Source organism: Meriones unguiculatus, chromosome 20 (genome assembly GCF_030254825.1).
Source record: "Meriones unguiculatus strain TT.TT164.6M chromosome 20, Bangor_MerUng_6.1, whole genome shotgun sequence".
NCBI lineage: Eukaryota > Metazoa > Chordata > Mammalia > Rodentia > Muridae > Meriones > Meriones unguiculatus.
In genome coordinates, this window is record NC_083367.1 from 10607475 (window position 1) to 10679563 (window position 72089).

General features: G+C 40.0%; 1 long non-coding RNA gene across 1 annotated transcript; it reads right to left on the reverse strand.

The window, feature by feature from the left end:
- Window positions 1-23898: 23898 nt before the first annotated feature.
- Window positions 23899-36715, reverse strand: LOC132649447 (uncharacterized). The gene is made up of 3 exons (XR_009587888.1): window positions 36497-36715; window positions 24606-24747; window positions 23899-24025 (listed from the first exon to the last, which is right to left on the reverse strand). It is a non-coding gene; the product is annotated as an uncharacterized LOC132649447 (long non-coding RNA).
- Between the last annotated feature and the right edge of the window lie 35374 nt (window positions 36716-72089).

Sequence of the window (72089 nt, forward strand, 5' to 3'; positions counted from 1 at the left end):
AAACTTGTATGAAATCTCTCTTTCTCTCTCTTCCCACTCTGATCCTCAAAACAGTAACCCTTTTCAATCATCTTCAGTTTTACAAGGGAACAAATACTTTTTGTTTATGCATTACATACTGGTAAATTGTCATGTATTATTTGAGTCACTAAAAAACTGACTCTGGAAATTTGGGCCTCCCAGTTTAGACCTAAGCCTGTTTGTCTTAATGTGTCTTCCAAAATCCTCTTGAGGCTAGTCCCCTGACTGTGACAGCAAAAAAGAAAAATAGCAAAAAGAAAGCCCCAAAGTAAAGGTAACAGAAAATCTATTTCCAACAGAAATTGCTATTGTCTATTCATATAATATAATGTTGTCTGTAATAAAACACTCTAATGAAAATCTTAGAGACAGGATTCTCTGCTTAAAGTTTCTCTGGCTCAGTACTCCATATGGTAGCCTTATGAAGTCTTCCTGAGTTCATCTCTGCTAAATAGTGTAAACATCAATTTCATGATGCTTTGCTATTAATCTACTGTTTCTCTCATCTGTTACTATTGTTCTTTGACAACCAAAATCATGAACATGAGTATCATTCTCTAGACTGCCATTGAGGTTTCTAGCTTCTTAAGAAAGACTTCCAGTCCTGAAGATAACTGATAAACCAGGGTCAGATGAAAGGGGAGGAGGTCCTCCCTTATCAGTGGGCTTGGAAAGGAACAGGGAGGAGATGAGGGAGGGAGGGTGGGATGGGGGGAAGGGAATGAGGAAGAGGGATACAGCTGGAATACAGAGTTAATAAAATATAACTAATAATAAAAATTAATTAATTAATTAATTAATTAAAAAGAAAGACTCCATTATTCTCAAAGAGATGTCAGTATTTCTGTAGGACATCCTTCACAGAGATATCATTTGTATGTGAAACAATTGACAACAAAAAATTTAAAATGATTTTAAGTTGCCACATTAAGCGGCCACATAGATTTAAGACACAAATTCCGTCCATTTATTTTAATAGTTAATTACTAAAGATCAGATGAGGGAAATGAATGAAAATCTTCTGTCTTGATGAGAATATCAACTTAAAGAAGGGAGACATGCTTGCAGAGATAACCCACGCACATCCAGCATTGTGACCACAGCTGCACATCAGCACCAGCTTGCTCTGCTTACCGCCATGTTCCATTGACATGGAAAAGTCCCTGACACTGACTACACCCTTAGCTATCATTTGTACTGGTCGCTGACCACAGCATGAAATAATTAGGATAGCAACTTTAAAAAACTGGAAACTGCTAAGATACAGATTTGAGTAACTTGCTAAGCAAGCAGAAGCGGTAAGACACAGAGGTCGAAATCCAAGGCTGAGATGGTTTGAATAAGACTGCCTGCTTTACCCTCATACCCACCTTCTAAGTATCATTTACCTATAAATATGTTGAAATTGATAAGTTGAGAGAATAAGGTGGGGTTTTCACTTAGTTTGGTTCAATTTTTGTAGATTCAATAGGAAAAATCATTGTCATTCAGTCTACCTAAAATGCTAATACCTTTAAAGAGAAGACAATCATAAGGCAAGTATGAAGTCCCCAGTTTGTAAAACCCCCTGGTTAGCCAAAGAGCAAGTCCTCTGCAGCAGACCTGCATCTAAGGCCAGAGGAGCTGCTTTTCATTTTCAGGGAAGTCTCCACAACAGTAAAGGCCAGGAGAGCTTGTCATGAAGGTCGATAGAGGCCTTCAATGAGACACTACAGGCTGTGTATTCAAACTCCACTTTTCAGTGAATCTTATTGCTAGAAAATAAGTGATAGATGAGAATAAAATGGCGTTTTAAATCAGGTCATCATAGGCCTAAAAAATGCCTTTATTTGTAATGCATACAAGAAGATACATAAATGGATAGGATAGAATCGTCCATTCAAGATAAACGAGTTGAAAAGTACATTTTATAGACGTGTAAGTTTTTCAGGGCTCTACACTTTTGATCACCATTCCTAAAAATCTATAGGAATCAAGTTAAATTTATGATATATGCAAGTCTCATATTGTAAAACAGGTTGTAAGTTAAATAAAAACCACCAATCATATATTGTCATCATCTCTCCTTTTACCTCATTTCCTTTTTCCTTATATGTTATTTTATTGGAATAGAGAATATTTGTAAAATATATTCTACCATGATAAACATTTATTTTATTTTATTTTATCAGTTACGTTTTATTAACTCTGTATCCCAGCCGTGTCCCGATCCCTCATTCCCTCCCAGTCCCTCCCTCCCTCCCTCCCTCATCTCCACCGTGCCCCTTTCCAAGTCCACTGATAGGGGGAGACCTCCTCCCCATTCATCTGATCCTGTTTTATCAGGTATCTTCAGGACTGGCTGCAAAGCCCTCCTCTGTGGCCTAACAGGACTGCTCCTCCCTTCAGGGGTGGGGAGGCCAGAGAGCCAGTCATTGAGTTCCTGTTAGAAATAGTCCTTGTTCCCCTCACTTTGGGAAACCAATTGGTTACTGAGCTACCACAGGCTACATCTGAGCAGAGGTTCTAGGTTATATCCATACATGGTCCTTGGTTGAATGTCAGTCTCAGAAAAGACCCTGTGCCCAGATATATTTGGTCCTTGTGGAGCTTCTATCCTTTCCCCATCAGACTAACTCCCCTTCTTTCTTATGATTCCCTGTACTGTGCTGAAGGTTTGGTCATGAGTCTTTGCTTTGAAAACACTGCTAGTTAGAGTCTTTCAGATGCGCTCAGTAGACTCCTCTCATACTTTCAATGCACATCCCATCTGTCTTTCTAAACGAGGATTGATCATCTTGCCCCATGTCCGCTCAATTGATTATCTTTTATAGGTGTATAGATTTCATTATGTTTATCATATCTTATAGGTCTATATAAGTGAGTATATCCCATGTTTGTCTTTCTCCTTCTGGTTTGTGGTATTTTTACACAATGGAATACTACTCAGCAATCAAAAAGGAGGAAATCATGAAATTTGCAGGCAAATGGTGGGATCTAGAAAAGATCATTCTGATAAACATTTATTTGAAGGAAAAAAAGCTATCTTAAAATTGATACAAGTAATAAGGTTTTTGTTTACAGTCGATTCAGATATTCATTTCTTCTCATATTGAGTTAAATGGGAAAGGAATCTCAGTCTTCATATTGGTCTATGAGTCTTACTTTTACCACCAGATCCAAGCTTTAAAAAGTACAACTAATGAAGAACTCACTCAGCAATAATTAATATTGATATTTAATTTTACAATTTACCATTTTACTGTAGAACACTGAAATGCCTTATTAGTGATATTCATTTTCTTTGAGATATTAAATGACAAAATATGGTAAAATTATAAATGAAAGCAGCTGTCTAGGCTGGGGAGAGTGCTCAGTGGGTAACACACTTGCAATACACATACGAAGAAGTGTGTTTGGATCCCTGGAACCCATGTCCTTCCTGATGCAGTAGCAGGGGTCTGTGATCCCAGCATCCATCCAGAGAAATGAGAAGGAAGACTGCCAAATCCTTGGAAGTTTTCAGGGTACAGCTATCCTGGTGTACACAATAGCAAACAAAAGACTCTGTCTCAAATGAGATGGAAGGTAAGGACCAATACCAGGGGTTGTCCTCTGACTTCCATGCATATGGGTGCGCACACTTGCACATACACACAGGCACACAGGCACACACACACACACACACACACACACACACACACACTAACATGAGATTTGATGAAAATTCAAAAGTTCCCAATTTGTTGCTTTTTCCCCCCTGTATGTTGCATGCCAAAGACATGGATATTCTAGAGTCCAGACATATTTAGGGCTTTCCCTATGCCAGGTAAATAAGCAACTTTGTCATTATAATTTCACAGAGTGAACTTCAGTCATGTGAAGATTTACTTTTCGCAACAAATGCAGTTTTATAGTGAACTGTGGGTATGTGGGCCCACTAGGTCATGCTGGTCTGAATCTGTCTGTTCACTTGGTGATTGGTCACTAAGTGTTTGCACACATTGAGCAGACTGTTAATCCCCAAGAAATCCACTTAAGGCCCTAGCTCAGAATCAGCAGAAGCAGACTTGCAGAAGAAAATACCTGTGCAGTGGAAATGTGGGATCATATATGTGATAGATCATAAATCTAGGAGTGACAGAAAGTCAACTCCTTTTTATAGTATGATGCCAATAGATTAATTTATCTCATTTCAACAATATTCATTCAAGTTGAGGTATACACATGGAAAAAAAGCTTTATATTTTGAGTAGGTACATTCATTACTTTCATTTGAACTGCTGAATATAACCACAACAGTCTAGAAGTTATGTTGATTTACTGATAACACTAAATATTAAATAAAAGTTGCCAACTTCTAACATGAAAATTTCCAAGAAGAAATAACAACTGTCACAAACACTAATAATTTTTTATAATAGTCTATAAACCATCAAGTTTTTCCACCTTAAGATTTTAGGAATTTGATACCAGTGATTAACAAAACTATAATAGCCAATAGGTAATACTATTGAGAATTTTCACAAATTTCAAAATTTCCCCAATGAAGTACTTTTGAGATATCTAATTCATGTTCTGCTTCTCATTTATTTTTTTTGGTAATGCTCAAAATACGTATATATATGTATGTAAACTTGTACAACCATATATGTATATGGTTGTACAAGTTTCCATTCCCATCAGCAGTGGAGGAGGGTTCCCCTTTCTCCACAACCTCTCCAGCATGTGTTGTCATTTGAGTTTTTCATCTTGGCCATTCTTACGGGTGTAAGGTGAAATCTCAGGGTCGTTTTGATTTGCATTTCCCTGATGACTAAGAATGTTGAACATTTCTTTAAGTCTTTCTCTGCCATTTGATTTTCCTATATTGAGAATTCTCTGTTTAGCTCTGTACCCCATTTTTTAATTGGATTACTTGATTTGTTGCTATTTAACTTCTTGTGTTCTTTATATATACTGAATATTAGCCCTCTGTCAGATAGAGGCTTTTCCAGTCTGTTTGTTTTGATGACAGTGTCCTTTGCTTTACAGAAGCTTTTCAGTTTCATGAGGTCCCATTTATTGATTGTTGATCTTAGAGCCTGTGCTGTTGGTGTTCTGTTCAAGTTGTGTCCTGTGCCAATGAGTTCAAGGTTCTTCCCCACTGGTTCTTCTAACAGATTTGATGTGTCTGGTTTTATGTTGAGATTTTTGATCCACTTGGACTTTAGTTTTGTTCAGGGTGATAAGTATGGAGCAGCTTTATTTGTAATAGCCAGAAGTTGGAAACAGCCCAGATGCCCCTCAGTTGAGGAATGGATACGGAAATTGTGATACATCTACACAACGAAATATTACTCAGCGATAAAAAACAAGGAAATCATGAAATTTGCAGGTAAATGGTGGGAACTGGCAAAGATCACCCTGAGTGAGGTATCCCAAAAGCAGAAAGACACACTGGGTATGTACTCACTAAGTGGATATTAGACATATAATATAGGATAAACATACTAAAATATGTACACCTAAGAAATCTAATCAGGAAGGACTCTGGCTAAGATGCTCAATCCCCATTCAGAAAGGCAAAGAGGATGGACATCGTAGGAGGGAGAAAACAGGGAGAAGGACAGAAACTTACCACAGAGGGCCTATGAAAGGCTCTACCCTGTAGGGTATTGAGGCAGATACTGAGACTCAAAGCCAAACTTTGCGCAGAGTGCAGGGAATCTTATAAAAGAAGTGGGAAATAATAAGACCTGGAGAGGACAGGAGCTCCTCAAGACAGTGACAGATCCTAAAATTCTGGGCACAGGGGTCTTTTCTGAGACTGACACTCCAGCCAAGGACCACTCATGGAGATGGCCTGGAACCCCTGCACAGAGGTAGCCTATGGATGTTCAACATCCAAGTTTCCTCCATAGTAATGGGGAAAGGGACTGTCTCTGACACGAACTGATTGGCCTGTTCTTTGATCACCTTTCCTGAGAGTGGAGCAGCCTTAGCAGGCCACAGAAGATGACAATGCAGCCACTCCTGATGAGACCTGATAGACTAGGATCAGAAGGAATGGGAGGAGGGCCTCCCTTTTCAGTGGACTGGGAGAGGGACAAGGGTGGGGAAGAGGGGAGGTGGGATTGGAGGGGAGATGGGAGGGAGGTACAGGGGGGATACAAAGTGAATAAACTGTAATTAATAAAAATACATTAAAAATTAAAAAAAATTAACTCTCTGATTTGCCTGAAGTAGAAGCTGTGTTTTGAATCAACAGAAATACTAGAAAGAAGGCGACTACTTTTTTCTCCTCATTAAGTTGACTTAAAATCTTGGAGTATTTAATACTTCCATGTACCTTGCTACTCTCTATAATAAATAAAAAAAGACCTAGTATTTCTAAAGTGTTTACCTGTAGTCAAATTGAAGATGCCATAAATTTTTGTTTTTTAGCAAATATGAATCAGTTTTATCCCTATTACTTTTCATTTTGTATGAGACATTAATTTGCTTGTATATTCCAAAGTTAAGGAAAATCACTTCTTAAAAATTTTAGTATTTCTCAAAGTAGTAAAACATCATAGTTGAATAATGGCAAAGTTTATATCTTTGCAAAATGGCAGTGTCTTTGTTTATGTTCCTTTTATACGAATCCATTTTGTGATCTGCAAATACCATGCAGAGAGAAAGAGAGAAGGCCCAGGAAGTGTGTTGAGCAGAGTCAACCTTCCAAGTCATTGTAGGACCACAGCCCACATCTAAATTCTCCGTTAGGAAAACCGAACATTAAAGACAACGAAAGGACATGTGAGCACTGTGTAAAGTAGAACAATCTGACAAACTAACTGCAATCACGCGTCAGTTCTGACACGTGGATTCACTGCCTTAATGTGCCAAAGCCAATAGCACCTCTTCCGTAGTGGCCACCTCTACCTGCTAGGCTTGTTGTAAGATAAACCTTGAAAACTTTCTGTAGCATACGAAGTGCTCCACAAATCCTGGTTATTACATGAATGAAAATGCAATTCTGTCTGCACATTTCCAAATAAATGTGAATTAAGTCTCTTACTTCTCTTACTTCTTACTTCTTACAGATGACATGGAGCAATCAATGGTGTGGCTGTTAAAATAGCTTTTTTTTTCTGGGAACAAAAAAAAATGAAATTCTTCTAATCCCTGTGGAGAAGGCTTTTCACTGTACAACCATACTCAGGAAAACAATGATTACTCTGAGAGGGCTGCCTAAAAATCAGATTTACATGGAAGAGATTTGTAGTTTATAAAACACTTCCTCAATGCCACCCACTAAGAGGCAACAGAATAGGTAACTCAGTAACTAAGGAAATCTTGAGGGTCTTACATAGCAGCTACTCTAAATTGCTAACAATCAACTTTATGTTGGGGTGTGTGCATAGGGAATGGGTGATGGGAATCATTACAGAAAACCATGACTTCTTACAAAAAGAATTCAGTGCCAGAAGGAAAGAAAAACTCTGGGCAGTCAGATATTCAAGGATCTGGCTAGAGGGGTGTTAATTAAGGCTAGTTTGTCCCTCAAGTTTTCTTTCTAGAAAGGGAATAATCATTTGTATTTCATTGCACCATTGGTAAGTTTAAGTTCCATGGATGCACAAAGTTCCTCTCACAGAGGGTTCCTTTATGTCTTTGTCCATCCCTAAGTACTACTGCCATTTATTCTTCTGTGCCCTCTCAGTTGTTCAAGTTAAACTCAGTGACCATATGACGACATGACACACACACACACACAGTGATGCCATGAGCCATCAGTGAGTCAGGTAGATGCCCACATGCCCTACTAACTCATATATATATAAAGGAAACTGAGCTGTTTTTGCTCTAAATGACATCAGCATAATCCTTCTGCTTCCCATTTCCAAAGTTAACCATTACTACCCATCAAGTTATCCAATCCCATCAGATCTACACCAATAGTTCTTGATTTGCAGACCAGCCTTGCTTATAATCATCCAAGCAGCCTACATTGCCTTCAGACTCACGATCTTCTTGCCCATCTTCTCCAGCTGCTAGAAGAAAAAAAAATATGAGCTCTTGACTTGGCACTTAATAACATACCAGCTACAACCTTTTCTTAACATATTTTCTCGTTTACATAGCTTCAATACAGTTATCTTCATTATTATCATTAAAACATTATTAACATTAAATGTTTTTGAAACCATTAACAAGTTCTCCTCTCTCATATAAAGCCATTGAATGTCACGGAAAATAACCCATTTGATCAAATAAATGAATCATTGACCTTGTCTTATGATTCTATCTTCTACTCAACCCCTAGCCCTTCCTAGAACATAACATATTCTTCAAGCCTGATCTGCAATAGTTGTTTCTGTTTATTTCTCAAGTTGGAGCTCCATGCAGAAATGTCTTCTTCTCTCTTCCCTTCAAGTATCACGCTGTTTGTGATGCTGATCTGCCTTGTGGGCTTGAGCCTTCTTTGTTGTCTACTTATGCATACTGCATACTGCATGACCTCAATAAATGAAATCCCTTTGGATGTGCATATCCCTGCCTGTGTGCCTTTTCCACTGGGATTATAACTTCCTGAAAGGCAGAGGCTAGCAGGCTCAGTCATGACTTCTTCAGGCTTTTGAATAACACTCTATTTAGAAAGTACCCAAAAAGAGCTGCAAAGAATGCAGCCACTTTCCACTGCACCTCGACAAATTGTCCTATATATATCTTGCATTTCTCTCTCATTTTCTTAGATACTGCCATTTTTATTCATGACTCTTTAAGACCCTCTCTTAATCTTTGACTGGTGAGAATTCCTTTTTACTTTTAAAATCTAGTTTAACAATTTTCTTTCTAAGCAGAGTAGTTCATTAACCATGCATTGGCTATGGGTATGAAGTGCCATATAACCTGCCATTTGTCAAATTCATTGATACAAGACAAGAAAGAAACAGTTAGATTGAGATATTCCAGACACGATAAAATCCAGATCTCGAAATCTCCTGTGTGTGTTTCATATATTGATTAAGTGAATGGAGCTATCCACAGATGAGACTACACCAAACATAAACAAGAAGAAAACAGACAGCATCACTTAGCAGGAACTCACACAATCAACTACAACTTGAATATTCTTTATACCTATCCCAAGGTATCCCAAATCATAGTAACTGCTATGTCATGACAACAAAATATTTTACTCACAAAATAGCCGTTTTTAAAAAATAAACATCTCCTTCCCAAGAGTCACTGTGGTATCCGAATGATGTATACTGACAGAAAATAAACATACACTTATCCATTTGTGTGGCTAGTTAATCGCCAGCTTTGGGGCTTTACGAAGGGCATCTAGAGATAATCTCCTTAACTGGCCATATGACCGCTCATGACATGGTAACTGAGCTGTAAGAACAAGCACACCTTAAAAAATAGGTGTACACAGTGATGCTCTACAGTCCTATCTTTGGAATCATATAGCATGATTTCTAGGTATTAACAAGCACTCAGATGTCATCTCTTGGGGATATAATGTCAACTTCTCACTGTGAAAAGAGCAAGTGCAATGGGTGTTGTGGTATGCAAACATTTGGAAAATTAAGTCACACAGATTTCATTTTGTAATGAGTTAAAGAAGACATACTTGCAGACATAAACTTATCTTTTGACAAAAATTCCAGTGCACGTTATGTCTGGGTTGTTATGGCAGCCAGGATAGTAGATATCAGTAGAGGTACTCTCTGTGGAGTAGGATTAACTTCCTGGACTTTGATTGAGGTATTTTATGAGCAAGTACAGATAGCCTCAAAGTCTAGTAGACAAATGACTTATCTAGGGTACCTTGTCAAAGATGTAATTCCTGGTTCCAACCGATGACAAATCAGAAGGTCTGACTTGGGTTCAAGGTATCTAAGGAGGGTGGACATGGTGGTGAGGTGGTAAGCCAGGTTCCATACTTGGAGAAATGACAGCTTTTTAACATTTTTTGCATGTACTAAGACAGAAAATAACAACGGGGGAATGCAGATACTGCCAGTCTCTCCAACATACAGATAAATGGAGAGAATGAGGAAAGGAGATGTTTGTGATAAGTTCCAGCTGCTGAAGTTTATTTCACAGCTTACTGGCCTGATACATAGAGCAAGTTAACTTGTATTTTGCAGGGAAGATATGAAGTGTGTGATAATACTCATTGGATTTGGCTAATCTTTATGCATGTTCTTCCCAGTTCAAAGTAATTCTGTCTGTGCACTTTATAAAAGCAAGGGGTCAGAAAGCCAAGAAAAAGAAGCACCAGGATCAGTTCCTCGGATTCTGAACGCGGTGCACCTTGAGAAAGCATTGTATGAAATCTTAAATTTCTTCCACTTCCTCTGTCACTTATGTGATTGATTCACATAAATCAAACATTTGGCACCAGAGTGTCTTTGTCTTTGACACACTTGCCACAAACAGGCTTCCTCCTTAAGGCCTTTCAACTCTGCCCAGAGCTAATGCTCTGTGAAAGATTATCCTAGATAAAACAACTCTTTCTACGAAAAAGATTGGCACCACTTTGAGGCAACCCTGTACCTACACCTGAAGATGAATCCGTCAACCATTTATCTGAGCAAAAAATAGAAGTTTCTCTCTTAAACTTTCTTAATCTGCTAACCACTTTTCCATCTCAAATATGAGTTCAGACTTCAGCAAACAACTTACATTCTCTGCAGGGAAAGAACCCTTGAGAGCTCAGTCATGACTTGAGTTAACTGCCACCCAGTGTAGCCTGAAGGCTCCCAGAAGACAGATGACGGCAGAGCTAGTACAATGGGCATGTTAACTACCCCTTCTCCTAGTGTCCCAGCTCCATCTCCACTATCACGTTTAATCATCAGAAAGTGGGATGTCTTGGCCATTCCTTCTTATCCCCCACCAAAGGGTTTCATTGAGTACAATTTAATGTTATGTTTCTAGCCAGTAAAGTGAATCGATACCAGAACTGTCCATTTGAGCAGTGTTTTTATTTCTTGTGGCATTGTCTATTATTCAGCACCTCTTATACAAGGAACCACATGATAAATTTCTTTTAAAGTTTGGTCACTGGAAAAGTTTATCTGTACAGAAGAATGTGTTTATTTTCTTTGTCAGACAAGAAAAAGGGACATGTGAAAATGAACGGCTCTGTCTTCTTGCCTTTCCCATTGGGAAACTGAGTCATTTTGTGTGCCCAGCTATAATAATTCACTCATAACACGGGCCTGCTGTCATTTACTTGGTCAGCTTACTTCTTCTAAAGACTTCTGACATCTTATATTTTCCTGTTCACCAATAGTTTAGAATTAAAATTATTTTTCAAATTAAAAGAACATTACAAAGTATTCAATGTAAAATATAAATAGCAAATAATTTAAAACACACTGTAAGAGTGGACAGTTCTTCTCTCTAGGATTTTGGATCTTTCCATGAACATTGCAGTGACAGCATTTCTCATTAGAGCTATCATGCAGATATTAGGAACCACACAGAGCCTTTTTTTAAATTCAAAATTAGTCCCTTCAGCATATATCAACACATTAGGGAAATAATGCCATTGCCGAGAGATGCTGTCAATCATTTGCCAGTCCTCCTGATGATGGTAAATAGTGTAATCTGTCACATCTGGACCACTTTTAACGTCCTCAGTTCATTCTTCTTGTAACATAACGGTTATACGTGTCTTTGAATCCTGTAAAAAAATTTGCATAGTGTATAAATCTACATTTCCTCTATGTACTGGAGTATGCCTAAAATTTCAGGGAGATAATTATACTAAAGAAAGATCTTATTTATGAGTAAAGAACATTTAATTTAATGGACAAAAGAAAGCAGACAGTTTTGTTAATGACACTGAAACATGTCTTTATAAGCTAAGAAACAGCTAAGTCTGTTCGTATCTGCACATTAGTAGCAGTACTGCAGTTGATCATTTGGCTGAGTATGCATGTGGAGCCATCGTCAGCTATGCGAAAGGCCCTGTGTTCATCCCCATACTATAAAATAATGATGATACAAATTTGCAGACTTGGTTAGGAGTTGATTTTTTTTTTCCTCTTTTAAAACCAGGCTGTAATCTTAGTTGACGACCCTAAAATTGTTTAGAAGCTCGTGATATCTTTTGTTCTACCCCTTGACAACACTTCACGATCCACTTATTTTCTTTGAACATTTTTAACAAAACAAGCCCAAATAAAAGACAATTGATTATTTTTCTTGTCTCCAAATTTAGAAAAAAAAATTTAACTGTCAGGAACAATTCATTTCTATACAAAGACTTATAGGTATACAACCATTTCTTGGTCCTTCAGAAGGTAATCCTCCCCCTAGTTATTGTGCTGAACAAGTGTATCTTGTTCTAGGATCTCTTCAAAAAAAAAAAAAAAAAACTGGCTGTGGCTTAGAAACCATGAACTTCACCAGACACTCTATACTCCCACTGAAGACGTGAACTTATCATCTGATCTCAAATTGCTTAATAGAAATTTATAAAGATATACTTTCCAGATAACCCCAAAGAATATATTCACACACACACACACACACACACAGAGAGAGAGAGAGAGAGAGAGAGAGAGAGAGAGAGAGAGAGAGAGAGAAAGAGAGAGAGAGAACAGTGAAGGGAGGGAGGAAAAGTAGGAAAGAGTAGGGCTTGGGCTTTATCATTTTTTAATTTTTATTTTTTTCTTTATATTGATTACAGTTTATTCACTTTGAATCTTAGTTGTAGCCCCGTCTCTCATTTCCTTCCAATCCCATGTTCCTTCCCTCATTTCCTCCCATGCCCCTCTCCAAGTCCATTGATAGGGTAGGTCTTCCTCCCATTCCATCTGACCCTAGCCTATCAGGTCTCATCAGGACTGGCTACATTGTCCTCCTCTGTGGCCTGGTAAGGCTGCTCCCCCCTCAAGGGAGGTGATCAAAGAGCCAGTCACTGAGTTCATGAAAGAGACAGTCCCTGTTCCCCTTATCAGGAAAACTGAATTGGACACTGAGCTGCTATGGGCTATATCTGTGCAAGGGTTCTAAGTTATCTCCATGCATGGTCCATGGTTGGAGTATCAGTCTCAGAAAAGACTCTTGTGCCCAGATTTTTTGGTTCTGTTGCTCTCCTTGTAGAGCTCCTGTCCCCTCCAGGTCTAAGCAAGAAGGAGGACCCTGAGAAATATGAACAATCCTCACTCAGAAAGGCCAAAAGAATGGGAATCAGAAGAGGAAGAAAACAGGAAACAGGACATGAGCCTACCACAGAGGGCCTCTGAAAGACTCTAGCCTGCAGTGTATCAAAGCAGATGCTGAGGCTCATAACCAAACTTTGGTCAGAGTGCAGAAAATCTTGTGAAAGAAGTGGGAGATAAAAGACCTGGAGGTGGGGCTGGAGAGATGGCTCAGAGGTTAAGAGCACTGGCTATTCTTCTAAATGTCCAGAGTTCAATTCCCAGAAACCACATGGTGGTTCACAACCATCTATCATAAGAACTGGGGCCTTCTCCTGGTGTGCAGGTACATATGGAAGCAGAATACTGTATAAAGAATAAATAAATCTTAAAGAAAAGAAAGACCTGGAGGGGCTTTATCATTTTGAAGTTAAATATCCCCTTGTCTGAATGTGACCCTAAAGTACTACACGATTTTCTTATCTCTGGAAACATCAGGCATATCACCTACAAAGGCACTAGGTTGCTGCTCCCTAATGACAAGGAGTTTCTGCTTCCTCTGCATAAGGAATGCTGTTCACTTGCAAATTCTCATTAACAGAAAATCAATCCATGTCAGTGATGATGGTATTTAACATTTTTTCTTCTTTTTTTGTGTATCATTTCCATGCAAAAGAAAAGGGAAACTGTCTGTTAGCATGCTTCTTTAATCAGCCACATATTCTTCCAGAAAATATACCGAAATACTATATTTTAAGTACTTAGTAAGCCCTACAAAGGTGTTTGATTAGCACAAGTAAATGCAATAACAGTATGGATGGTACTGAAAAGTTAACTCTAAAATTGCTTTTTGTGCAATTTGAATATGGAAAACTCATAATAGCAAGCTGCTTGAATCTGTGTGGCTCTCACATCTTTTAAGGCATATGAACAGTACTGGTGAGCTTCATTACAAGGCCTACTACAGACAACTAGCACTGCTTTCTGGTTGCATTGCCAATATGAGTTTCACTTTTAGTGTTTATAAGATAACTCATGTTGTTCAGCATCCTTAACATTCAACCCTACAATACACCTACTTCTATTGTCTGAACACAAACAAAAAGACTGTGGCATGCAAATCTAGGGTATGCTTCCTAATATTTCTTATTGTAAGGCTTCTGTGTATGTGACTTGATTGGAATGCTATGAAGAAAATGGTGAATGGTGTCCGTGATCTCATGGCAGAGGGAATGGCCACAGGCAGGCAAATTTGGTGCTGGAGCAATAGCTGAGAGCTTACATCTTATCCACAAGATGCAGGAAGAGAGAAAGAGACAGCAGCTGGCATGGGTTTTTAAAGATTCAAAGCCCACACCCAGCGGCACACCTCCTGTAACAAAGCCACACTTCCTAACCATCAAGCTCAGTAGCTGCCTGCACATCTTCATTGTCAGCGCTACCATGTAGGGTAGGAAATTAGTAATTTTAAAGACAGGTGGATCTAAAGAGGTATATTGGTGAATCCCCCAGATTTTCTAGCCTCGCATTGTGGATTAAAATAAACTAGCCTTTCAGTATTGAAGACATTGACCAGCTTAGAATTAATGGCAAGGCCAAAGGTGAAGTCTCTGCTTCTTGTAGTTTCATTAGAGGCATGAAACTGCCTTCCTCATAGAATGACCAGGGCCTTGACTTCTTATACCCCCCAAAAATGCCTCTCTGTACATGAGCAGTACTTCATACCCAAGTGGAAGGCTTTCGCTTGTATGGCTTAACCTTGTAGTCACTGAGAGTTGTTCTGTGTGGCCTCAAACTCAAGAGGTGATGGCACAGGGAAGAATAATAGCTAAACAAATTGAATGCTCTCAGCATGTCCTTTGGCTCTGTGGCCAGTTTAAAGATTCTGTTGTTGCTTTACCATCTTCCCATTTGTCTGTCAAGACCTGGTCTTTCCTTTCTTCTGTATGGCAGTCATAACCTGACCTTCATTTCTGCAGCTCAACTAGATAGAGAAAGGATACCAATCTTTGGACTAGCATTAGTCTGATATTACAGCTCGGGCTCCAGCTGACAAACAGCAGGACCAGTTATTCGACCAGTCCAGACACTGTAACCCTATCATCATCCCACTTCTGCCTCTCAGGATGTTTAAACACTCCTTGAACACTACAGTGGCCTTTTCAATTCTGTGTAGCCATTTTGTAACCTGCACACATGCATATGCATACCTTATTCACTGTGTGATTGTCATATGTGTTATGAAAGTTGGTATTAAATAATCAAAATTAGAATGAAAGAAGCCACCATTGACTTAACAGGATTATCAAGAAAAGCAGTACTACTTGGGAAATTGGTCTGCCTTGCAGATTTATTGTTACTAAACCAATTCTGAAATTGTAAGAAGATGTATGTGTGTTTGTGACGTAATGTACTTACAGAAATAAGTGAACAAAGATGCGGACTGACTTCTTGGTTTTTGCAAATGTGACATTTATTATGGGCAAGGTGATTTTTCTGAAACAATACTTAATGGATTAAAATTAAAGGTACAAAAATAAAATTTTACTTCAATAAATAAAAGCCAGAAAAGAATTATCAACTAGAATTATTGAGGAGAATTTCCTTGACTATAAATTATATCCATGAAGCCATTGTAAGAATCTTAGATGGTGGTTGCTGAGAGAGCTGTAGAGGCCTGTGAGGGTCTTTACACTTGAATGTGTATTCACTGTGGTCACTGCAGAAGAGTGCTCTTACACTTTTTATATTATATTTTTAATTAACTTTTTATTAATTACAGTTTATTGACTTTCTATCCAAGCTGGAACCCCCCTTCCATTCCCTCCCAAACCTACCCTCCCTCTCTCATCTCCTCCCATGCCCATCTCTAAGTCCACTGGTAGGGGAGGTCTTCCTCCCCTTCCCTCTGACCCTAGCCTATCAGGTCTCATCAGGACTCCCTGCATTGCCTTCCTCTGTGGCCTGGTAAGGCTGCTCCCCACTCAGGGGGAGGTGATCAAAGAGCCAGACACTGACAGTCCCTGTTCCCATTACAAGAGAACCCACTTGGGCACTGAACTGCCGTGGGCTACTTCTGTGCAGAGGTTCTAAGTTATCTCCATGGATGGTCCTGGATTGGAGTATCAGTCTCAGAAAAGACCCCTGGGCCCAGATTTTTTGGTCCTGTTGCTCTCCTTGTGGAGCTCCTGTTCCTTCCAGGTCTTTCTACCTTCCCCTTCTTTCATAAGATTTTTTTTTAACTAACTAACATTCAGATCTTCTTCACTACTCATGAAAATAAATTATTATTATTATCTGCATTTTACAGACCAGAAAAGTTCTTAGGCTCAGAAACACTAAGAAATTTAACCCAGGTCACATAACCAATTTGAATTGTGTTTTGTAATGTCCCACAAAGAGGCTGACTCCAGAGCTTCAGTCCTACCTTCTTTTTTTTCTCTCTTTCATTTCATTGCATTTATTCACTTATTGATTTTGAGACAGGTTGTCCTCAGTCAATTGCAGGGTGTAGTCAAGGATGACCTTGGAATTCTCATCTACCTGCCTCTACCTGCAAAGTGCTGGGCTTGCAGGTGCCCGCCACCAAGGCCAGACTATGCAGTTGGAGGTGGCGCCCAGAACCTTGTGCATGCAAGGCAAGCAGTCCGCCAACTAACTGAGCTGTACCCTCCAACCCCTGCACCAACTGTTTTGTCAGGTCTCTAGTTAACCCCTTGTTTCCATGGGAGTAGAGAAATTACATACTCAGGGCTCTTAAGGCATTTTAAGAACAGGGTGTGACTTGAAATCAAAAGTGGACAAATGGCTTTTCACTTGGAACAGAGCCTGTGAAGCAGAAACCTGGGCTTCTTTCCCAGGCCTTTGGGACAGGCCCACTTACCCTGGCTTTCCATGACCTTCCTACACATTTTTCTTAAATCAAGCCTCATAAAATACTTAGGTGGATTACAGTGGTCAGATGCCTTGCCAGGAGCCTCTAGCGTGTGCAAACCATCGCTCTGTGGGTGGCTATTATATTTATATTGGTTTAACTGTTTCTATTGCCAATCCACCCTGCTGAAATTCCCCCTTGCTGAGGGCAGCTGTGTTATTCTTTTCTTTGACTGGAGCCCAAGCTGTCTCTCCAACTCCTCGGGAAATGTCCCTTTCTGAGTGAACCTCTTGAAAGATAATACTCCTTCTCCCACTGCCGCTCGCCAACTCAGGAGAGGTTGCCTTGTGCCTTCAGCCAGATTGCATTGCTCATTTTTCTGGGAGAGGGAAATTGGAGTGCTGTGAGAGAGAGAGAGATGTGGTGCCTGTTTATGCTGAGAAGCGAAGGAATTTCCTGGGAGTAACACTGGGCCACTCTTTCCATAGGCAAACAATCCAAGCACAGAAAGAAGGGAAGGTCGCTCCAACACCCCTTTCTAGAGTCTCCTCAAAAGCACTTAGGGCTACCTAAATTTGAACACAGAGTCTTAAGAAAAAGAGCACAAAACCAGTGACTAAAGATCAGAACTGAGCACCACAAATGCAGCTTTGTATGGTGACTTGCCTCAGCTGGTGGTGTGATAGACTCTGGTCCCAAGCTTACAAATTTAATTTTTCCCCAGAGTTCCAGGATTATCAATACAAGTTGATGATGGTTAATCACCTAAGCAGCTGTCCTGTAAATGTCCACATTTGTTCAAGGGGAAATAAGGGAGAAAATTTGCATATAGCAAACCTGCTAGCACTAATACAGAAAAGACAAGACTGCCTTTAATTGATGGGAAAGTCAGCCTCAGCATTGTTAATTAAAAAGTCCTATTGAATAGAGTGATACTAGTAGTCAGGTACAAATCTAAAGCAATCTTCAGTCTTCTTTTTTGAAAGAGGAAAAAAAAAGTAATAGACTGCTCTCCCCTCCCCTCCTGTTTCAGGAAGCCTTTGCTTCAGGGAACTTAAAACTGTTTCTCCTTTCTTTAAAACATGCACGGTTCCTCTTGAAATCTCTGTGCACCCTTCTATTAGAAATAAAGCTGAGAATATCCTTTCTTGGAATGAAAACATTGGGGATATGGAACTCAGAAGATGGAACTTCTCCAGAAGATGGAAACCTGACTGCAGGGCCTGGAGTTCTCCATACGCCACCTCCTGTTAAGATAAGGGAAATTTGCATTTCCTCTGGCTAAAGCCACTTAGCTGTGGTAATGGTCACCTGATGCTGACTTAAGGAGAGGCACAGAGCTGTTCAGCTCTTATTCAAGTTCTCGTTACTGTTCATCCTTGAAATGATATACGGATCAGTAGACTTGGAGGCTTTTAAGATTGGACCTCTCCTTCAAGGAAACCTTGGCCCCTACCTCCTGCTTTCCTTATAAGACTAGAAAGAAAAACATCACAGCTGCTTATCGCTAAGCCTCCTGGTCTAGAATGAAATGCCTCTGGCCCTGGGTAGAGACATTACTTTCTGATCTGCTCCAAGGATCAGAACATTACATATAAGTGTCTCTTTCCTCAAGTTAATCTACTGGGCCTATCAAAAATCTAGCCAGGAGACCAACTCCAGGAAAGCATGTTTATTGGAAAACATGCTAAGGTGGGGATGAAAGAGTAAGTATCTCTTAATGAGATAACATACTTGTCCTTCCCAGAATCCCCTCCCTCAATGCAGGCCTTTTCTCTTGGCGACACCATTAAATCCGTTCACTTTTCTGTCTTCTTTCTATCATTTTCCTTGGATTATTAGGGCCAAAGTAGGCCCTAAAAATGTCAATGCTGCTGCCAATGCCCTATGTGAGTAGCAGGGCTCAGCTCAGGATGGACTCTGAACAAAAAGATTGCTACTAACCCAATAAATAAAACTGGCTTTTAAAAAACCTGCTTCTGTGAGAGAAAATTTCAGATTGAGAGAAGTCATGATTTTAATGAGATTTTTCTCCAATATTATCAAATCTGGGTAGAGAAAAGAGGAGCTTATAATGACTCTATTGATAACATGCTAAGGGACAGGCTTTCTTGATGGCCAAAGCCTGGCTCTTCCCATTTTGAGTGGTGAAAACCACCCTCTGTTTCAGGCAGGACGACCATCAGGCCTGGAGTCCCAGGACAGGTAGGTCTGTCACTGTCATGAACTGTTGAATCAGCGCTACTTTTTTACAGAAATGTCTCTAATGCAACAAAATCAGACACAAAAACAACTTTTCAAATTTGCACTAGATAAAAATATATAAGGTTGAACCTCATTTAATAAATTGTATAGTATAAATAAGTTTTGAACCCTTAAAATGTTTGATTCAAGCTTGTAACAAATTGTAAGTGAATCTGCAGAGTAGTTTATTTGACCCTGTTGTAGTTCTTGTACTTAAAGTAGTAGTCAGTAGTTTTCAAAATTGACTAAGACCAGATTTGCCTGGGCAGCTTATTAACTATGGCTTCATTGGACTCAGTCCTGACATTTCAGTCCCCAGACAGGTAGTGGCTTCAGGAAAGGAAATCTCTTTGTCCACAGCATAGAATTCTAGCTGATGCCAGAACTTCAGCTGAAGAAACACTGCAGGAAACACGTAGCAGTCCACATTTCTGTCCAGTTAAAATTAAGTCAGACTAAATAATAACAATTATGTTGATGTGTTTCATTATGATTAAAATAAAGAAAAATAGAGTGATATTTTAAAGTATCATATCAACTGCAATATGATAAACAAAATTACCTTAAAGTTTTTAAATATAAAACTTGAGTCTTAAAAATCTATCACACAGTAAAAGCTTTGTCCTGCTGGGGGGGAAAAGGATTCTGCATCCCCTTGTGCAGTGGAGGCAGCATCCTTGATGGAGAGACTCTCTGGGTGCTGGGTGTGGCACCTGGATAGAACCCAGACAGGGGAGTGCAGAGAACCAAGTTCAATGGGAATTACTTTGGAAAATTTTCCTTAGGGGCACAAAATTTAAACTTACAGCACTATGGAAAGATTAGCACTGTTGAAATTGAACTCCCTTGGTGAGAGACGTAGCAGAACAGTATCTCTTGTTAAACCTGCCGTCTGATTCCAGCTAACTCAATCTCAATTTCTTTGCTTTTTAAAGCCCCCTGAAGCTTTATAAAATGCCGCTGATACACTTTCTCTTATGACACAGATCAGCACTGTCATATGGGAAAGTATTTCCAACTCTATCTCCAAGATATTTCCAATATCAGTGCTGCTTTCTTATCATATTTCAAATCAGTGCCGTCTTCACTCCCAGAATCAAGTGCTTCACTGTGCAACCTCACAGAGATGACAGGTCATTTTCAACCACAAAACAAAGGTGGAATGCAGCCTGAGTCCAGTGCTCCCTATTTTTTGTTTTTCATTCTTATTCCCCTCACCTGCCTTTGTCTTGATGTCTCCTGCTGACCAGTTGCTCTTCTTGTGTTTATTTATGTATATTTTTTCTTCTTTTTATTCAAATACCCAGCTTTTCTTTGTCTTACTGGGAACACTGATTTGCTTGTCTGTGTTGACTTCTTTTTCAGCTTTGTTCTTTATTTTTTTAATTTTTATTTTTTTTATATTAATAACAGTTTATTCACTTTGCATCCCAGTTGTAGCCCCCTCCCTCATTCCCTCCCAGTCCCATCCTCCTTCCCTCACCTCCTCCCTGCCCCCTCTCTAAGTCCATTGATGGGGGAAGTCCTCCTCCCCTTCCATCTGACCCTAGTTTATCAGGTCTCATCAGGACTGGCTGCAATGTCCTCTTCTGTGGTCTAGCAAGGCTGCTCTTCCCTCGGGGCAGGGGGGAGGAACAAAGAGCCCGCCACTGAGTTCATTTCAGAGAGAGTCTCTGTTCCCCATACTAGGGTACCCACTTGGATGCTGAGCTCCCATGGGTTACATCTGAGTAGGGGTTCTAGGTTATTTCCATGCATGGTCCTTGGTTGGAGAATCAGTCTCAGAAAAGACCCCTGTGCCCAGATATATTTGGTCCTTGTGGCACTCCAGTCTGCTCCAGGTCTTACTAACTCCCTTTTCTTTCATATGATTCCCTGCACTCTGCTAAAAGTTTGGTTATGAATCAGGGCATCTACTTTGATACACTGCTAGGTAGAGTTTTTCAGAGGCCTTCTATGGTAGGGTCCTGTCCTGTTCTTGTTTTTTTCTTACTTCCACTGCCCATCCTATTTATCTTTCTAAGTGAGGGTTGATCATCTTACTCCAGGAACTCCTTCTTGTTTAGCTTCTTTAGGTGTACAGATCCTACAGATTTGGAAAGGATCTTTACCAACCCTATATCTGACAGAGGGCTGATATCCAGAATATATAAAGAACTAATGAAGTTAAAAAGCAACAAAGAAGCAATTCAATTTAAAAATGGGTATGAAGCTAAACAGAGAATTCTCTGTAGAGGAATATAGAATGACAGGGAAACACTTAAAGAAATGCTCAATGTCCTTAGCTGTCAGAGAGATTTCACCTTACACCCATCAGAATGGCTAAGATAAAAAACTCAAGTGACATCACATGCTGGAGAGGTTGTGGAGAAAGGGGAACCCTCCTCCATGCTGATGGAAATGTAAACTTGTACAACCACTTTGGAAATCAATATGGTGCTTTCTCAGACAATTAAGAAGAGTGCTACCTCAAGATCCAGCTATACCACTCCTAGGCATACATCCAAAAGATGCTCATGTACACAACAAGGACATTTGCTCAACCATGTTTGTAGCGGCTTTATTCATAATAGCCAGAACCTGAAAACAACCCAGATGTCCCTCAACAAAGGAATGGATCCAGAAATTGTGGTACATGGGTACATGTACACAATGGAATGCTACTCAGCAATAAAAAAAAAAAAACAAGGAATCATGAAATTTGCAAGGAAATGGTGGGATCTAGAAGAGATCATCCTGAGTGAGATATCCCAGAAGCAGAAAGTCACAAATGGTATATACTCACTTATAAGTGGATACTAGACCCGTAAGATAGAATAAGCTTTGTTCTTTATATGCTCAAGTTCATGCAATAGTATCTTAAATACCTCATATTTGTAATGTCCCAGATTTATTTTGTTGCAACTCAGAAAATGACCCCTGCTCCCAAGGGAGGAAAAACCTGATAATCGAAGATGGAGAGAGAACTTTAGAACTTACCTAAGAATCAAGATGCCTTTGACCTTCCTTCGTGTATATCCCCTAAAGCTTGGAAAGATACTTTACACACCTAACCAAAGCACCAAAAAAGAACAAAATGGACTTTCATTCTCTTACTGAGCCTTGCCCACAGAGAAGAAAAAACTTACAGGAAGAAAAACTAAAGTGTGTCCACACCTGCCCAGTCTTGCCACACTCTACTGTTCTTTAATTCAGTCGAAACAGATTCATTTGTAATCTGCTCCATTGTAGACCTTCAATACACTGTTTTAGGTTACTGTGTGTTTTCCAAGTTTACTGAATTCCCTCAAAATTGTTTATTATTCCCCTGAAAGTTATATACTTCCTCTGCTCATCAATTCTACAGAAAAGTGACACAAGCCTAGGAATGTTCCAGTACTGAGCAGGTCCTCACCCTATATTTTTATATCCAGGTACATAATACAATTCTGGTTTTTTCCAACAAAACTGTCTCTATCAGTTTATTCTAGTGAACCTGCAGAAGGTAGAGGGAAATCCCCTTCATCCCTATGTGTTCCATGTTTGAATCCATGCCTTTATCTTTACTCAATGTTTACATGTTCTCATGTACCCTTTGTTAAAGAATGAACTATTGAACAAGCCCCCACACACACCTCCGTTCACACATTGAAGTCTTAACTCCCTGTCACAACAAATGTCACAACATCTTTAAATAAGTAATTACAGAGCAATGAGTCTTGTGCTTATACCCTAGTACAATACAAAGATGTCCTTAAAAGAAGAGGCAGTCAGGGTGGAGACTACAACAGGAGGGAGGAACATATGAGGACACAGGGAGAAGGCAGTCTTCTGCCCCCTCCAGTGAGAAATCAGAAGAAAACAAATCCAGATTTCAGTGACTAGTCTGTAGAACTGTTATGGCAACCACAGAAAACTGACCCATGCTCCGTTTACATTTGTCATCTTCTTCCAACTCTGTTGTTTCATATTAGCACACATCCCCAGTTTTCTTCTGTTTTGTTTGGTTTTACTTTGAGATAGGGTTTCTCTGTATAGTCTTGACTGTCCTGGGCTTGCTCTGTAAACCACACTAGCCTCAAACTCACAGAGCTTTGCCTGCCTCTGCTTCCCCAAATGCCGGGATTACAGGTATGTGTCACTGTCCCTAGCACCCAGTTTTTTAATATTCACCTCAGTAGCCATGCCTCTGCCTAGGAATCCTATTATTTAATCATTAATTTGCCTTTCTTTTGGTTACTAAATAAAATATTCAAAACTTATTGTAATCAAGGCATTGTTCTATAATGGTTTCGGCATCCTTGTTCTGTAGTCTCATCATCTGTCAAATGGATATCAGGAAAGTATTGATCTTTGACAGGATCATTGCAGAAACCATATAGAATAAGGTCTTGAACAGACAAGCCAGAGTCAATATTGACGCAGGTTGTTCTTAGTATTTTTCTGTTCAATGTGTATCTCTTGAGTGCTTACCCTTTGCCAAGAGCTCCTTTATAAAACACCCTATCAGGTCTGTTAAATCAGTTGAAAAAGAAAAAAGACATAGCCACCAGTGAGTAAAGAAATATTATTTTTAAATAAATTATATGCAGTTTCTTTTAAAAGGTGATACATAGTTGTGAGGTAAATATTTTAAATTACCTGACCAGGTAGTTTCTGGAACTATTCAAGTTCTGAAAGAGGATGGGGAAAGAAGCCGGGCACAGAGGTAGGCGGGGAACAGGGATAATCGAGGTAACATGAGTGATTACTTCTAGGTCCACCATGGCCATGATTTCAGCAATTTTAGGAGCTGGAAGAAAGTTAACACACCTCACCTTAACACGTGGGAATCTATGCTGTCTAAATATACGGTTAATAGTATCTAAGAAAGGTATTTCACTAAGGATATTATAAGCAACTGCAACTTTAAGAACCGAGTAACTTCCTTTTTCCATTCATTATTTAATTAATTTACTTTACATTACATCTCTGTCAGAGCTTCCCCTCCTGCCTCTCCTCCCAGTCCTGCCCTCTCACCACCCTTTTCCCATTCCCACAGCCCTTTCTTCTCAGAGAAGTGAAGACCTCCCATGGATAGCAACACACCTTGGCATATGAGCTTGCAATGGGCCTGAGGACATCCTCTTCTATGGAGGATGGCAAGGCAGCTCAGTTCGGGGAAAGGCATCCAGAGGCAGACACCAGAGGCAGAGACAGCCCCTGTCCGCGGTGTGAGGATTTCTACCTGAAGATCAGGCTGCACACCTGTTATACATGTGTAGGCAGCCTAGCGCTGCCCCATGCATGCTCTTTGATAGGAGTTCAGTCTCCGTGAGACACTATGAACCCAGGCTGGTTGATTCTGTAGGTTTTCCTGTGGTGTCCTTTACCTTTCTGGCTCCTTTAATCCTTCTTCTTCCTCTTCCTCAGGGTTCAGCAAGCCCCACCTAATATTTAACTGTGGGTCTCTACATCTGATTCCATCAGCTGTAGGATGAAGCCTCTCAGAAGATAGTCATGCTGGCCTCCTGTCTGCAAGCATAGCAGAATATCATTAACACTGTCAGGGGTGGGCTTTTTCTCATGGCATAGGTCTCAAATTGGGCCAGTGATGGGTTGGGCCCTCGATTTCTTTTTTCTCTTCATCCCTGAACATCTTATATGCAGAAAAACTTGTGGGTCAGAGGTTTGAGGTCTTCATTGGTGTCCTCATCCCTCCACTGGAAGTCTTGCCTGATTACAGGAGATGGCTTCAGGTCCAATATGCCCTATTGCTGGAAGCTTTGTCTAGGGACACCCACATAGATTCCTGTGATTTTCCATTGTCGTAGCTTTCTAGCTCATCCCAGAGACGCCTTACCAGTTCTGGTTCTCTCCCTAGTCCTCTCCATACTTGATCCTCCCTGTTCCTTTCCTCACCCCTTCTCTCATGCAGTTCTCTCCCATCATCTACTTCAGATGTTTATTCTTTCCCTTTTTGAATGAGATTCGCACATTATCTCTTGAACCCTCCTTTTAGTTAGCTTCTTTGAGTCTGTGGTTTGTGTTTGTAGTATGGTTATCCTGTACTTTATGGATAATATCTACTAATAAGTGAGTATATACCACGTGTGTATTTCTCAGTCTGGGTTACCTCACTCAGGATGATCCTTTATAGTTCCATACATTTACTTGAAAATCGAATGCTGTCATTGTTTTTAATAGCTGAATAATATTCCATTGTGTAAATGTACCATATTTCCTTTATCCAATCTTATGAAATCCTAGAGTCATTTCAATTTGCATTTCCCTGATGACTAAGGTTTTGAACATATTTTAAGTTCTTCATGGCCATTAGAGATTCCTTTGTTGAGAACTCTGTTAAGCTCTGTACCCCATTTTTAATTGTGTCATTCGCTTTATTGATACGTAATTACTTGAGTTCTTTATATATTTTGGATATTAGCCCTCTACTTGATATAGGATTGGTGAAGACCTTTTCCCATTTAGTAGGCTGCTGTTTTTTGTCCTTTTGACAGTATCCTTTGCCTTACAGAGCTTTTTAGTTTCATGAACTCTCATTTGTTAATTGTCAGTGCCTGAATTGTTGGTGTTCTGTCCATATAACTTTCTAATTTCAGCCTCGCATGCTATTTAGAGTGGCTAGATCAAGGGCTTTGATGTCATCAGGATAGACTGAACTCTCGCACTCTGTCTTTCATCCTGTCTTGCACTCTCCCTCTTGTTCTCTCCTACTTATTCCAGTACTGTTCCAAACATAGTAATCAATCTCTCTCTTTATTCTCCACTGCCTGGGCCAATTAACATAGTCACTACTATTCTGTATTGACATACCTCTGTAACCAAGGCTATCACAGCCCATACTAGGTTTGAAGGAATTAAAGGACTTTCCTAAATGGAGGGGAGGGCTAGACTAAAAAGCCAGTCCTTCCTCTATAGGCCTCCCAGAAGTTTCCACTGAGAAGGCGGTGGATACATCATAAGTACTTGGCTTGTACCATGGGTGTCAGTAGGAATTCAGTGGGAAAGACTGGGCACCACAGTTCTGTCTAGCTCTGTGGGGTGGCTGTTCTGATCAACTCTATTCTTTCATCTCAGTCTGACTGAGGTTGATGTAACTTTTCATAAAGATTCTTTAGTACATTTTTTATTATGTCTTATAAAATTTTCTCATGTATTGATGTTACTATATTAGCAGGCCAAAAACATGGGAGTTTTCCCTAATAAGTGAGTATATACCATGTGTGTATTTCTCAGTCTGGGTTACCTCACTCAGGATGATCTTTTATAGTTCCATACATTTGCTTGAAAATTGCATGTTGTCATTGTTTTTAATAGGTGAATAATATTCCATTGTGCATTTCCTGGCCCATTTTCTTACTGATCACTGCAGGGTCTGAGCAAAGTGGTCAGAGCTGGTTAACACTGAGGTGTCTTGCAACAGAGAGTCTGGCCATGAGCCTCTGGAGGTATTGCTCCCACCTGTGCATGCCTAGACACCCCAGCAACCACAAAGTCATACTTTTAAATTTTTTAAAAATGTATTTATTTTTTATTAATTACACTTTATTCACTTTGTATCCCAACTGTACCCCATCCTAATCCCATCCTCCCTCCCTCTTCTTTTCCTATGCCCCTCCCCCAGTCCAATGATAGGGGAGGTCCTCCTCCCTTTCCATATGATCCTAGTCTATCAGGTCTTATCAGGACTCCTTTCATTGTCTTTCTCTGTGGCCTGGTAAAGCTGCTCTCCCCTCAGGGGGAGGTGATCAAAGAGCCAGCCACTGAATCCATGTCAGAGATAGCCTCTGCTCCCCTTATTAGGGAACCTTCTTGGACACTGAGCTGCCATGGACTACATCTGTGCAAGGGTTCTAGGTTATCTCCATGCGTGGTTCTTGTTATCAGTTTCAGAAAAGATCCCTGTGCCCAGAATTTTTGGTTCTGTTGCTCCCCGTGTGGAGCTCTTGGCCCCATCCAGGTCTTTCTATCTCTCTCTTCTTTCATAAGATTCCCTGCACTCTGCCCAAAGTTAGACTATGAATCTCAGCAACTGCTTTGATACCCTGCTGGGTAGAGTCATTGGAAGAGGGAAAAAACAGAGAACAAGACAGGGGCCTACCACAGAGAGCCTCTGAAAGACTCCACCCAAAGGCATACTTCTAAGAGGAAATTCCACCACGTCCTATCTTAGGAATCCACCATGAAGAGACACTTTACAGGTGGGTAGAGAGTATATACAGAGATACTTATAGAAAGGGATAAATTTTTAAAAATCCAACAACTGCATTTGAGTAAGGACTCTTGCTTTCTTTTCCAAAAAAGAAAGGTATCTACACATATGTTTTAAAAATGATTTTTAAGCATAGAGACAGGTGCTCACATAGGTCTGAAGAGTGTGTCAGGTCACCTGAGGCTGGAGTCACGAGTGTGCAAGCCACTGAGGATAGGTGCTAGGAAACAAACTCAGTTTCTCTAGAAGGGAAAAAGTTCTTAACCACTGTGCCATCTGCACAAATCCTGATATTCAGGCTTTGGATGGCTCTCCTGTCCTGGAGAATCTACAAAACAGAGACAAGCTCTTCTTTTTAACTTGTTAGTCTTTCCTCCAGTCGAGGGAAGTAAACAGCAACAGGTGTTGGGACATTATTCCTTTAGCAAAGATGTTTTGCTTGATCTTGACTATTGTAGATTGTAGAAAAACTAGAAAGCACATGGAAAACTACAGCTCTGATGCTCTACTATTAAAAACAGTATTGCTTTGAGCATTCAGGAAGTAAATATGTGTGACCTTGTAGAGACCACACTGGACAAGTGTATCTAGGAGAGTTCTTGCTGGGCACATAGAAGGTACACCAGCATTTAACCTTAGTGTATGCTTCAGCATTAGCATAGGATAGAAAAACAGCAAAAGATAAATATGATTTAATTCTTCAGTCAGCTGCATTCAAACAGTGAAAAGCTATACAAAATTAATTTTAGTAATCTATTTTTTAAGTGTATGTCTCATTTGGGCCTGTAGAGGTCAAAAATAATTTTGAATGACCCAGTATTCGTTATTTTCCTCGTTGTTGTTATAAAATCCCTGTACAGAAGCAACTTAAGGGAGGAAGGGCTCATTTTGGCTTACAGTTTGAGGGTGTCCCGCGATGGGGTGAACGCCATGCTGGCAGAAGTGGCTCTAGCCATGGCAGCAGGAGCCTTATGATAGGCTCTGGTTATATTGTGTCTACAGTCAGGAAAGAAATTAGATGAATGTTGGCACTCATCTGCCCTACTCCTTCCCTCCTTTTATTTAGTCCCAAACTCTAGTCCATGAGGTGCTGCCACCCACATGCTCTTTCCTCCTGAGTTAAACCTCCCTGGAAGCACCCTGACTGACATGCCCAGATGTGGGTCTCATAGATGATTCTAAATGCAGGAAAGATAGAAATAAAGATAAACCATCAAAAATTAACCACTACATGGAATAAGAACATAACTCACATAACTTTTTAATGACCATGAAACATGTCCATGAATAGTTCATTAGGAATAGATAAAAGCATGTGCGATTCAGTGTGTTGGAACATAATGCTACAGATGGCATCAGGGCCTTGCAAGGTATTAGAAATGTTGCAAGGGTTTTTGTTTTGTTTTCATTTAGAGAAGTGTTCTTAAGCATTTGGGGTGCATACGAGTCACGTTGTAACCCAGTTCTAAATGAAAATTATAAATACGATAATGTGTATCTTTAACGGTGATTCTAATAAAAGAAGTTTAAGTCCACATTGAAAGACATGGCTGTTGAATTTGTTGAATTTTGAAGCAACCTTAGAAAATTTTGAAGCAACTGAAAGATATATCAGATTTTTTACAGAAGCTCTCTTATGTGATCTTTTAGGGTGGATTTGATGGGATAAAACTTGGCATAAAGAGGAGCAATACAGCTTGCTGTAACCATTCAAGCAGGAGAAGATGTCAGACTGAAGCAGGATTGTTCCAACCAGAGAACGGAGGGAGTGAGTGGAGGGACTGCAGAATAACTCGGTTCTAGTGTCACATGAAAAGTGAGATCAGAAGAAACAAAGGTGTGGGTGTCCTCACCAGGTGGTTTATGGTGTTACCATTCATTAAGGAAAGAAACACGGTGAGTAAAAAGTGAATGTTTTCCTATTGCAGTGCACAATATGAGCATATCATAGGAACAGGATCTGTTTCTCTCTTCCACTCTTGCTAATAATGTTCACAGCATAACTATTGTGGTATTCGAAATGGAGTGATGATACAGAAGTAGCAAAAGCTGCTATTGATTCCAAGATATTTTATACTCTGACACATGGGACATCCTGAAAAATCCATGTTTAGTTTTTAATACAAGGTGGAAGAGCATTACGTTAGAGTGAAGGTTAACCTTCCCTTCTCCAAGACTTTCAGAGAACCTAACAAAGACTCTTTCCTCTGAGAGAATTTCTTTCAGATAGTGCAAAAAGCACTCATGCTATATAGAGAGTTGTAGTATTTCAGCCCTCCTGAGATTAACTGAGAAAATCTTAAGATTTCTTGGAGATTAATATTAAGGATTCTAACGTGAGCCTTAAACCCGGTGGGTCAGTTAGAGCCCTGGACAGGAGAACTGCAATGGGCACTTAGAAGAAGATCCAGCCACACCAATATCCACTGCCCACATCCATGCAGACCAGCTCTTACCCCTTGCTACCTGGGGACTTATTCAGAGTAGAGTTTAAGGATCATCTCTGATCCAAGCACAGAGTAAAGTTTTCAAGAAATGAGGGCTCACTCATTTCTCAGAATTCTTCAGAATAGTCTTATTGAAAGCCCCTTTGCACGTTTTATTATTAAAGATTATACTTAGGTATAGAAAATAATGGACAAAGTAAAACCACAGTTTAGTTGTTCAGAATGAGGAAAGTCACAGAAACAGCCATTGTCTATCCAGTTACATGGCTGAGCTTCTTTTCATTAGACACCTCACAGAGGATCTAACAGTGGCTCCCCTTACAACTGTAGAGAGCAATGGGAAAGACAGCAAAAACAGTATGATCTCTCCATGTTGTTTGTCTTTCATTGAGGTGAGATGTAAAATCACACTTCCATGATGATAGAGATATGCTTTTCTATGATTTCAGGAAATTCCTGCTCATGCTTAACATGGTGCCATAGATTTCCAAATGTGGTCAGTATCTTCTGCTTGAATCTAAGCTAAATTCCTGCTAGGATTCAGAATAAAATTGTACTTGAAATACATGCATTAATTAACCATATCATCATATTGGTCCTCACTGACTTTGAGATAGCAATCCAAATCTTTTCTTAAAGACTGTACAATGAACGAGCCATTGAAACCTGAAAGAGATTATCTTGTATCTACTTGGCCTTGATTCTTTGGTGCCAGTAGAAAAATTATGATAATAAGATCACCGCCTTTGTCAGCAGGGCCTAAGTGTATCTCACCTTGGAAGCGCCTCAGAGCAGGGCCTGTGAGACTTGAGCAGAATGTTTCAGTGAGGGGATTTGACAGTGACGAGACACCTTGTGAGACAGTGTAGAGAGAAAGAGATGTTTTGGTCTTTCTGGCTACTCCTCTTCAGAATTTTACCCTAGCTCTCTAAACTGCTCTCTTTGTAGATGCTAGCTTTGAATCTTTAGATTCGCATTTATAACCTGTTACAGCGTCAGAAGCCAGGAAAATAAAATGAGAGCATGGTGGCAAGCAGAATGTGTTCCAGTGAAACAAAACACAGGTGTGTGGAGGTGGGGGTGCAGGGGTGCTCTAACTGGAGAGAAAGGTAACACAGAAGAAGAGGGATGAGACATACACAACATTTAGAATGTTTAAAAAGCCATAGGGAAACACATTGTTTTATAAACCTACTTAAAATAATACATTATCTATATATACACATGTGTTAACTAGAACTTTTATTGCTTTGATAAACCACCATGACCTAAAGAAAAAAAAAAAAAACTGGAGAAGGAAAGTTTTATTGCATCTTACAGTTCCACATCATGGTCCATTATGAAAAGACATCTGGGCAAGAACTCAGAGTTAGAACTGGAGGTAGGAACTGAAGCCATGGAGGAGTTCTACTTACTAGCTTGTTCTTCATGGCTTGCTTAGCCTGTAGGAACTAGGTTCACACCATCCACAATGAGCTCAGCCCTCCTAATCAAGAAATGCACTACAAGCTTGCCCACAGGCTAATGTGGTGGATCATTTTCTCAACTGATGTTCTCTCTTCCCAAATGACTCTAGTCTGTGTCAAGCTGACATCAAAATTAACAAGTACAGCACGAACGCACACACACACACACACACAAATACACTGTTGTTTGGCTATTTATTCATGTTCTATAGGTTTCCACATATACTATCAAAGCCCAAGCAGGATAGAATATTGTTTCCAATAGTCTTATCCCCACAACTCAAACAGTACACAGAATATGAGGAAATCCAAACCTCCTGCTTTGATCTGTAGAACAGGCTGGGGATGAGGTTGTGATCATCAAACTGATGTAATGGATTAACAACATATATATATATATATATTCCTTGGCCACAGTGACAATCTCCTGACTCAAATTCTCTGAAAATGCTACCATATAAATGTGATTTTTAGATAGTTCCCTAGAGACTTTAATATTCATTGAAATTTTATGACTACGAAATTTACGACTACGAGTTCTCAAAGCTCTTGGGAAACAATGTTCATGAACCCTTGAATAACTTGAGAAAAATTAGAGGGGCCTGGGATTCCCAAATACGATTAAGGCCAGAACCAGAAAACAGTTTATGACTGTTATTATGATCTTGCTCTTCCTCCAGGCCACTCCAGCAGAAGAAATGTGAGTTACCATGGAGGACAAGATCTTTAGACTTAATAGCCTGCTCAGAAACCTCATGCTGCACTCTCCTGTCTCTCCCAGGAGACCACAGAATAAGCTATAGCTGGAGGGAATTGTAGAGTAAACTTTGGAGGAGGCAGCAGGAGGAGGAAAGCCTTGGGCTTCATGTCCCTCAAGGAAACTCTGCAGTTACTGTTCCATGGAGGACTGAAGAGAAATAAATAAAACTGGCTGTGTAATGGATGCAACCCCAGAATGGAATCAAGGAGCCACAGGGCCTGACACCAGGTCTGCCTCTAATTGAATGTGTGTGTTAGAAAACACTGCCACACAGCTCTAAGCTTCTGTCTTTCTTCTGTAAAGAAAGGTTTTTTTCATTTCAAGAACCCAGTGAGTCCACGGCATGGCCCATTCACATTGCTAAAAAAATACTCCTAGACTTTTCTCTTCTAAACATGGCAGAAGTTTGGAGAATAGGGGCAATAAATGAGGTCAAAACAAAAGTATGGCAAGTACTTGTGGAAAATCTAAACTAATTACTTTAGGGTGGGGTTCAGAATCCAGGAAAACAAGGGCCCACTCTTCCATACATAACCTCATAAAGTGCTTTGCCATCATTTGTGAGTGGACAGCACCATCTGCATTAGGAGGAGAGCTTTGGCTGCTGACCTTGTCCTTCCCAGTAGGAAGAGGGGGAGGGGCACTCACTGAAGGTGTCCTGACCACTGACCACGTGATTTAACATCCTGCTGTTCTCTCGCCACACTCTGACTGCTGCCCTGAACACTGCTCACTTTTCTTTCCCCTGAGAAAGCCGGAGGAGCAGGAGTGCATGTTCCTGGTGCTCCTCTGCCCTGGTGATTGTGTGCAAATGTATGCAGCCAGGTTCTTTTCAAGTAGATTAAGTGAAAGGAAAAGTTTAACCTGAGTCTCAGCAGTTTTGCTAAGATCTCACTGGCAAACAGCCACTACAAAAAGTTTTGGGGAGAGTAAAAGTTGATGCTTGCAGTCTGCAGCAGGACAGCTCCAAAGCAGCGGAAGAGACCACAGACATGGCTGAGGATTACTGTGTCTTAACTAGCTTCCCTGGGGAACGTTGGGCCCGATATTATCAAGAAATTGGAAGGAAAATGGTGAGTGGCTAACACTCCTAAACAGGTCATAGTGTTTTCATATTCAGAGCTCTTTAATGGTACCCTTAGGAGCCCTGTGAGATAAGAGAAGAAGTGATTATATCCCCAGTTTGTGAAAAGGAGAATCAAAGCCGAAGGGTCAGGCAATTTGCACAGAAAATAATTGGAGTCAGTGTCCAACCAACATCAGGCCTCAGGGGTTCCTAGAACTGAAGCCAGAGCTCAGGAAAATGAGAGCCAGAGCCTGGGTCTGAAAAGCTGATATCAAAGAAACAAGGACCCAACACAATCTCATAATTAAAAGTGATTGGCCAAAAATCAGGCATGCTGCTGTACAAAGGGAGCAGATGCAAAAGAGCGAAAACAGCAAGCAAGTGGCACTTCATTGAACATTAAATTAATTTCCAAGAGTTTATTCTGAAGGCATATTGCCATTTATGGACATCAGCTATGCACTGATAAGAAACTAGAGATTAGAACCAACAAACCTCTAGATGCTGAATACTAGCTGCAAAATATTGGAGGAACTAAAAGTAATTTGAACTAATGAAATTTGGAGATCAAATTTGTTCCCAAAGATTTAACATTTTTGTTTCTATTTCCATTCATCATTGTTTTCTCCACGGTACTGCCAAAAAGTTATTCTTTTTTTCCAAAAGGTTTTCTTTAACACAAAGACCCTTGGGAAATTTACAAAACATATTGCAAGAGCTCCTATTTTTAGCCCTGGGCGACTTTACCATGAACATGGATGTGTGTATTCAGTCTGCTCTTGAGCAGAAAGAGTATTCAAAAGAGTATTTCAAAAGAGTATTCAAAAGAGTATTTCTGAAAATATACTCACTCTCTCTCTCTCTCTCTCTCTCTCTCTCTCACACACACACACACACATGAAGAGGCTCAGCTTGTATGGTCATGGATGAAGGTAGAAACTGAAGTGGCCACGCACCAAGGATGTTAGTCACCAGCAGAATCTGAAGAGACAAGGGAACAGAGTACTTCTGTGGACTGATGAGGAAGAACAGGACTGCCAAAGTTTTAGTGGAACTGAATTCCAGACTTCTGATCCCCAGGCTTGTAAGCATGTTATTTAACTCTTCCAAGTAAGTGTTAAATTTTTATAGCATCCATAATCACCCCAATCCATGTAATCTTAACTGTCTTGTCATGTGACATACACAGTCACAGATTCTAGGAGCGAAACTAAATATTTGACAGGGGATGAGGGTGACATCATTCTCCCTCTATAATCTTCAAACCCACCAACTCAATGTGAATGAAAGTTTCTTCACTCCTTCCCTATAGTTCACTGGACCCCACCCCTTGCATTTGTATGATGTAACTCAGTGGCTTAGGACATAGGCTGATATACCTTAACTATATCTACCTTAGCATTTACAGGTTCTGAGTCTGGTCCTCAATCTAAATTTTTACCAGTGAAGTAATGCCACTTCATGGGACAGATGAACTCATTACCTGACCTTTAGCATGCAAAGACCTTAGGGTATTGCTTTGCAGATGATCCCTTATGATGTCAATAGCATCGTTTCTATCTCCACCAATATCCTCAGCATTCCATAGGTTGTTAAAGGGAGTGTGGGAGCATCAATTCTCAATGGCACAATTGTAAAAGCAGTGGCTTTCACACTAACCACAGATTGTCCATAACTGTGTGCCCTGTTGTTTTCCTCTGTGGGTCTCGGTAGACACACTCAAGAGGCAATGCTCAGTTCACTCAGACTGGACAGCCCAAGATTGGACAGCGCAAGATGGCCTTATGTGTTGTCCTCACAGAGACTGTCCAGGGCTCCTTTGTATCTCAGTCTCAGGCCTATGTTTGAAATACCAACCTGTCACTTCTACCACATTGTATTGATCAACCCACCCAATCTCAAAAAAGTATCAAGATAAAATCTACCTCTATGTAGGAGAACTCATTTTCCAAAGAGATGTTGATGGAGTTTGAATTATAACTTAGGGTCATTATGACTTTCAATATACTGGGATAAATTTGGGGAAAGGATTTCTAAGTTTGAACTTTAGCTAGTGCACAACCCTGGGAAAATCTTGTGACTTTAATTTTAGTAACAGCATCTCTGGGCCTTTCACATGCCAAACACTGTGCTAGCATCTTCCAGGAGAGGTGACAATATGTTCTCTGGCCTCCGGAACTTGCCTTACAGGTTTGCTTTGATAATGAAGAGGCAATGCAGATAAAACTTGATAGAGCAATGGTTGTAGGTATCTGTGCACAGTTTTCACTGAGAAATAAGTGGCTATTATTATTATTCAGTAGTCAACAAAATATCCTGATTTTATCTATAAATGAGAATAGAAGACATGTCATCTGTATTAGCCTGTTTGGACATCATAACAGAATGCATAGATTGGATGGCCTGGGTAAAATAAATTCAGTTCCAACAATTTTAGAAGCTGGGAACTTTCAGACTAAGGTTTCAATAGAGTGGGTTTCATTTTAAGACTTGTTATTGTGGTTTCTAAATGGTTACTATCTCATTAATTATATGTTCAGATAAATTCTTTATGTATGCATGAGGAAAGAGAGAAGAGGAGAGTGGAGGGAAGGAGGAAAAAGAGAGAAGAGGAGTGGTGGGGTGAGAGAGTGGTGGGATGAAACAATCAGTTTTCACTTTATGAGCCAGTATGCACATTACTGGGACCCTGCCACATAGAACCCCATATAAACTAAATCTCCTTCTAAAACCAACATCTCCAAACACCATCATATTGGGGTTAGGGCTTCAATATATGCCTTTTGCAGGAACATGGTATTCATCCTATACTGCCGCCCAAAGCGAACGCTTCATGGCTCACAGGGTAAAATGCTCAGACACATTCCCTCTGGAGGCCTAGATTTGACTTAACAGCGTAGACCCAGAGCCAGCATTTATCAGCAGAACTGAAAGCATGCATGTAACCCCCATTTTGTTCTATAAATACAATAGCATGCATAGGGTGCAATTACCATAGTCATAAACATACAATGTACCAAATCACTCTTAAACAAGGACAGGTGTTTAAATGCCTTTCAGTTTCTGGAAAATGAAGAAGCCTGGATAATAACTTCAGCTTCAGACACAGCTTTATTTTTTTTTGTTCAAAGGCTTATTGTAAATCCCCAGTGTCAGAACGAAGCAGTATAAAAAGAGAGCTGAACTAGGACTCCAACAACCTGGCTTATAGACCCAGCATTAGCACTAACAGGCTCTGTGACCCAAAGTAAGCTACTTAACCTCACATAGACTCCATCTCGGGCACAGTGTGATGATGGGATTGCTTACCGTTTTGTACAGTATTCCGCAGTGCTCTGGGGTAACAGAGAGCTAATAGCTGAAGAGCCTTTAACATCTGTCTCAAACCAGGACTCCTCGCTTGTTTCAGTCTCACAGATGTCATTTGAAGAAATAATTCATAGATTAAAAAATGTAAATAAATAACTATGTCAAAGGCACGATTCCAGAAACTTATTTTTTAAAGATATGGATAAACAGAACCTTGCTGCCATTCAGAACCTGGTTTCATATGCCTGGTGTGGACCTTTCTGAAAAGGTCCTACATGGTACTAATATAGCCTGTTCCCATTTCACATTCCCTGGAGTAAAGAATTAGGTTATAACATGAATAATTAATCCAAATGTTTCATTTACTGAAGAAAAATCTTTCTAGTTCAGGCAATGAGCTGTTACTCAATAAGAAAGGCTAATGAAGCTTTGTCATCACATAAGTTTCCAACAGATCTCATATGAAATGCTTTCCATCACAAAAGAGCAACTTTTGAAGTTATATTCGAGAGACATATCAGACTAGGTTGACCTAGGTGACACTGTGGGTGCCTCAAGCCTGTGTGGAATCTACAGCAAATCTCTGAGAGGGCTCACGGCACTTCTATTACCTTTTCCATTGTTCTCTTCATTTTCTCACTCCTCTGCACTGATGTTTCCAGGTGAGATGGGAAATAGAAGGACCAAAATGCCAATAATAAGAAAGGATTTTCTTGCAGTATATGCAGTCCAGCTGGAATTTGGAAGTAACAAAAAAGTCTCACAAGCAAAGCAAATCCTAAAACCATCCAATTTGCAAAGCCCCAAGCCACTGACTAGGAATCTAATAGGGTGGGTGGGTATCTGAAGTCTCAGGCCACTAATGGCTTCCCATCTGTCATTTTGATACCAGAGATTTCTAGTCCCTATAGCTCTGTGTCCCCAACAGGGTAATTAGTCTGCTACCTGCCCTGTCAGAAGTCGTCCTAGCACCGTTAAACTCAGGCGCTCCAACCTCCCTCATGAACCATATTACTAGAGGTTGCAAGATAATCCCGAGATGAATAACTTGAAAAGCCACATGAAAACCTCAAAGATGAATTAAATTACATTCTGGAGACTAAAGAATAAATTGGAAATGAGGTGATTTCTTATTCAAGAAGTCTTCTTCACCGTTCTCCTGGAATGTAAACACAGGGCTCTGTGCAGAGGATGGGGTCACCTGCTGCCTAGGGAAAGCAGCTTGAATTTTATTACCTTAGTGATCCTTGGTAGCATACACATTTCGGGAGGCACAAACCCTGCTCCCTTTACTTTGTCTCCTGAGCAGGTTTCTAGCTTTCATAACATTTTAATTAAATTTGGGCTTGTCTTTCTCGCTCACCTTACTCTCTGCATCAAAGGAGAGGCTTTTCATGGGCGCCTGACTGGGGTCCTTGTAATTCTTTCATTGCAGATGCAGCCTTCTTTGCCATACAAGGAGAATGGCAATTAAATCAGACCAGGGGTAACCTGCAGTTTATCTTAAGAGAAAGCGGCACATAACTCCAATATGACTTATACATAAAGGTAATGAATTCTATAATGCAAATTTACATACAGGTCAAATAAGAAATGCTTTTGCATTTGATAGTACACTGGGCATTAGGTAGTTGTCACACAATAAATAATTCATCTTGCGTACTCGCTTGCTATGTAAATGGTAGGCTATGGATATTAACACATTTAGCTCTGAGAATAAAATGGACATCTGAGGCCAGACAAATCTCTCTGGACATATTACAATTACTGCTCTCCAAGGGCTTTAACTCTTCACTTCTAAGGATGAGAACTAGGATTTCATTGAAAAGAGAAAGTAAAGAAAAAAAAAAGGGGGCGTGCTTGGGTATATGTGTGTGAGTTCATGTGTGTGTGTGTGTGTGTGTGTGTGTGTGTGTGTGTGTGTGTATACAGTATGTGTGTTCTGATGAAGCAAGACTTACAAAGAAGCAAATGAGTAACTATTGAATATTGGAATTATTGGCTTAGGCACAGTGTGCATTAATATCAATGACTCAAAAACCAGTATGTCCAGAAGACATAAAAACTTCAAAACAACAACAAAATAAATAAATAAATAAATAAATAAAAACTAAATTGAGTTTTAATTTCCATATTTTTACTAAATAGATTTTTCTCTTGAAAACATATATAATCTTCTGATCACTCAACCAGATGTTGTGATTTTTTCTATAACACCATCCATGGATTTTGTATTGACATTCATGATCAATTTCAATATCAAATCTATTGAAACATTCAATTTACTCAAATTGTTTCAACATTCAACTCTTTAAAAAACAATAAAGAGAAAGTAGAAATATTCCGTGAAACAGTATAATCTTCAAATCTCTGTGAAAATCTCCAAAGCTCCTGGCTAAGATGCAGGGCAACACTTTTCCAGCACGCTTGCTGCGATCTGCCTGAGACGTTTAAGAATCTGTGTAAGGAATATTCTCTACAACATGTAGAAGATGTATGGAGACAAACTCCAGAAGAGTGTGGAGGGACTGTGATGGCAGCCTCTGAGGACATGTTACCATAGGGAAAGCATTTTAGTATTGTGATCCACAGAGCGACGGGGCTAAAGGTGCAAGAGAGCAAAGGTGGTTTGCACGGGCATCTGTTGGTTACACTTCAGCCCGAGAAACAGAAACAAGGCGGCACCCATGAACTTACACCAAGAATGAGCACTGTGGAGCACTGGCCAATCAAATCCTAAGCCTGTAGGGCAGGCACTCAGGAAAGAGAGACCGAGACCATGAGTGGTATAAAACCTAGGGCTACAAGCAAAAGTTTGTCACTAATAGGCATCAGTCAGGAAACAGGAAAAAGGAAGGAGCAATTTGAGCACAGTTGCTTTTGGGAATCTCTGATCCCAGAGCATAAACCCTCCCTCAAGGCCTTCAAAAGGCCTTCAAGTTAAGCAAGTCAGGGCCGCTAATAATATTCCTTTGATTGACTTAGAAAGACTGTTTTTGTTTGGTTTGTTTGGTTTGGTTTAGTTTGGTTTGGTTTGGTTTGGTTTGGTTTTGTATTGTTTTTCGACAAAACAAGTTACACAATGAGAACAACAGAACCAAAATACTTGGGCCCAGGGGGCTTGCAGAGACTGGTACTCCAATAGACCCCCTGTTCAAAGGAAGCCCATTGGTTGCTCAGTTTCCAAGTGAGGTCCCTAGTAAGGGGAACAGGGGTTGTCTCAGACATGAACTCAGTGGCTGGGTCTTTGATCACCTCCCCCTGGGGGCGGGTGCAACCTTGTCAGGCCACAGAGGAAGATGATGCAGCCAGCCTTGATGAAACCTGATAGGCTAGGGTCATATAGAAGAGGAGGAGGTCCTCTCCTATCAGGACATTACGGAAAGGGCATAGGGGGAGAAAAGGAAGGGTGGGTAGGACTAGGAGGAGACAAGGGAGGGGGATGCAGTGGGGATATAAAGTGAATTAATTGTAATAAATAAATAAATAAATAAATAAATAAATAAATTGAATTTTTAAAAGTTACATGAACTGGTGTTCATTTACTAAAAAGAAAAAGGTGTGTATACCTCAAGACAGTCATTACTTCTTTATAATTTGTTGTCTAGCCTACTTACATACATAACTAGAAATAGAATTCTTGAGACTATAATTCAGGCTAACCAAATTATCACAGCAAAAATGCCACCACAGAACTAATATTAATCCTTATCTAGATATGTCAATCTTGAAAATATTTACAATTATGTAAATACTAGAGTCATGTAACCAATGCTATAACATTTTGAAACACAAATAGCTTTGTAGAAGAACTCTGCTGCATTCATGTTATTGATAATCAAGCAGGGATATTTTCCTTCCAGCAAAAATAATGCTGAAGGAAGTGGGAAATGGGAAAAAAGGAGGATCTTCCATGAGAAAGTGCTGAGGTAGGTTAATACTGAGGGAGAAAAATAGAGAAGAAACAAACAAGGAGGGGAAAATAAGGATGTTTGAAATAGCTATAAGGAATTTTTATTTATCTACATTTTTATATAACACACGTGAGTGTGTGTATGTGTATGTGTGTGTTATACATGTAAAAATCTTTCATGGTACTGCTGTATAGCTTCAGCACTCCCCAGTCAGCAGCTCAGAGGCCAGTGTTGTCAGCAGCAGCAGCAAGAGGTGAGGAGCCCAATGAGACTGGAAGACTCGGGCCAGGTGGCATCTGCCCCATGGGATTTAGTTTGCCATGGCCACAGCCAGGGTGAATCGTAACTATCTGCCTCCTTTGTTCCCAGTGTAACTGTAACCAGCTTTCCCCACATTGTCCCCAGAAACACTAAAGAGACACAAAAGGTTAGAGTGATATGTGGAGCTTTACAAGGAGCTCTGGTGCTAGGGCTGCTGCTGTGCCCCCTGAGTTGAAAGCAAGCCAAGTCTATTGTACTATGAATGAAGTCCCTGTCTGCCTAGCTAACGTATGGGACCCCACTAGTGGCCCACATTATGGTTGAGTATCCTGTTGAGCTTGCATTACCTAGAACCAGTCTGTGATCAGTAAAGTCCCTCAAGCTGTGCTCTGCCACCCTGTCTCTATTTGTCTCTCCTCTTACACAGGGTGGCACTAGTCTTTACGCACTATGACTGTTCTCACATGAGGTATGTTAGCACTGTTGGATGAGTAGCAGGCACAACATGTCAGATGGCACAAGAGGCTAGATGTACAGGAGGAAGTTCAGTTGGACTGTAGCCAGGAGGAACTGAGGATGAGTGTAGATGGGACTACATTACACTCCTCAGCAAGAGATTCTACTCAAGTGGTAGCTGTCTGTTCACACGTGGACACCATGTTTCCGGCATGTGTAGGTTACCAGCAGGTTACACTATCAGAGAACAACTAAGACACAACCCAGCATAAGGTCTGAAAGTCTGCATCTGAGGAAAAAGCAACCGAAATCAGACAGTCAGTGTGGCTCTGAAAATACAACAGGAATCTCAAGAGAGTAGCAAAGGAAATAGAACATAAAAGAGATGTAAAATGTTCTAAAACCTATCTCCGAAGTACAAAGGTAAGGATTAAGAAACAACTCAAAGGATAATAAACTAGCTCAGGAAGGTGACAGAAACCTTGTCACACCTGCTGACACAACTGGCTAAAACAAAATTCAGATTGCCTGGAACTCTTCTGCCTCCCTCATGGAGTCCTAACCATAGTTTTCTATTGGTCCCAGATTTTGCTTATGTAGAGTGAAATTAGAGGCTTTTAAGGGAAATTTTCAAACAAAATAAGAGATAATATAATAATCCTAGTAGATAAATAACTGACTATTATCATTTGTTAAACTATCTTTTGTCTAATTTCATATGTTGGAAAGACATTTATCTATAACTTAAAATGAGTGTAATGCTAGTCTCCTTTATTCCCCAATGAAAGGTACACCATGATTAATCACAGATGTAAAACATAAGCAAAATCATGCAGTTGGAACTAAGTAATATATTATTTACATTATCAATACAATGTCAATGATGTGGAGAATCGTCTGCAAGTGAGAGAGTAGGCAACAGAGAGGGAAGGGAGAAAGACCCCAGATATGACAAGGAATTATTAAAATGAAGATTCATAAAATTTCATTTAGAACTCAACCAATCTGTTTATACGACCTGGATTGTGGATCTGTCTATTTGTGGGTGTTTTAATGAGAAATGGTCTTCTCTGGGCTAGTATTAGAACACTTGCTTCTCAATTGGTGGTGCTGTTTGGAAAGGTTATGGAACCTTTAGAAGATAGACCCTTGCAGAAGAAAGTAATTCCCTGGGTGTGTGGCACAGAGTTTGGAGGTTCACGCCTTCACCCGACTTCCTGTTCTGTCACACTACCAGCAGTGGAAGTATGAAAATGTGATCCGTTATCCTCAGGCTCCAACTGCCATGTTCACCTGCCTGTGGAACAGGCACAGTCCCCACTGTGGTGGACTCTATCTATCAGGAACTGCAAGTCAAAATAAATATTTCCCTGAGTTGTCTTCTGTCAGGTATTTATTATAGTAACAAAAATATAACTAAGTATCTGTCTACCTACTCACCTATCCATCCTCCCACCCAACAGTCTGCCCATCTATTTATCTATCCATCCAGCTATCTATTATCTATCTATTATCTATTATCTATCAACTATCTGTCTATTTACCTCACAGCAAGAAACATAACCAAAAAGAGGGTGCCATGGATATAATTAAAAGATAGATAGAAAACAGAGAGAACAGTACTGGAAAAACAGAGAGTTAAAGGTGAGGAGCGAGTACAAAGAAAGAGTGAGAAATAAACAGAGCATGACAAAGAAGAAGACACAGAGAAGGTAGAGAATAATGCGAATAAATGCTTAGGGAAAAGAAAGAGAAGGACAACAGCAGAGTCACAGCATGACTGAGCACATTCACAGAACCCTACTCCAACCACAGGATGTTCTGACAGTCTGAAGCAAGAGCCACACCTTAACAGGAGAAAGAAAAAGTAGAAACGTGAGGAGAGGCACAATGTGTGTAATAATAAATGTTAAGACACCCTACAAAAGGTTTAGTATTATTAAATAAAGATCTACTCAGCAACATCGCACACCTTTAGTTTAGCGAGTGAGGTGCTAGTGAGAAGCCTCTGGAAGCCCTTCCTTTCCACAGACTTCCCACTACAACAGGTTGCCTTGTTTCTGTCATCTCTCACCTCCCATTCAGATCCTTCTCTTCACTGATTAAAACTTATTTTGTTTTTTAAGGTTCACATCTAATATACTACTGTTAGTGTCCAAAATAGGTACTCTTTCAAAAACCTGCACTCTTTTCAAAAGTACATTCAGCCAGGCACAATTTTAAAACTCTTCCTGAGCTTCCCCTGTATCCATAGAATCCTGAATATATAACCTGTGTTATATCATTTGATACTTTTCCTCACTAAGTTTCAACCACAGGAATCTTTTGCCTCCTTAAACATGCCCAGTAACTCGTTCAGACCTGCTGAAACTTGTTCTTCCTACTCCTAGCCTACAGAGACTTTCTCCTCAACTTTTTATGCTCCATTTACTAACTCACATGTTTATCTTCTAGGAGGCTCATCCTGTGAACAAGCTATGGTAAATCAGGGCTCACTCCACTTCCACGTGCCTTTTATATATGTGCTTTATTACTATCCGTTTCTCCTACCACAGTGTAAGTACAGACCCTGTTGAGGTTAGATCTGTCAGTATCATAACAGTGAATTCACCATGAATCCTAGGACCTAGCATGCAGCTTCAAGGGCAGATGTTTCTAATTTTTGTCTGGTTGTTGTTATGGTGCAAAGCTTAGCAGCACCTGGGAAATTTATCATCTGTGTCATACTCATATGTAAAGGCCAAAATAATAAACACTCCAAGCTTTGCAGGTATGAGGTCCCTGTTACATAACATGAAAATGGACACAAAGGAGATGCAGCAAACATAAACAAGCATGGCTATGTCTCATGTTTAATTAAGGTCATGAAAATGCAAATTTTACATAGCTCTCATATATCACACTATTTTATTCTTCCAATGTTCTGTTAAATTTAGAAACAAAAAAAAGCAAGAAGGAAGGAAGGAAGGAGGAAGGAAGGAAGGAAGGAAGGAAGGAAGGAAGGAAGGAAGGAAGGAGGGAGGGAGGGAAGGAGGAAGGAAGGAAGGAAGGAAGGAAGGAAGGAAGGAAGGAAGGAAGGAAGGAAGGAAGGAAGGAAGGGGAGACCATTCCCAATTTGGGGTCAATACAAAGCAGTCAAGTGTTGGTTTGACACTTGATCTGGCCTGTGTTATAACCACTTACGATTTTGCATTCTTGCTCCCCTTCCTTTACTTCTCCAATCAGTATTCTTAATTGTAAAAACAAACAAAAAGCTGACAACAACAATAAAGACTGCTCCCTAGATAGAGAATAATCTATTTTTAGCATCCAGAACTGATGCTTGCTTGAATCCTTTTACATGGCTTTCCAGTTTTCTTAATGTCAAACTTTCTCAACATGCCTCAAAAGACTCCCTTGCATTCACCTCACACCCTCCGCCATCTTCTTCACTGTTCACTCTCTAGTCCTTTCACTAAGCATTCTTGCTCTACCCCAGTTATCTGCTGGAGAGTTCCCTCACTTATACCCTGACTTCATCCACCCAGCTAGGCCGCTTTCAACTTAGTCAAAGCTTCTGGCCCTGTGTAATAGTCCTTACCATTCCCATCTCCTGGTCAACTATTCTTACATCATGTGTCAGACACCCCACCTCTTCTGACCAGGCTCATCTGCAACTAAAGAACTAGAAATCGCCTTTCCAGTTTTCGCAATGGTTAGACTGTGTCCAAGTAAGCCAGTTGTAATGATGTTCATTAGGAAAAAAAAAAAAAAAATATATATATATATATATATATATCTGGCTTGCAATGTTTTTAATATTTGATTACACTGGTTACTTTTTAAAGTTAGGTAATAAAAGGCTTAAGAGACAGATCAGCATTTAGAATACTTGCTGCACGTGCAAAGGAGCCAGATTTAGTTCCTAGCTTCTACATGGTAACTCACAACCATACGCAACTCCAGTTCCATGGGCTCTAACACCTTTCCTTGCCTCCTGGGTACCAGGCACACATGTGGCATACTTACACACACTGAGGTAAATATAAACAAGACAAAAAGAAACCTCGAACCAACATTTTTTTCTTTCTTTTTTTTTTCAATGCAGTTTATTCAGGAACATTGAACAATCCTCGGACCCCGGGGAAAGCCAGCCCACAGCTTAAATAGCCTCTGGGTAGCCAACCCAGGCGTGCCACGGGGGCAATGCAGATAGGTCCACATACATGGAAGCAAGCCAGATCCTCAGCCTTAGCCAAATGTGGAATTGTTCGTGACAGAGAGCACTCACCATCGGGAAGGTGGAAGGCGGAAACCAGCTCCATCTTTAAGGCATAGCATTCCGCAGCTCTCTACAGTTCCCCCCTTTTGTTTTAGACGCATCAGGCAAGAGTAGAGGTCTGATCTCTGATATTAGAAATAAATTGGGACTTTGTACAGATGTTCATTTAGGTGTCATCCACCCAAAGAGCATCAGACCCGTCTGATACCTTTTTCTCAGAGGCGGGACCTGGGGCATCAACCCGCATGCAATCAGACATGCTCTTCTCTGGGTCGAAAGCGGCTGACCCTGAGTGCAGTGCTTAGCCTCCCATCCTGAGCTTAACATTTTAGCTTTTTATGGTAGCCAACCATGCTTGGGGAGAATGTCCTGCTTCAATGGCTGTAAAGGCCTGAATGATCATGGCTGCATCACACTGTTGTGGGACTCTAATCCTGCATATATACCACAGGCAAACCAAGGAGACCAACACCAGAAGGCCTGCTAACGCTCCCATGCCCTCCCATTCCTTCAGATGATTCATGGCTGCAGCAATCCATGATGATAATCCTGTGGCTAGTCCTGCCTCCACTCTGGTAGAGTTTACCATGACAATGGCCACTCTCAGCTGCTCCATCGTAGTATCGAATTCTCCAGTCCAATTACCTAAAATATAGCTCGACAATTGTTTAGACAGATTTGCAGCACAGGAAAAATTCTCATGTTGTATGCTAGTGACACAAAGTCCAGCATACTTTCATTGACAGCCAGGTTGAGCGATTTGCCATAGGGTATCAATTTGCTCCTGCAAGAGGTCAATCCTCTGATTGAACATCATCAAGCTTCCTTTTAGTTGAGCATTAATTCCTTTATGTACAACTAAGGCATGAGCTACATTGGCTAAATGATTATTCAGGGTCTGAGCAGTCTGCCCAGTATGACTCATGGCTGATGCCCTGGTGGTAGCTCCAACAGCTGTCAATGAGATGGTAGTAACAATGGTGGCTGTAGTTCCAAGATCCCTTTTCTGTCTGAAGAGAGTCATAGCGTGAGGGGCATCAATGGGCACAGGCACCCAGTGAGGCATGCGAGTAACCAGGGCATACCTAAATTTACTAGCATTCCAGCATTGGGCAAAAAAGCAAGTATCATTACCACAATTACTTGGCTCTATCTGGCTAATAATGAATAAAAATGGGGGATATAGACAAACAGGTGTGGGCTTATAGGAAATATTATGAGAAGCCTTAACCCCTCGTTGGAACATCCTGCGTCAGTTCTAGAACTAGCAGTGGTGGTGTCCGAGGTCTGAGTAGGTTCAGGAGACCATTGCCCCCAGGGGCGAGACGTGCTCCATGCCAATTGACTAACTCCATGTTTTCCTCCAATTTTGAAAGTCATTTAAGGTTCTTAAATTATTTTTTCCCTTTTTTCTTAAATTTTTCATCAATTACACTTTATTCATTCTGCATCCCCCCATAAGCCCCTCCCTCCTCTCCTCCCAATCCCACCCTCCCTCCTCCCTCTGCTTGCATGCCACTCCCCACTTTTATTAATTACACTTTATTCATTTTGTATCCCCCCATAAACCCCTCCCTCCTCCCCTCCCTCCCCTCTATCCCTGTTACCTGTTGGGGATCTTTGTAGCCATTTCCCAGTAACTGGCTCTCAGCTGGACTCTACCCGGAAGTACCTTAGCAGCTGGTAGCTTTCTCAGCAGGACTGTGAGACCTCTGGGAACATCCGGGAGACTACAAAACTAATGTTCTGGGAAATGAGTATCAATCTCTTTGCCTAAATTCAGGACAAGCTTTAAGATCATCTTAGCTCCAGTATTTTATTTGGAATATTGCAGGTGACTCAAACAATCAAATCACAAAGAAAGGAAGCTTCCCTCCTCACTGGACTGTGACAGAGTCCCCAGAATTTATTCCCAAAAGCCACTGGCATTCACGTCTCCTCCAGACTGAGCCTAAGACAAAGGTTAATTCTGAAATATAAACCATATGTATATATTTTTCTATTTGATTGAAATGTATATTTCTCTAGAGAGATTAATAAAATGCTAAAAGTAATGTATTTCAGAATAAATTTTCCAAAATAAAACTTATTGCTAAAGTAGACAGTCTGGAAACACAGAGAAAAATGCATCATTCTCCCACTAGATTTTGATTTAAAAAAAAATAAAGTAAAAAGTTACGTGTACTTCTCCAAAAATCTAAAGTAATCACAAATGATTTCAATGAACAATGACACATATTCAGGGAAAAAACATAAAGTAAGCTCTGGAAGGATAACAAACTCATTGTTATATATATTTCCCATTCGGACAAGAAGAGACTGACACAGTAAAGGGACACACAACTGAACAGAAAGTGTAAAGCCTAGTAGGGTGCTGGGGTACATGAAAGGGGGAGCTAAAAGGTTTCCTGTATTTTTGCTTTATCAACTAAGCCTAAAATGTATTTCTATTTTCCTTTTACTTTTTCTTTTAAATTTATAAAAATAAGACAGAATGGAGGAAGGAAGGAAAAGAGGAGGCAGGAATAGAGGAACCCTGGGGAAGGAAGGCTAAATGATGTAACTTAAGAAAACAAGAAAGAGCAATGTTACTTGATTATATTTTGTTTTCATTTAGAAGAATAATACTTGACATGAAAGAAGTATAAAAGATACTGAAACCCAGTATTGACAAGGGTTATTTGGTCTTAGTTTTCTTTTAGGTTTTTGGCATTGGTTCAAAATACAGGCGTATGACTATGAAATAGTTGTTCAATTATATTTTATGTCTTATAAATGATACAGGCTGTAAAATATAGAATAATTTACAGTTATCAGAATCTCCAACTTGGCATTTACCTGGCTGTTATCTACCGTCCTATGAAGTTGATGCCTCCTTTCTGGCTGGTACCCCTTCATCTCAGTTTTAGACTCTTCCAAACAAATATCTAGCCATCAGTACAACTCTTTGCTTCTGTTTAATATACATTGCTGTGGTTGAGACAAGTGACTCTCAAATAAAGGTCTATGTGTGAAGACAGCCACTAGCCTGTGATGCTATTGAGAGGGAGCAGGATGTTTAGAAGATGAGGTTAAATGGAAGGAAGTTATGTCATTAGTGCTGTGCCCTTGAACTATCTCAGGCTCAAAGGTGATGGGGCCAACCTACCGTGACCTCCAAAACTATGAAATAAAATTTCCCTTTGTAGACAGATACACTGTTCCCATCTGAAATCCCAGCAATAACTACTCTGAAGCAAGCTCAAGTGAAACTTTGTTTTAATTCCCTCATGATAAGTGACTATCTATCTAGAGTATAAAACACTGATAGAAAGCTTACTCACATATTTCTTTCTACTTCAGTATAAATTTTCATTTAACTGTGTAGCATTTCAAGCTTGGGTTATTGCATTTATATTCTGCTTTGTACTTTCACTCCCAAGACAGTATCTCCCTCACTTTGCATACCTGAAACATCTATGAGGTCCAAGTATACTATGTGTCACAAGTATTTATTGATGAGATGAAGAAGAAAAAAAATATGGTCTGCATCAGCAATATTCAGAGAGTTTAATTCTCTCCTTAAAGTTTTATGAGAAACTCAACTCAGATTGAGACATGCCCTATGGACCAGCTCATACTTAACTAAAAATTAGGAAAACAGATTCTTAAAGTCTATTTTTAAAATAAAGGCCACTACTGAGAAGATACACACTGTCTGCTTTTGAGAAACACATCTATCACACCTGAAGGTCAAATTCAGAATAAGGTGAGCAAACAAAATATCATCAATAAAGAATAATTCATTGCTCTTTTCTCTGTTTATACTGATGCTCTGAAGGTTTTTACTTCATGAAGGCTATACACTATATTTAGCACTGCAAGTACAGTGTGACACACTTACATCTTTTGTAATACAACACAAAAGAAATTCAAACTACTCACAAAATGTGAACAGATATTGGCTGAATTATGGGCTCTTTATTTAATAATCAACCATGGAATTAGAAGAAAAAATATATTAATTTGATAATTGTTCCCTGTGAGAAGTCATTAGTCAGTTTGGTCTCCAGTGGAGACAGAGACGTAAAGGTCAAATGCAAAGTATTTAGTCCTCTAGAAACAATAATGACATTCTAAATGATATCTGGAAGACCTATAAGAGTTAATGCATTTCTTAAGTAAGCACTTTAGCCCCGTTGCTGGTGATAGAAACAATCCTAACAATGTACAGCTAGCAGAGCGGAAAACCTTAAAGATGTGTCTCCTACAGGAAGCACTAAAGGTTAATTAAGTGACAATCTATTGAGCTGGGAGGAGGGCGGTTTTCTCTGAAACAATATTAAGTGCTAAACTGTTATCATAAGATTCCCAAACAACGCCAGCAAATAACTGAGACCCCCAAACAACTTCTTGATGAAATATCCATCCCTGATGAGCAGTTTCTCAGGCAGATCCAGCTCTTCACAACGGGATTTATGAGCTGAGGTCAGCGCTTTGGAATTACACTAACCAGCAGCTGGAGCAGACGTCAGGATATTCAAAGGGCAAAGACCCTGGTGACACAATTACTCTGAACCCTTGACATGTGCTGGATCCAAATAAAGGGCATGAACACATGCATCTTAGAAAGCAGATTATCATTGACAGAGGAGGCTGCAGAAGTCTGAAGCCCAAGTGTGAGAAACCCGACCTGCCAATGGATGGGCTTCTGAGCTTCCTGATACCCAGGAACTCGGCAGCCATGGGATTGCTGAACCAGTATTCCAGGACTCTCCCCAGTGCATTTTTCCCATTTATTTCTTGCTTGTTTGTGACTTTCATTTACAAATTCCTTGACCTATTTAATTTTGGGGTTTTAGATTGCTCTATGTGTTTCTTCATTTTTTTTTCTTTTATTTACTGTATTTATTTTGGATAAAATTTTAAGTTAGTCTCTTGAATCTTGTTTTTATTTCATTATTCTGGAGTTTGTTTTCTGCTGCTCAATAGATCACTCTCCTGGTGTCTTCTGAAGGCAGTTCTTATCAATACAGTTGCTCTGAAGTCTAGAGATAATGTTTTATTAAATGTTATATTGAGGCTGAAATCCCCACAGCAGGCATCCCAGAATCATTACCAGACTGAATATTTTCTGTACCAAGATGATAATGATAAACACGAAGCCTCAGTTGGAGGCTTACCACTTATTACTTAATCCACAAAACCCCTGCAGGTGTATGTTGGTGTCTTCAAATGCCCACCCAAGGATTGTACAAAAGCTTAAAGCAAAACTACATAAATAGTTTTTAAAAGGTCTTATTATACAACCTAAGCTTTTTGCTTTTGGAAGATTATTATCTTACTAACAAGAAGCCAATTTTGGATACTACTAAGAGTTATTTCTATGTATTTTGAAAATTCTTCCTAAAATATCTGTCCTATTCCAACTAAGAGCTTCTGACATAGTTCAAATTGCCATTTGATAAAATACTCACATAAGAACAATGGAATTGCGGAATTGTTTTTAAAAGTGTCTCTAGATATCATAAAGTCTGCAAATGTAGCTGGCTGAACATTTTCAAGTCATGAGGAAGACCTGTATACAAGGCTGAAAAGGCCAAATGGGCTCAGGCATCACTAACAAAACAATCATAGGAACACAGAGGCAAGGGACCCTGAGGCAAGTACATCCCAAACAGTCCTTGGATGTAAAGCAATGTATAACCTGATGCTCATAATATCATGACGACTTGTCAGGACTGTTTTAAAAAGTTAATAGGAAGATAGGATTTTAAGACCAAAACAAAGATAGATTGAATCTAGCACAGATGTCCAAGGCAAGTGGTACAGACCCACCCTCACAGATGCTAAAGATAGCTTAAACATGTCAACAAGCCTGGGAAAAGCGATCATGAGCTGAGAGTTGAAAGTAAGCGATAATTGATTTTAATTCCGTTTTTAGGTGACAATAAAAAGATTAAAAAAAAATCTACCATTTGTAAAAGGGGATTAAAAAATGCACATGATGCTCTAGACAAGGGCGTTTACAGATCACCAAAACAAGGAGACAATGACTGAGTCCTCCATGAAAACTAAAGACCTGGGCAATCTTGTGGAAAATTCATGTGAAAGTACTGCATTGTAGCTGATCCTTGCCCCAGGGCTTCTCCCCAAGGAACTGATAAATTGCAAGAAAAGATTTCTTGGGTACAAAAGAGGCCTAGTTTGACTGTCACAAATGAAGGACACAAGTACAAAAGCATTTTGCCCTTCCATGGAGTGACCAAGAAAGGGCTAAAAGAGCATGAATAATAAGGTTGTGTTTCTTGGTTTACCTTTTAAATTTTCTCATAAGTAAATATTTATCAAATATATACTTTAACTGTAAATAGAATGGAAGGGGAGGAAGACCTCCCCTATCAGTGGAGTTGGAAAGGGGCAGGGAAGAGATGAGGGAGAGGGGGTGGGATTGGGAGAAAATGAAGGAGGGGGCTAGGACTGGGATACAAAGTAAATAACCTGTGATTAATATAAAAAAATAAAAATGATAAAAAGACTGTAAATAAGCAGAGGGTAAGAGCAGCTCTGATTTTCATATATAACCATAACAAACATTTTGGTGTGTAATGTACAAACTTTGAAATTTAGTTATATAGTATTTAAAGCATACATTTATTACTAAATTTTTATTTTTATATTAATTAGAGTTTATTTACTTTATATCCCAGCTGTAGCTCCCTCCTTCATTCCCTCCCAATCTCACCCTCCCTCCCTCAGCCTCTCCCATGCCCCTCTCTAAGTCCACTGAGAGGGGACCTCCTCTTTTGGCGTTTTTTTAGTATTTTTTTTTTTTTTTTGCAGAGAGAAAATCAAATTCACACTGGCAATACAACAAACAAAACAAAACAAAAAGAATAAAGTAAATAATAATTATGGTATGAAGAACATACTTCACTAGAAATAGAGTATTAAAGCCAAGCTTTAGACAAAGCACCATTTGAAAGTTTGGGTTTAATCATGATTTTAATCAAGATTTTATTAAAGTATTTGGACCTGATGATTTTTAATTTTCATTAATGTGGCAAAACTCCTTATCCATAAAGTGCTATGCTGGCACATTATAGTCAATTCTATGTTTAAACTGTGTAGCTGTATATTTTTAGCTAATTTATTGGGTTCTTATATCTCCTGTCCTTCTCTACCCCAATCTCTCCCCAACATTAGGTAAGCAAGAAAGATGGTTAGAGGGGAAAGGGGGCATAGACCTTTTTAAACCACTTCTTGTTGATTAGGATTGTCTGGTTCCTAGGAGCAAGTCCAATCTTCTTCATCAAAATATCCAGCAATCCAGAAAAACAGCAAACCAACAAACAAGTAATTCAGTAATCCAGCAACAGCAAACATAGCAGAAACCAACAACAGCAGGGACCAGCAGCAGCAGGGACCGGGACCAGCAGCAGCAGCCACCACAGGACCTCTAGAATCTCTTCCACCATTTATGCCCTCTCAAGAGTTCCCAGAATTAGACTATCTGCATCTGGCACAAATCACACCCCTGACAGAGCATTAGACACATTATAGTTAGCTAATGTGGACCATCTGAAGAAGCTTGTTCCTGGGATTAAAACAAAAACATATTCATATAACATAACTGTTTATTTTTTAAGAAACCAGAATTCTCACTACAAAACTGAGCTTTAATAACCATTGTCTTTTTTTTTTCAATGCAGTTTATTCAGGAACCTTGAACAATCATCTGACCCTGGGGAAAGCCAGCCCACAGCTTAAATAGCCTCTGGGTAGCCAACCCAGGCGTGCCACGGGGGCAATGCAGATAGGTCCACATACATGGAAGCAAGCCAGATCCTCAGCCTTAGCCAAATGTGGAATTGTTTGTGACAGAGAGCACTCACCATCGGGAAGGTGGAAGGCGGAAACCAGCTCCATCTTTAAGGCACAGCATTCCGCAGCTCTCTACAGTTCCCCCTTTTTATTTTAGATGCATCAGGCAAGAGTAGAGGTCTGATCTCTGATATTAGAAATAAATTGGGACTTTGTACCGATGTTCATTTAGAGGATGGACATCAGAAGAAGAAGAAAACAGGAAACAACCTAGGAACCTACCACAGAGGGCCTCTGAAAGCCTCTGCCCTTCAGACTATCAAAGCAGATGCTGAGCCTGATGGGCAACTGTTGGGCAGGTGAACGGAATTTTAGGTAAGAACTGGGAAATAGTAAGAGCTGGAGAGGACAGGGTCTCCACAAGGAGAGCAACAGAACAAGAAAATTTGAACACAGGGAACTTCCCAGAGACTCATACTCCAACCAAGGACTATTCATGGAGATAACCCAGAACCCCTGCACAGATGTAGCCCAGGGCAGTTCAGAGTCCAATTGGGTTACATAGTAATGGGAAGAGGGACTGCCTCTGACATAATCTGATTGGCTTGCTCTTTGATCACCTCCCTCTGGGGGGGAGCAGCCTTACCAGGCCATAGTAGAGGACAATGCAGCCACTTTTGATGTGAACTGACAGACTAAGATCAGAAAGGAGAGGAGAACCTCCCCTATTAGTGGATTTGGGAAGTGGCATGCAAGCAGAGGGAGGAGGGAGGGTGGGACTGGGAGGGGAGGAGGGAGGGGCTTATGGGGGGATGCAGAATGAATAAAGTGTAATTGATGAAAAATTTTAAAAAAAGGGAAAAAAATAATTTAAGAACCATTGTCTTAATGTTGGACAATCTAAGTGGAAGCACAGCCAAGCTATTCTGTGAAGCTCACCTTGCTTCAAGTGTGGTAATTCCTGTAACTATGATAATCTGGTATAAAAACAAACTTATGTCTCTAGCATCTCAACTTCCTGCACCATGCACTTAAAAAAAAATGGTGGCCAAGAGAAATGTATTCTGACCACCTAAAGTGCTTTAACGCTCTACTCAGTGCTTATCCATTGCCAATTACAGGCTCCAAAAGAAAACTTTTCAACATCACCCCACCCCCAACTACCACCTCCCTACCTCTTTCTTCCTTATTGTCCTCTGGGTTTATAAGCAGGATGGCATGCTCTGAGCCCTACAATCATGCCCTCTGCAGGTTTTTCTCCACAGAAGACTGTACTATCTTAAAATTTCAAGCTGTGTAACAGGTTTAAAAACCACAATTGTAGGTTTATACCAATGTGAATAGAGAGATTAAATGGTAAGATATTTTGACTCTTGCTCTCCAAAGTCAACTAAGTCCCAGGGGACTATGGGACATCTCTCAAAAAGTTGGAAAGGTAGCCATGCATGGTGGCACACTCCTGTAATCCCAGCACTTCGGGGGCCAGAAGCAGGTGGATCTCTATGAGTTTAAAGCAAACCTGGTCTACAAATCGAGTTTAGGACAGCAAAGGCTACACAAAGAAAACATGTCTCTAAAACAAAACAATAAAGAAAACAAGACAACTATAACAAAAATGTTGGAGAGTTGCCTTGTGAGCAACCTATGCTTTTGTTGAGAGAGGCCATGGAGAGCCCACTTTGGTAGCCTGTAACCAGACAAGTGAATAAGGACAGACATGTCCTTTATGCTTCCCAGGAAGGCAGGGGCAAGCGAGCCTATGACTCATTCTCACGACCTGGAATCATTAGAACACCAATGCTAAATTAGCAAGGTTTCCTTGTAAACCCAACAGACTCCCAAGGATCAGATCCTAAACTAGCCTTGACATTAAAAAGAAATTGACTAACTTCAGCTACCTGAACAGTCTTAAACACCCAGCAGAAAAGTATAAAAAAATACTATAAAACAAACAATAGTGGGTCAGCTTTTACTGGTCTGTGTAGGCTCTGAACAAGCCAGGTTGAATATGCTCAGCTACCCCAGATGGGACTAAATTAAAGGACTTTTGTGCTTCTCCAAACCATAAATGTACTGCTGATTGTACATTCCTGATCAACTCTGTTTCCTTTACTCTAAAGGTCTGTGTGATTATATTAAGAGCACACTAAACACAACCATTGCATTGCTGAACAGTTTTGATGATCTCTAGATTTTCATAATAAAAAGGGGTTGAATCTCCTCCACTCTTAGTAGTGGTGCTGTACATTTCTGTGCCCTAATGTCTTAATCCCCAGTCAGATGGTCCTGGGACAATCTAACTACATCTGGCCCCCTTGATTGCCCTCTAATGCCTGAAAATTAGAAGGAGCAGGGACCCTAAACCCATATATGCCTCCAATACCAGCTAGGAGAAGCTGGCTGACTAGACACCTGTCTCTTAAATGATTTGGGGCTCTCATCTTGACAGGATGATGTTAGTTAGCACTGAGTCTCACAATGTGGTGGTTTGGAGAAGAATGGCCTCCATAAGATTGTATATTTGAATGCTTAGTTGCTTCGTCATCATGAAGTAGAACTGTTAAAAGAGATGAGGAGCCATGGCCTTGTTGTAGGAAGTGTGTCACTGGAGGTGGGTTTCTGAGATTTCCAAAGCTCATGTAGGTCCCAGTGTGGCTCTCTTTCTTCCTGCTGCCTATAGATCCAGATTTGAACTCTCAGCAATTCTTCCAACATCATGTCTGCCTTCATCTCACCATGCTTCCTGTCATGATAATGACTGAACCCCTGAAACTGCAGGCTTCAATTACATACTTTCTTTTATAAGACTTATCTTGGTCATAATGTCTCTTCTTAGCAAAAGAACACTGATTAAGACAGTTGATATCAGAGGGCAGGATATTGCTGTGATGGGCCTGAGCCTGCTGGCTAACGGCAGAATGTGGACTTTGTGATTTTGAATTGGGAAGACAGTTGAATGCTTTAAGTGGGGCTTAATGTGTCATTCTAGTAGGAGCATGGAAGACAGTGGTGCTGAGAGTAATGCAGGTTATGACAGCCCAGCTTAAGGGGTTTTAGAGGGGAAGAATATGAGTAAGTGGCTTAGAGACCATTCCTATTATATTTTTATTTAAAAAAAAAAGATGTAGCTGCTTTCTGCCCTTGTCAAAAAACAAAAAACAAAACAAAACAAACAAAAAAACCTACTTGAGGATAAATTGAAAAGTATTGGATTAATATCTTTGACAGAGAAGATTTAAAGACAACCTAGTATGGTCTCTGTTGTGTGGTTATTGGTGACCACCATCATGCAGACCTATAATGAAAAGAAATATGGTGAGCAAAAAAATACATAAAAGGTACAGTTTGGGAAGAAAAGGAGCACTGGGGAGTGTAATAGAGCTATACCCAGTGCTGACCTCATAGCAAGTCTCCACCAAGCCAAACATCCAACTTGTAAAAATGAATTAAAGAAACATTTAAGCAGTGAAGGAAACAGTAGAAAACAGAAAACTGATGAAAATGTATTTGAACATAGAGGCCAAGTTCCAGCCCCAGAGAGCAGCAGAACTTGACAGCTTAGGGCATGTGGTTCTGGCTTTAGAGTCAAAAAATATAAGAAAGGGGTTGTGGAATCTCTCCCCTAGACTAAAAATAGCTAGTGAGGCCAGGTGTGTGTAAGTGGCATCTCTGCATGGAGGCTAAGAGAGGCCATTATATGACTCTATGAAGGGGAAGCCTGGACTGTGTTGGAGCCTCAGGATATGGAGATGCCAGAGTCATTATATACCTACCAAGGGGAACTGCTAACAAGCTGTGGACCCAGCCCAAGAGGGAGAAGTGCTTTTCAGTCAACACAGCAGAAAAGAGTTGGAGATCTGAAAAGCCCCTTGACATTAGACATGGAGATGCAGAATAGGAGGTTTATTTCACTGGCTTTTGGTCTTGCTTTGGTCCAGTATTTTCTCTATACTCGCTTTCTTCCGTTTTGGAATAGTATTGTGTATTCTGTTCCATTGTGTTTTGGAAGTATGTGATGTGCTTTTTGGCTTTGATTTTATAGGGGATACAGTTAAGAGACTGCTATGAGTCTTTAAGAGACTTTGGACTTTTAAACAGTATTGAAACTGTGATAGACTATGGGGAATTTTGAAGTTGGACTAAATGAACTTTCACCTTATGTTATGGCTACAAGCCTATGGGGCTGGGGAGTGGAATGTAGTGGTTTAAATAAAATTAGTCCCCATAGACTCATATACTTGAATGCTTGATTACCAGAAAGCGGCAGTATATAATTAGGAGATGTGGCCTTGTTGAAATAGCTGAGGCCTTGTTGGAGGAAGTGTGTCACTGGAGATAGGCTTGGAGGGATCAAAAGCCCATGCCAGGCCCATTGCAATTTTCTCTCTTCCAGCTGCCAAGGATCCAGATGTAGAACTCTGAGCTACTTTTCCAGCACCATGTCTGCATGTGTGTTTTCATCCTCCCCATCATGATAATGGACTAAACATCTGAACTCTAAGTGAGCCCCAGTGAAATGTTTGCTTTTATAAGAATTATAGTGGTCATAGTGTCTTCACTGCAATAAAACACTGACTAAAATACATAGCATCTGACACCTCCACAACTTCTGATACAGTAGACTGTCCCAAGATCCATGATGAGAACACTTCTCTTGTTCATGATGAAATAGCTGCAAAAAAATGACAATTACACACCTTTCTACCTATCCTAAAACAAAACAAAACAAAACAAAACAAATCAAAACAAACAGAAAACGGAGGAATGCTAGGGCCATGCCACTTTGCAAAGCTCCTGTTTTGGTTGAGCTGGAAAGACTCTCCTAATCACGGTAATTTTGTTCCTAGAAGCTAAGTAACATGTTTCCCTGGAGGTTTGCCTGTAGCCCTGAAGGCAAGTGAGCCAGGAAAGATGCACATTGATTACTTAACACTCTCTATCTGACTTTAGTGGTTCTCACTAGTAATATGAAACTGGGGAGAAAGCAAACTTGCATTCTGGTCCAGGTCTCTGCCCTACACCTATCCCAGCTTTTAATTAGACCCCTCTGCAGGCTCTCCCCAAGTAAAGGCCTGCACTGTCTCCTCACTCACTCCCTTCCCTGTTTTTTCTTATTGCTGACTCTTGAGTACAATATTTTGCTTTTTCATTAATTTAAGTGCGACTTGTGTGTGTCCATCATATAACGAATTATTTTCTACATGAAAACATATACATCTGCACATTTTTCTATTTTTCTTCATGTTGTTGTTGTCAATACCTGAACAAAAACAACTTTGGTGGACAAAGAATTCAGCTGGCTTACAATTATGGATCAAACCCCATTATTAAAAAAGTAAAAGCAGAAATTGGAGCCAGGAATTGAAGCCAGCCATGCTTGCTAGGCCAGTAGTACCCAAGACCAAAAGCACGCATAAAAAGCATGGAGGATACAGCTTGCTGGCTGGCAGGTTTGTGGTGCCACTACGGAGAAGCGGGACTTCCAACCAGTTAGCAAGGAAGACAATACTCCACAGGCATGCCCAGAGGCTGAGCTGATCTGTGGAGCTCAGTTGAGATTCCCTGGCAGATAGTGTGTCAAGTTGGCAGTCAAAGCCAAACAGAGCATGCATTGTCTCATGATGGACCTCGATAATTAATAAAGTGGGGAATTTGGGGATCAATGCATGTCTGCTTTGAAGGATCTAAGTAAATATTGTCAATGTTGTATGAACTTATAGGGTCTACATTTTCCATAAACTCTTAAATTATATTTTGCTAATTATGCGTATGTGCATGTGGCATATATGTTCACATATGTGTAGGTACATGCATGGAATGTGGAGGCCAGAGGTTAATGATGGGTATCCTCCTCAATCCATCTCCACTTTGGTTACTGAAGTAGGGCTTCTATGTGAACCCAAAGTTTACTGAGTCATCTACTCTCACTACCTGCTTCCCTTATCTCTTCCTACTAATCTCTGGAAGTATACACAGGTGAGCCGCAACGCCAGTGCTGCTTTTGGGTGGATGATGAAGACTTGGAACTAAGTTGTCATCTTCACAGCCACCTCCCCAGATCCCTAGCTTACTGTTTCTAAAATCATGTACTAGCTTTGAACAAAATGTGGTATTCCATTCTGTTTTATAGGAGATTTTACTTGTAGCAAAGCTTCATGTTACCCCATATTTGGAGTTATTTGCTTTTATATGTGATTTTCCCAGGTTGGTAAACTAGATTACTGTTTCTTCATGCTCAATTCTTCCCCCAGAAATCCTTCTCCCTGTTTGACCAGTGTGCAGCGGTAGTCAATCAGACTCTGTTAAGTTGTCAACAGTCTTGAATGAGCACTGTTTTTGTGTGTGCCTGTGTAGGAGATTTGGAGGAGATATTACCATTTGAAATCAGAAACCTAAGTTTAAAAGATCCACCCTGTCCTCCAGAGCAATAGATAGTCTCTTGAGGGTATGGATAGAAACAGAGTGCAGAATTTGTGCTGTCTTCAGTCGGGACATTCACCTTCTCTTGTCCTTGAGTGCTGGAGTTCCAGGCCTGCAAGTCTTCCATGAAATTAAGCTGAATTTATTAAATTTTGTATAATCCCATGCTATGTTGGCTATAAGCATACCCTAAGACTTCTTCCCCATAATCAAGTTACCCAAATCCTGTAATGACTATACTTTGTGAATCAATTTGCATTCTGTTTATTCTGTTTCCATAGACAGCTCTGACCCTGCAGCATCCTATGTATTGAGCTCATATATGAAGATGAAAATTGATCTTCCAATAAAATTAGTTGGAAGTTTAAGAACCAAATCTTCATTTGTGTTCTGAGTCCACCATAACAGACTGCTGCTGGAGAAAAGGCACTTCTGAGAAGAATCCTAGGGAGCTTATAAAGTGAGAAACAACTCTAATTTTATTGTTGAGAAGCAGTGTCATCTTAGATCATCTGTGCTATCGGGAATCATTTTAGTGCTTAAATAAAAAACAAGAAGCTACACCAACAAAATATGTGAAGTTTGCTTCAGGGTCCAGAATGGGTTGGAAGTTAAATTATCTGTGGTGGATGGAAACTGACTCTTGATATGCAGTGATGAAGCATGCAGGAGGAACTTGGATTATAGCAATCCTAACAGTGTCACTGGGTGAAGACCATAAAGTATGGAAAGTCATTTGTCGCTTGTCCTGGATGCTGTTTGGTTATTTCCAAAGAAGGAAGGAAAGAAAGAGAGAGAGAGAGAGAGAGAGAGAGAGAGAGAGAGAGAGAGGAAGGAAGGAAGGAAGGAAGGAAGGAAGGAAGGAAGGAAGGAAAAGAAAAGAAATAAGGTTTACCTTCTGTGTTTAACACTAAAGAAAAGGGTCTAGAATAATTGGTAATATAGGCCTGGAAGTACCAACCAGTTTTCATCTTCAATGAGGTAAAAATAAAAAAAACTGAGAAAGCCTTTGAGTGAGAAAATGATTAAATTTGGAATCAAAGATCAAATCAAGAGAGTTGAAACAAATTACTTGTTAACAGCCAGTGAAACTGTGAAAGGGAAGGTAGAGGTGATCATTCAAAGGCCCTTACCTGATATGTTCCCTGTTCATAAGTATGTATATGTACGTAACAAGTCCTAGACAAATTATGAGTCCTGTTAGCACATGGAGCTGAGCTAAGTGAATACAAATAAACTAACCTTATTTTAGCATTCAACCACCAAATGTGCCACCAGTTTGACCTCAAAGACACTTTAGGATTTTAAATAATACTATATCACATAGCAAGTAGAGGGTGTTAAAGGTAGATTATTTTCTGGTGGTCTCTTGTCCTTTTCAGGATTTAGGGACATAGTGGGAGAGGAGGACTCTCTGTGAACAGCCAATGACCACAAAGAACCATGAGAGCGGGAAATTAATTATTCTATATTCATCAGCCATAATCTAAGACAACTACAAGCATCCCAAAGGGGCTTTAGTATTGTTGCACATCAGGAACTTTCACTCGTAAATGCTTTGTGTGTGTCAGTCCCCACTACTCCCCCCCGCCGTGAACAAATGAGGACAGGGTGACAAAAAGGCCTTACTCAAACCTACTGTAGGAGTGCTAGAAGGAGGCTTTCCTCACAGACCTGAAGTTTAAGCTCAGTGATGTACACAGAGGATTACCACGTTGTCTCTAGTTTTATATTAAAAAAGTTAACTAATATATACATAAATATATGTATATATAATATATTAATTTATAAATATATACATTACATAGCAAATATTGGTTTCATTTATCATACTTTTGAATCACAAAGCTGTTTTATTTTCACCTGCTTCAATGTCAGCATTTTTTTTTCATTCGATGTGGCTGTAAAAGAGCAAGAGGTGATGAGAAAAGAGAGGAGAGGAAGGGAAGGGAGGGGAGGGAACTACAAGAAAAAGGGAAGGGAGAAAAGAGAGTGTAAAAGAAGGGAGGGAAAGACTGATATACTTTAGCTCAGATAAGTGGACATAAAAGACACTCATTTCTCTTAAAATATACACTAAGTTTTGTGAAAGAAAAAAATTTCAACTTTTCTTTGGCCAAAACTACTTATGAAGTATTATTTCCTTTTCTGATCTGAAAGGCTGACATCATCCATCCATCACTGAATTTACTGTTTATTTCCATTTATCTGTTCTCTAGATAGATAACATTTAAGTGACCAAAAGCATACACACTTTTATTGCTGGTAAAGGCATTCATTTACATTATGCCTGGAATTACTCTGGCTCTTCTAAATTATATTGGCCATTCTCATCCATTTATTTAATAAATTAACCTAGTAATTATTTTTGTCGTGTTTCCTCCAAAATTCATCAAGAGAATGATTTCTCACACAATTTATATAAGTTAATTGGGAGAATTGATGTCTTTAAATATTGAGACTTTCTGTCAAGAGAGATAGATGTCATTTCACTAACTCATTTATTTTCAGTGGACTTATCAAAAACAGTTATTATAATTGGAATAATTTTGCCTTCTTTATTGTATAAGATATCTATATTTTTGCATGAAAACTGCCAAGATTCTCTATATTTAAATAAAATTCAACGAGATCCTACTTCCACTAAGAAACTGTGTAATTTACACATAATGTTGTATTGCAATGACTTCTAAAACTGGTATTTTATTTCTAAAATCATCTTACAGTAATTTCTAAATATAGTGTTGAATTATAAACACCAGAAATTTTTCCCATGTGTGGCTTCTATCATTGCACCTCTTGCTTTTTTCTTTTCCGAATAGCAAGTTTTGTTATTTTCTTAGTGAAAATCGTTAAGGTAATTCTCTAAAACACCTAATACTTTGACAGTTTTCAAAAAATTAATATTGAAAGGTTTGTCACAGGATTCGGCAAGATGGTGGCGCGGAGACAACTCTCATTCTGACCAGCAGCACAGGAGGATTGGCACAGTGACCAGCAGTCAGAACTTGTGGCCCTAAAAACAAGTGATTGTGTTTCCCAGGTGAGAGGACACCCCACAGTGGGGGATTCAATCAGCTTTAACTCACCCAGCTAAACAGGGGAAGAGATCCTGGTTCCACCAGGCAGTTGGTCACCAGCCCAGAGCCACATGCCAGCATGCTCTGATCACTGTCCCAGAACTGTGGGCACCACAACATCAGAGACTGGATTTCCAGTCGAGAGATAACACCATGGTTCAGGAAATGATTGGGACCGACCTTAGGTCACCCAGACATCCCCTGAAAAAGACTTGGGGTTCCACGGGTACCCAGGAGCCAACACTGAGCCAGAACCGGGGACCTAGGTGCCAGCAAGGAGTCCTGCCTGCATGCCTGACTCGCTGCCCCAGATAGAACTGTGGGTCCCAGGGCACCAGAGAATGAGTTTCTCCATCCATTGCAAACCCACAGGGAGGGGAATGGCTGGTCTGATCTCAGAGCACTCAGCCTATACCACCACCCCGAAAAGGTCTCAAGAAAAATTACCCAGTTTCGGCAGATGCCCAGGAACCCAATCCCAAGAAAGGCAGAAAGGTGGAACCACATAAGTCTGTGCCTGCGGGTTCTACTCGCCGTCACAGACAGAACAGCTGTCCTCAAAGCAAAGACTGGGAATCCCTGTCAGGAAGAAACCCCACAGCAGGGGGATCATCAGGTTCAATGCTCAGGACATCCAGCTCCAAAAGACTTTCTGAATTCACACAGACTCTAGGCTCTAGCCTTTTACTGCAGGCATGAGCACTGTGCTCACCCACCATTAATGAGTATCACTAGGGCACTGGTGTACACAGCTGCATCCTCAGACCTACAAAAGTCTGAAAGCCATTACAGCAGCCCTCAGATACTGCTCCAAGGATCAACCAGTTATCCCTAGCTAAACTGACAAAACTGTGGGAATCCCTGGTTCTTCAAAAGAGCTGCACCCAACATTTACACCTTAAGAGCAATAGCTGCTGCTCACTAAATTCAGAGCAAGAAACAGAGCAGCAGGGCAGCCATCACTAGGACCTCTCCTGATAAGAGGAGAGCCTTCCTGAACACCACAGTTACCACACAAGTCCATATACATGAAGTAAACTGTGACAAATCCTAAGAAGCACCACCATTCAGTTGACCATAACCAAAAAGCAGAGGAGAATTTCAGACCCCACCATGTGGATTCACCCCACTCCAGGATCCAGCAGGCAACAGAAATTAACAGACAACACCTGAGACAAAGAGATGGGTAGAGGCCAGCAAAAAAGAACATCCAACAAAAGGCAAAGTAATATGGCATCCCCAGAAGCCAGTTATCCAGGGACAAGTAGCCCTGGACACTCTAACATAAGTGAAATTCAAGAAGATGACCTTATATCTATGCTTATGAAGAGGTTAATGGAGGAAGCAAATAAAATGCGTAAAGAATTAGGGGAAGATATAATATAACAGATTATGTCCATCTGTAAAGAAATACAGGAAGATGCAGACAAACAGTTTGTGGCGTGCAGAGAGGAAATGATTAAATCACAGAAAAAAATAAAAGAAACAGAGGAATGTTCAAACAAACAGCTGAAGAAATTGAAGGAACAACAGGAAAATACAGTCAGACAGGTGAAGGAAATCAACAAAACAGTTCAAGATCTGAAGATAGAATTGGAAAAATTAAAGAAAAACAAATGAAGGAAATAATGGAGAGGGAGAACCTAGGAAAGAAAACAGGAACTACAGAGGTAAGCATAACCAACAGACTACAAGACATGGAAGAAAGAATCTCAGGTGTAGAAGATACAATGGAAGAAATCAATGTATCGTCAAAGAAAATAATAAATCTAAAAAATTCCTGACACAAACCATCCAAGAAATCCAAGACAACATAAAAAGACAAAACCTAAAAATAATAGGAATTATTATTATAATTCCTATTAATAATAGGAATTGTCCTCCTAAGGGGAGGACAATAAGAATACAAGAGGCTTACATAACACCAAATAAATTAGACCAGAAAAGAAAATCCTCCTGTCACATAATAGTCAAAACAGTAAATATAAAGAACAAAGAAAAAATACTAAAAGTTGCAAGGGAAAAAGGCCAAATAACATATAATGACAAACCCATCAGAATCACACCTGACTTCTCAACAGAAACTATGAAAGCCAGAGGAGCCTGGATGTATATCATGCAGACCCTAAGAGAACACAGATGTCAGCCTAGGCTGCTGTACGCAGCAAAACTCTCAGTCCTCATAGAGAGAGAAAACAAGATATTCAATAACAAAAACAAATTTCAACAAACACAAATACAGCATTACAGAAGATATTAGAAGGAAAAATACAACCCAAGAAAACTAACTACTTTCAAGAATTCACAGGAAATAAATAACTTCACTACAGCAAAACAAAAGGTAGCCAAACACACAAACACACTACCATAGCCAACATCAATATCAAAGGATCTAACAGCCACTCAACATCAATGGACTCAATTCTCCCAAAAAAGAGACACAGACTAACAGAATGGATGTGTAAACAAGACCCAACAATCTGTTGCATACAAGAAACACACCTAAATCACAAAGATAGATATTACCTGAGAGTAAAGGGCTGGAAGACAGTTTTCCAAGCAAATGGACCCAAGAAGCAAGCAGGAGTAGCCATTCTAATATCTAATAAGATAGATTTTCAACAAAAATTAATCAAAAGAGATAGAGGACACTTTATACCCAGCAAGGGAAAAATCCACCAGGAAGACATCACAATCCTGAACATCTATGCCCCAAATGCAAGGGCACCCACAATTCTAAAAGAAACTTTAATAAAACTTAAACCACACATAGACCCCCACACATTAATAGTGGGAGACTTCAACACCCCACTCTTAACAAAGGACTGGTCAACAAAACAGAAATTAAACAAATTAACAGTAACTCTGACAAAGGTCATGAATCAAATGGATCTCATGGACATCTACAGAACCTTTCACTCAAACACAAAAGAATTTACTTCTTCTTAGCACCTCATGGTACCTTCTCCAAAATAGACCATGTAGTTGGTCACAAAGCAAGACTCAACAGATACAAGAAGATTGAAATAATCCATTGTATTCTGTCTGATCACCATGGAATAAAGCTGGACCTAAATGACAAAAATAGCAAAAGGTCTACACACATGGAAACTGAACAACTTGCTACTAAATGACAGCTGGGTCAGAGAAGAAATAAAGACAGAAATTAAACACTTCCTAGAATTAAAAGAAAATGAAGGCACAACATACCCAAACTCATGGGACCCAATGAAAACAGTGCTAAGAGGAAAGTTCATAGCACTAAGTGCCTTTGAGAAGAAATTTGAAACATCTCATGGAAGCAACTTAATGGCTCACTTAAAAGCCCTAGGGGAAAAAAAAAAAAAAAGAAGAAGCAGACACACCAAAGAGGAGTAGATGGCTGGAAACAATCAAACTCAGGGCTGAAATCAATCAATTAGAAACAAATAAAACAATTTCAAAGAATTAATGAAACCAAGAGCTGGTTCTTTGAGAAAATAAAAAAGATAGACAAACCCTTAGCCAAACTAACAAGAAGGCAGAGAGAGACTATCCAAATCAAAAAAATCAAAAACAAAAATAAGAACATAACCACAGACACTGAAGAAATCCAAACAATAATTAGGTCTTACTTCCGAAGTCTACATGCCACAAAATTTGAAAATGTAAATGAAATGGACAATTTTCTTTATAAATTCTACATACCAAAGCTGAATCAAGACCAGGTAAACCAATTAAATAGTCCTAAATCCCCTAAGGAAATAGAAGCTGTCATCAAAAGTCTACCATGCAAAAAAAGCCCAGGGCCAGATAGTTTCAGCGCCGAATTCTACCAGACCTTCAAAGAAGAGTTAACACCAATATTCTTCAAACTATTCCACAAAATAGAAACAGAAGGAACACTACCAAACTCATTCTATGAAGCACAGTCACCTTGGTACCTAAACCTCACAAAGACCCAAAAAGAAAGAGAATTTCAGGCCAATCTCCCTTATGAACATTGATGCAAAAGTACTCAACAAAATACTTGCAAACCGAATCCAAGAACACATCAAAGATATCATCCACTACGACCAAGCAGGCTTCATCCCAGGCATGCAGAGGTGGTTCAATATATGGAAATACATCAATGTGATTCACCACATAAACAAACGGAAGGAGAAAAACCACATGATCAACTCCTTAGATGCTAAAAAGGCATTTGACAAAATCAGACATCCATTCCTGTTTAAAGAGATTAGGGATACATGGCACATACCTGAACATATTAAAGGCAATATACAGCAAGCCTATAGCCAATATCAAACTCAATGGAGAGAAACTTAAATCATTCCCACTGAAATCAGGGACAAGAAAAGGTTTCCCATTCTCTCCATATCTCTTCCATATCTCTTGAAGTCCTAGCTAGAGCAATAAGACAATTGAAGGAGATCAAGGGGATACAAATTGGAAAGGAAGAAGTCGAAGTATCACTATTTGCAGATGATATGATAGTATACCTGAGTGACCCCAAAAATTCTACCAGGGAACTCCTAGAGCTGATTAGCACCTTCAGCAAAGTGGCCAAATTAACTCAAATTAATACAAATTAACTCAAAAAAAAAATCAATAGCTTTCCTGTATACAAAAGACTAAAGGGCCGAGAAAGAAATTAAGGAAACAACACCATTCACAATAGCCACAAAGGACATAAAGTACCTTGATGTGAACCTAACTAAGCAAGTCAAAGACTTGTATGAAAAAAATTTCCAGTCTCTGAAGAAAGAATTAGAAGAAGATATCAGAAGATGGAAAGATCTCCCATGCTCATGGCTTGGCAGGATTAATATATTAAAAAGGGCCATCTACAGATTCAATGCAATTCCCATCAAATTGCTAACACAATTCTTTACAAACCTTGAAAGAAAAATTCTCACCTTCATATGAAACAACAAGAAACCCAGAATTGCTAAAACAATCATCTACAATAAAAGATCTTCAGGAGGTATCTCCATCCCTGATCTCAAGCTGTACTGTAGAGCAACAATATTAAAAACTGCATGGTACTGGCATAGAAACAGACAGCTGGATCAATGGAATCGAATAGAAGACCCTGACATAAATCCACACACTTATGGACACCTGATTTTTTACAAAGATGCTAAAACCATTCAATGGAAAAACGACAGCATCTCCAACAAATGGTGCTGGTCTAACTGGATGTCCAAATGTAGACAAATACAAACAGATCTATACTTATCACCCTGCACAAAACTAAAGTCCAAGTGGATCAAAGACCTCAACATAAAACCAGACACACTAAACCACTTAGAAGAAGAAGTGGGGAAGAGCCTTGAACTCATTGGCACAGGAGACAACTTCCTGAACAGAACACCAACAGCACAGGCTTTAAGATCAACAATCAATAAATAGGACCCCATGAAAAGCTTCTGTAAAGCAAAGTACACGGTCTTCAGAACAAAACTACAGCCTACTGATTGTGAAAGGATCTTCACCAACCTTATATCTGACAGAGGGCTAATATCCAGTATATATAAAGACCTAAAGAAGGTAAACAGCAAAAAATCAGGTAATCCAATTAAAAAATGGAGTACGGAGCTAAACAAAGAATTCTCAATATAGGAATATTGAATGGCAGAGAAACACTCAAAGAAATGCTCAACCTCATTAGCCATCAGGGAAATACAAGTCAAAACGACCCTAATATTTCACCTTACACCCATAAGATTGGCTAAGATCAAAAACTCAAGAGACAACACATGCTGGAGAGGTTGTGGAGAAAGGGGAACCTTCCTCCACTGCAGGTGGGAATGTACAACCACTTGTACAACCAATCTGGAACTCAATCTGGCACTTCCTCAGACAACTAGGAATAGTGCTTCCTCAAGTTCCAGATATACCACGCCTAGGCATATACCCAAGAGTCTCAAGTACACAATAAGGACATTTGCTCAACCATGTTTGTAACAGCCTTATTTGTAATAGCTAGAAGCTGGAAACAGCCCAGATGCCCCTCAGTGGAGGAATGGATCCAGAAATTGTGGTATATCTACACAATGGAATATTACTCAGCAATAAAAAACAAGGAAATCATGAAATTTGCAGGTAAATGGTGGGATCTGGAAAAGATCATCCTGAGTGAGCTATCCCAGAAGCAGAAATATACACATGGTATATACTCACTCATATAGACATATAATATAGGATAAACCTACTAAAATCTGTATACCTAAAGAAACTAATCAAGACTGAGGACTCTTGCTAAAATGCTCAATTCCTATCCAGAAAGACAAAGAGGATGGACATCAGCAGAAGGAGAAAAGAAGGAACAAGTCAGGAGCTTGACACAGAGAACCTCTGAAAGGCCCTGTCCTGCAGACTATCAATGTAGATGCTGAGACTTATGGGCAACCTTTGGGCAGAATGCAGGGAATCTTAGGAAAGAAGTGGGAAACAGTAAGATCTAGAGAGGACAGGAACTCTACAAGGATAGCAACAGAACCAAAATATCTGAGCACAGAAGTCTTTCCTGAGACTGATACTCCAAACAGGGCCTATGCATGGAGATAACCTAAGATTCCTGCACAGATGTAGCCCATGGCAGTTCAGTATCCAAGTGGGTTCCATTGTAATAGGGACAGGGACTGTCTCTGACATGAACTGATTTGCCTGCTCTTTAATTACCTCCCCCTGAAGGACACATGCTGGAAAGGTTGTTGAGAAAGGAGAACCTCCTTACCAGGCCACAGAAGAAGATAATGAAGCCACTCCTGATGAGACCTTATAGACTAGGATCAGAAGGAAGGAAAAGAATACCTCCCCTATCAGTGGACTTGGGGAGGGGCATGCATGCAGAGGGTGCAAGAAAGGGAGGGATTGATACAGGAGTAGGGAGGGAACCACAGGGGGGATACAAAGTGAATAAAGTGTAACTAATAAAGAATTTTTTAAAAAAAGAAAGGTTTGTCACTTGGAATGATTATATAATTACAAGATCAGTCAATGTGACTTTAAATTTATGATGATATTTCCTAATATATTTGAATGTCATGAAGAAGGCAAAGTTCTTTTTTTATTTTTTAAAAATTTCTTTATTTTTTTATTAATTACAGTTTATTCACTTTGTATCCCAGCTGCAGCCCCTTCCCCAACCCTCTCCCAACCCCATCTTCCCTCTATCTTCTCCTTCCATGCTCCTCCTCAAGTCCTCTTTCCCTTCCATCTGACCCTAGCCTATTAGGTCAAATCAGGACTGGCTGCACTGTCTTCCTCTGTACTGATTTCCCATCAGGGAGAGGTGATCAAAAAGCCAGACACTGAGTTCATGTCAGAGACAGTCCTTGTTCCCATTACTAGAGAACCCTCTTGGACACTGAGCTGCCATGGGCTACATTCATGCAGGGGTTCTAGGTTAGCTCCACGCATGGTCCTTGGTTAGAATATCAGTCTCAGAAAATTCCCTGTGCCCAGAATTTTTGGTTCTGTTGCTCTCTTTGTGGAGCTCCTGTTCCCTCTGGGTCTTTCTTTCTCCCTCTTTTAGTCATCAGGGAGATGCAAATCAAAACAACCCTGAGGTTTCACATTACATCCATCAGAATGGCTAAGGTCAAAATCTCAAGTGAAAACACATGATGGAGAGGATGTGGAGAAAGGCGAACCCTCCTCGATTGCTGGTGGAAACTTGTACAAACACTTTGGAAATCAATCTGGCACTTTCTCAGACAATTAGGAATAGTGCTTCCTCAAGATCCAGCTATACCACTCCTAGGCATATTTCCAAAATATGCTCAAGTATACAACAAGGACATTTGCTCAACCATGTTAGTAGCAGCTTTATTCCTAATAGCCAGAACCTGGAAACAACCCAGATGTCCCTCAATTGAGGAATGGATACAGAAAATGTTTCACATTTATAAAATGGAACTCAGCAACTAAAAACAAGGAAATCATGAAATTTGCAGGCAAATGGTGGGATCTAGAAAAGATTATCCTGAGTGAGGTATCTCATAAGCAGAAAGACACACATGGTATATATTCACTTATAAGTAGATATTAGGATAAACAGACTAGAATTTGTACACCTAAAGAAGCTAAGAAATAAGCCCCTCAGTAATCTGATCAATCCTCACTCAGAAAGGCAAATGGGACAGACATTGGAAGAGAGAGAAAACAGGGAATAAGACAGAAGCCTACCAGGAAGGGCATCTGAAAGACTCTACCCAGCAGGGTATCAAAGCAGATACTGAGACACAAAGTCAAGCTTTGGGCAGAGTCCAGGGAAGCCAAAGTTCTTACAATGAGCTAAGCGTATAGCACTTGCCAATCTTCAGTGACCAAGTTTTGCTTTGAGCTGCTTGTTTTTGTTGTCATGTGAACTGCATTAGAATTAGGGCCCAACCTTGATTCTTTAGCGTGACTTACAGGACATTTTGGACATTCAAGCAGTTATTGGAGTAGGTGAAGGTCTTTATGTGATATTAATCTAATTTTATGTTACGTCATTCTACTAAAGAAAGCTAAGAGTCAGCTCAAGATGACTCAGCTGGTAAGGCTGTGAAGGAGGCAGTCTTACATCTGCTGCTCCTTTCCTGGAACCCACATGAAGCTGAAAGGAGAGAACCCATTCCATAAAGCAGTCCTCTGACCTCTGCTTGTATTTTGTGCCACACTCACACATACATAAAAGACACTACTGTTAATAAAATACTTTCTAAAACATTAGCCTTGAATCTATTCCAGTTTCTAAGTTATAGAGACGATTCTATTCCCCCTACCCTCTGCCACAAAAAATGAAAATATAACTTATTAAAGGCCCTGATTCTTTTAAATTTTGTCTTATATCTACCAGTGTGGTGGAATAAAAATTTTTAAATTTTAAGATATGTCCCTATGAGTCTCTGAACATCTTCAGTTTCTGTTGTGATGTCTCCCCTTCCATATCTGAACTTATTCATTTGGTTATTTTGTTTTACGTGTGTATGTGTTTGTGGTGTGTGTTCAAGTGTGCAGATGCATCACTCTGTGGGCGGTATGCCGAAGTATGCTGAAGCTGACAGCAGGTGGTCTTTTCCAATGGCTCTCCGCTTACTTAATAAGGCGAGGTCTCTTACTAACCAGGCCTGCTCGTCCTGTTAGCCAATTTACAGATTCCTTGTCTCTGCTCTCCAGGTCTAGGTTATAGGCACCTGCCATGTCTACCAAGCCATTGAATTGGTTCTGTAGAGCTGAACCGCAATTCTCAGAATTGAGCAGTAAACATTTTAACCCTGAACCATCCTCTTAACCCTCATTCTACCTTTTCAAAAGTCAAGAAGAGCAAGGCATGATAGGCCATATATTTAAAAGAAGCATGAAGATCTCTTTGAGTTCAAGGCCAGCTTTGCTCATATTAATGAGTTTTGGGAAAGCCGCAGCTA